The 61,855-nt window shown below is 31.5% G+C and overlaps 4 protein-coding genes across 4 annotated transcripts; 3 read left to right on the forward strand and 1 right to left on the reverse strand.

Moving 5' to 3' along the window:
- Nucleotides 1–7,487: 7,487 nt before the first annotated feature.
- Nucleotides 7,488–15,457, reverse strand: LOC134278060 (multiple epidermal growth factor-like domains protein 10). The gene is made up of 11 exons (XM_062760378.1): nt 15,285–15,457; nt 14,296–14,520; nt 13,710–13,964; nt 13,252–13,380; nt 12,856–12,991; nt 11,898–12,043; nt 9,919–10,050; nt 9,270–9,401; nt 8,186–8,326; nt 7,954–8,062; nt 7,488–7,705 (listed from the first exon to the last, which is right to left on the reverse strand). The coding sequence occupies exons 1-11, from the start codon at nt 15,352–15,354 to the stop codon at nt 7,519–7,521; spliced, it is 1,662 nt and encodes a 553-aa protein (XP_062616362.1). The 5' UTR covers nt 15,355–15,457; the 3' UTR covers nt 7,488–7,518.
- Nucleotides 15,458–21,868: 6,411 nt separating this feature from the next.
- On the forward strand, nt 21,869–27,928 carry LOC134278061 (tolloid-like protein 1). The gene is made up of 8 exons (XM_062760379.1): nt 21,869–21,887; nt 22,561–22,673; nt 22,793–22,864; nt 24,042–24,122; nt 24,766–24,859; nt 25,651–25,783; nt 27,473–27,545; nt 27,869–27,928. The coding sequence occupies exons 1-8, from the start codon at nt 21,869–21,871 to the stop codon at nt 27,926–27,928; spliced, it is 645 nt and encodes a 214-aa protein (XP_062616363.1).
- A 78-nt stretch (nt 27,929–28,006) lies between these two features.
- Nucleotides 28,007–44,317, forward strand: LOC134278053 (fibropellin-1-like). The gene is made up of 25 exons (XM_062760373.1): nt 28,007–28,195; nt 28,787–28,919; nt 29,178–29,303; nt 29,698–29,792; nt 30,237–30,358; nt 31,912–32,054; nt 32,624–32,740; nt 33,059–33,159; nt 33,583–33,727; nt 34,200–34,387; nt 34,660–34,729; nt 35,142–35,267; nt 36,051–36,167; nt 36,821–36,934; nt 37,641–37,754; nt 37,829–37,942; nt 38,080–38,193; nt 38,338–38,451; nt 38,672–38,785; nt 39,950–40,087; nt 40,747–40,832; nt 42,318–42,447; nt 42,664–42,835; nt 43,873–43,876; nt 44,139–44,317. The coding sequence occupies exons 1-25, from the start codon at nt 28,022–28,024 to the stop codon at nt 44,235–44,237; spliced, it is 2,970 nt and encodes a 989-aa protein (XP_062616357.1). The 5' UTR covers nt 28,007–28,021; the 3' UTR covers nt 44,238–44,317.
- A 7,705-nt stretch (nt 44,318–52,022) lies between these two features.
- Nucleotides 52,023–59,134, forward strand: LOC134278062 (IgGFc-binding protein-like). Its single transcript, XM_062760380.1, has 6 exons — nt 52,023–52,233; nt 54,388–54,468; nt 55,261–56,520; nt 56,615–56,694; nt 58,482–58,569; nt 58,889–59,134. The coding sequence occupies exons 1-6, from the start codon at nt 52,023–52,025 to the stop codon at nt 59,107–59,109; spliced, it is 1,941 nt and encodes a 646-aa protein (XP_062616364.1). The 3' UTR covers nt 59,110–59,134.
- The last annotated feature ends 2,721 nt before the right edge of the window (nt 59,135–61,855 follow it).

Raw genomic sequence — 61,855 nt, forward strand, 5'->3', positions numbered from 1 at the left:
ATCTAAAGAATTCCATGGAAGTCCGTGGAATTCCAGGAAAATACAATGAAAGCTGTATTAGTGTAAAATAATTACAAAAAAACTTGATAACTTCACAATTTTTCATACATCAATCTATATTTGCAAAATGAAAAATTCTTTTACAATGTTTTTTGAGACATATATTGCATATACCTCTCAGATGTACAATATAAGCACACTTTTTAAATGTATTCTCACTGAAAGTATTTAACTTCAAAGGTTATTAACAAAAATATCCAAAGAAAAATATGATTACTAGAGGATCGCCATGGGTAAATTATGTTATGATATACATGTACATGATGTAGTAAACTAAAGTCTGCATTTTTTTTAAATTAAGAGGTTCGTTTCATTAAATGACATTGGCCAAGGATTGGAGAGGTCATTAAAACCTCAACAGGGTATACATTTACCATGTTTACAATGAACTGCCAGTGGCTCATGTACATTTACTTTACAAAGTTAGTGACTAGAGTGACAAACACATACTTATTAAATGCAAAAAAATGTACTACTAACACAACTATATTGATACAAAGATCCCATAAAATCAACAGTTGCTATTTTCCCCAAATGTACGCTAAAGATCCCAATTATGGAAGATCCAAAACTTCTGACGTGTTTGCTAGAATCGCCTCCCCACTGAAATATCCCATGAAATTTGCAATAGAGGGTTGACAGATAATTGGTGTCACGAATGGATTCACTTTTAGTACAAAGGCTCAGCAAGTTCGAAGTTGATCATTCCAACAGACACTTCAAACTTTCTATCCTTACACGATTTCTGAAAGAAAAGATAACCATTCAGATGTATCATTATTGATATCCATATAAATATACACGGTAGTATGACAAATTATAAAATAAAGCTCTACAAAACAATTGGTTCCTTCGACCTGGCTGATCAGTTAACTGTAGATTATGAATTCATCATCTTGCAATTTTTTGTTCAAATTAGGAAATTTATAAACAACAAACACCAGTCACTGATAAAAAAAATTCACTTAGGCCTTAAAATAGCTCAGGTGAGCTAAAATAAAAAGGTTAGAACTCAAGCTCAATGCCTGACTAACACTGAAAAGATAATTTCAATTCATGTGATTTTATTGATTAAGAAAATAATTAAGAAATCTTACCTCCTTTTATTTCATACAGCACTTGTTCTTCTTTTGAGCATCCGGATTCCTGTAAAATGCATGTAATTTCATAGAAGATGACAGCTATTTGATCTTAAATAATTATGCATACCTGTGCAGTAAGCATGTTTAGATTACCTGTCAGAATTCATTGTTATAAATTATTAGGATAAGGAAATTAAGCATGGTAAAAATTTACCTTAAATTTTGTTAACTTGGCATAGTTGCAAATTTTTCAAAAAAAAAAAAAAATCATAATAAATCATGCTAAAAGACATGGATTAAATAAAATCAAAGTTAGTTTATTTGTTTTGAATGATAATTTGAGCTGGTTCTCACCATATTCACAAGGAATTATGGTTAGAACGGCACCTAGTGAAAATGGCACGTGGTGAAAACGGCACCTGGAATATGCAAAACGGCACTTGGTTAAAACGGCACTTAGTTAAAACGGCACTTGGTTAAAACGGCACTTAGAGAAAAAAGTATATAATTGTGTTATTATATATATTTCACATAAGTTCTTTTTAAGTCAAAATTTAATTTATTGACTTTAGAATTTTTTGTGGCTTCAATTTTGCTTTATTTTCAATCTATTTTTAAAGGTAGTATTTATAAGTTATAACACAACAATATGTGGGATTAAAAATGATTATATTTGTAGTGTAGTGTTGATGATATGAAAAAAGAAATGGTGTAAATGATTTTTTTAAAAAAAAAAAAATTACAGTAAGAGTCACTTTATCTCACATTTCTATCTAATTCTGTAGAAATTATTTTAACAATATCAACATTGTATATATCTTCATTATAAAAAAAACAAATGTTTTGTTCTTGTATGTACATGTTTATTATATTATTAAATGTTGTATGGCTACTCATATTTTATGTACAGTTGCGAGAGAATTATCTAAGTTTTTCTAACTTGTGTACAATCCATTTGACATTTTGTCGAGAAATACACAATAGTAGCTGTATGATTGCAAATTGACGATCAACAGATTATTGAAGGGGAGGTGTGAAATGGTCTTTTGTTTCCTATTCCTACAAGTGTATTCTTAGTAAACATACTCTAACTGGCTTCTAATTAGTCAACTGTGACTGGCAACCCCCAAAACAGAGTAGTATACATATTTGCAACACTATGATTTTTTTAATTTCAAAGGATCATTATCGGCCGCAGCAGCGGCCGATCTATTTGTGATTGTGTTGGAAAGTACACATGGGAAATGAGACGTTATTTCTCATTAGGTCAGGAAAATATTTCTCAAAAGATAACAAGTAAAAATCATGAGTAAAAAATATTTTTAAAAATTGCTTTAAGCTTAGTTTTAATTGTTGCTACTATGTTTCAATTTCATTATCATCTCTGATTAGATAATTGATAATTTATGGTTATGTAAAAAGAGTTTACAATAGATACTCCCCATCCTGGGAATATTTCTGAAATATTTCTTAAACATTTTTATCAATAATATATACACATTTATTACTATAAATGTAACATAAAGATCCATTTTCCGTATAAACAATATCAAATTCTCAAAATAAAAAAAGTGCCGTTCTGACTTTTCTAAAGGGCCGTTTTGACTACTCTCAAGTGCCGTTTTGCATATTTCCTAAGTGCCGTTTTCACCAGGTGCCGTTTTGACTTGTACCCATTCACAAGCTTAGTAAATGATTGGCTAAGCATCTGTAGACATGTATATCCACTTTTATCAAAATGCCAGCGCTGTGGAAATCATCTAAGGCACTGCAGCAACTATTAAAACAATCAAAATAAGAGCTGGTGATGATCATGAACATGCATTACAAAATATATAGTTAATAACATGTACATCATACTCTGTAAATGTTGTCTTGAACAAAGGAACGTACAGATAAAATTCTTTACATCAGTTCGATTTCAAACGAGGAAATTCGGGTTAAAATTCATGAACTAAATGATATGCTTAGTGTTGTTAAATAATTATGACAAACTTGAAATAGTGCTTGTCCTAACGATTTCACAGTCGGGCATTTTAGTATGGTTCCCAGACTAATGAACAGTAGCAGAAGCATTCTTCATTCAGGGACACATAAAATAGTAAAATACTGTACAATATTGTACATACCGGGTCCTCAGATGTCCTCATCTTCTTCCATCCCGAGCTAATTATTATTCCCCTGTTCATGACAATCTCTTTCCAACTTTCCTTCTGTGCAACATCAACATGGCATTCGATATTTTTGAATTTCAGCGTGTTGTTAAAATTAACTGTTCATCGAGCCCGACTTCGATCCCGATGTTATTGTACTACAAGTCGACTGTTTATTAAAAAAAAAAAAAATCTAAGTAATTTTCCACAGTTTTACAGCGCAGAAAATGGCTAAGTTTCTCATTTCATAATTTTTTCCAAAGAATTCCACTACTTTCCTAGCCAAAAAATGTCTAAGTCCAATTTTTTTTTTTCAAATTCCAAAACATTCCAAAAATTTCCAGACACACTTTTCGAGTTTTGTATGGAAACGAATGGAATTCCATGGAATTCCAAAACTTTTCCAAACCCTTTGGAAAATCTACATTAGGGCGCAGTGAATTAAAGCATTTCATCAAAATGTTTTAAAGCTACGACTATACAAATATTGGTCATTTCATGTATTTTGCGCACGTACGTGCACACATGTCCTTGCATTCGATTATGAAAGAAATCCATTAATTCTCTTTCAGTATTATTATGATATACAGAGCACAGACGAAGATGTTTTGAATCTGACGAGAAATTTGTCACAATTGTTCACTCATTATACTTTTATAAAACAAAAGGAAAACATTAAGTATGTTACTTCTATCTTTACAGATCGATTTATTGCCTTAGCCTCGTCTACAGTGACCTCGGCTACAAAGAACGCTGTTCCGTTCGTTGCATCAAGTCAACATCACATTGAAGAAAATTTGCCACTTCATTGTCGATAAAAAAAATAGTTCCCTTGCTTACACACTTCAAATACTCTAGATTTCTGGAAGTATAGATGGAAATTTAAAAACAAAATAGTGCAAGTTTTCAACTTTTGAACTTGAATAACACTTATTATCTCCATATATTTCATTATCCGTTACGTGTGTCTTTTCCAAACAAGGGGAGGGCGGAAATCATGAAATAAACGCATGGTTAAAAAAGGTAAGACACATTGTGGTATAGGATGTATGTAAGAAAAATATATAAATCATATAAATATTTCCAATTATTCAGTGTTTTAGTTACTCTCAGAATATTTGTTTCTTTACATTCTTTCCATTCTGGTGAACATATCATCCAGGCACATAAAATCTGGGGGTGAATCCAAGATGTAAAGGGGATAAGAAAAGGGATGTTTGGAGCCTTTACCAATCCCCTTACTCTTTAACGTAAGTTTATACTTATAAAGCATGGAATGTTGGTTGAAGGACTGATTCTCTTCAGTCAAAAAACCTAATTCCCCCAACATGCATATATTTCAATTTTGAATACATCTCTTTTTCGGGGGGAGGGGTCTGTTTAATCGTTATTTGTTCATTGTAAAACTTCTTTTTAAAAACTATCCTATTAACGTGCCTGTTATTTACTGGAACATAATATTTTTTTAACCACGTTTGTCTCTTCAGCAAATGTTAAAAGAAAGATGGCATGATTTCCTTGATGAAAACTAATAAATCTTAAAAAATCACATAATGAAATAATTATTACTGGTAATTCAGTATATGCGATGGTTTAGTTACCTTCGAAGAACGATCTCTCTCTCTCTCTCTCTCTCTCTCTCTCTCTCTCTCTCTCTCTCTCTCTCTCTCGTTTTACGTACCTAGTGTTCCCCTAGGTACGTAAAATAAGATAATATTTTGTTTTATTGTGCAAACATTTTCACTACCGCAAAGTTCAAAGTCTAGTTTGCAAAGGTCTTATAGGTAAATAGAATTATTATAGTGTCTTTTTTTAAGAAAAAAAACGAACATTTTTTTTTTCAAATGGAAAACATTTGTTTTTGTTTGCATCTTGATATAAAAGAAGGAATTTATTGTTCTTGCGCAGTGTTTCATTTTATTTCCTAATACATTTTTTTAACATATATATAGTTATTTTTGAGTGGATTGTCATTAGAATCAAAAAGTACTTATGTTACTTATACTTATATTACTTATATTTACATGATTTCCACACGAAGACACATATTTAATCTAAGCATAATTCACTTTAGTGCAATGAAAGCAATGTCTGGTTGAAATGCTGAAATGTTACTAATATTGCACGCCAAACTCAACAATAAGACCACATGAATTACGAATTTTAAATCATATTATCTGTTACTTGTATTTAAATAAGAAATGTATTAAACTGGGGGTTGGGAAGGGGGGGTTAATAACAAAACAGTTTTTAAGCGGTTAGCTTCGCTAACCGCTTTATGGCATGTATCGACACCGGAAACTTCCATAAGGCGCTACCTATCGACAAAGCCTCTACCTATGATTTGTTTCTAACACATATAACATATGCTAATTAAAATCAAGACTATCAAAACAACATAATCTTTCGGTTTTTAATTTTTCTCTGATTTTGTTTGTCAATGAAATAAATTTATAATTGTTGTATTAAAAAAGTTTATGTATAGGAGCATTTGGTGTCGAGATTAATTTTCCGTGACGTCAGCTGATGGCGATCGGGCCCTGTGACGAAATTCGAAGTCAGCATGAAGTTTAGCTGATAACTTTATCAACGCGTTGGATTTAAACTTAAGGAAGAAATATATAGCGAGAAATATCATATTTGAACCCAATGCTACACGAAAACCAGTAGGCGTATCCGATTTATGTGTTAAATTGAGGCCTGAATCGAACAAGGGGTCAAAATGGCGTTGCACGCCTTGTGTATTTATACTTTATATAGAGGGGATAGAATGTTTCGATATTTGGCTAATTTAGAGACTTACTGATAAAAATTCAGGTGCCTGTGATTTATTATAAGGCACCCCTCGTGAACAATAAATATTTGACCGAATTATGCTACTGGCACAAGGAAGGACGGGTTAATTACTGGCTAAAGGGGTTGAAGGTTATTACCGACTGCAAAACATCGGAGAATCTCTCGATTGAGTTTCCTTTTCTTTGCAAGAATATTAAGGCATCCCTTTAATTAACTTGATTAATACTAGTACATGAAGAAAGCCTTAATATAAAAAACTGAATACATCTGTAAGTTGTACAATTATGGATTACTTCCATAATGAAACGTTTGTTTTCTTCTCCTTTTTTTTTTCTCAATTGAAATTATTTAAAAGATGATGAAAGCTTTGTTTCCAGGGATAAATTCTGTACTCAGTCTAATTATTACAAACGATTATAAACGATCACATTTTTATTTAAATATTTGCCGACTCTTTTTTAAATAATTGTCATTTATTACTTATTCGAACATTTAATTGTATGAAAAGTCAATAATGTACATTTCTTAAAACTTTATTATCTTGTTTACTTGTCTTTCTTCCTGTGAGAGAAATAGTTCATAATATTAATAAACAGATGTACTCAGTATCTGTATCAAAATACAGAATAAACAGCGATCGGTCTCAAAAGAAAAACGGATCCTTGAAAGTTCCGGTGCCTAGGAGAAGTAAGCATCCCCAATGACAGGTCACACCTGCTGACCCGCAGTGAGCCTACGAAACTGAAGCTCTCTGAAATTAATTAATTTACAAATTCTCTGCTCGTCCATCCGTTTTTCTCAGACTAGCCAGCTAAAGATCTATGTACAGTACATCAAATAAATTAATCTAAAAAATTTGAATTATCATTTATTTTTCTTTTTGAGTTGTTTGTTATAGTAGCCTTTATAGTTACCTAATCATGCTAATTTCAGAATCAATAGAGCATGAAAGACAATTAAATTTGCAACATCAACATATTTTTTTTTGTTCTGAGCACTTTTGGACGCCACCAATGGAGACAATTAGGAAGAAATTTTTGAAATTGAACTTCCTGTCTTTCAAACTGAAAATCTCAGGTTGATATTTTGAAACATACATTTGTGACATCAATCTGGGATGTTATTGGTTTTACCATTTAGTTAAGTACTACAAAAGTCAGTGTGTCTGCTTCTTCGCTGATGACATTGGACAAAGATATGCATGCTTACTTATATATCATCACTCAATGCATTTTTTGTTATTCTACTCTGTACAGTCATATTCCATGAAAGCATGCTAACCGCTTTTCAGTACTTTCAGTACTTTGATTTTGAAAGTCAGAACCCCTAATGGAAAAGGATCTATGTAAAATAAATCAAATACATAGCAAAAATTAAAAATATTTTCCTTTTTATATAAATAATCAAGACTCAATATTTTTATTTCTTTACAAATTGTAATAGTCACTATTTGTGTTGTTATTTAGAAATTGCAGTTCCGTATAACTCCCTTCGTTGTGTTGTTCCTCGACTTCAAGAGTTATTGGTCCTGTCTGATTTCCCACTGACATGAAATCCTGTCGGGAACTACGAAAATCTGTCTTTTGTTGTTTTCTTACCATAGCAGAGTCGTGCCTTTTAAAGATAATTGAATATTTAGGACAAACGAAATGATGTTCTGCATGTTAACCATTCAGGATTTTCTTTTTAAAATAATATTGTTCCGACCTCTAAAATGCAATTTCCGTGTATACATGTATATCTTTATATATTTTTTTGAATTTTATTTAAGTCAATGTATAATGTGTATAACTTTAAACCGAAGGAAATATATATAACTAAGTATCATTGATGTCAATAATTGATAAGCCTGAGGATTTTACCTGTTTATGCAATAGATCAACATAAGACATATGTTGATGAACAGGCTGACTGACAGTGCCATAACTGTTTCCATTGATCCTAGAAGTTTGCTCTCCTTCGGAAAAATTACTAAATTTTGACATTATACATATATTACATACACCTAAATGCATTTTAGATTAGTTTTTTTTTTATGAAATAGTAATGATAAATTTTAGCAATCAGAAATCGAAAATGGATGTAAAACATTACTCTTTAGACAATCCATTCCTTCCCATCCGTCTTTGCATCCATTAATACATTTGCCACTGGTTGTACTGCAGTTGCGCGATGTTGAGCAAAACATGCTACACTCCTGATGACAATTAACTCCAAAATACCCAAAATCACAAACTGTCATGAAATAAAATAATAACGACTAGACACATTTTAGCATAATCTCCCTCGGGTTTGGTCAAACCAATGTCATTTATTTAGCTCATTGTCACGTAATATGCTTCAACAATCACCTAACTAGAGCACAGCTCCTTTTAATTAAGATTTTTTGGACTGAGAGAATTTTTCATAAAAATAAACTCACGAATTTAATTATAATAAAAAGTCGCCGGAGTGGCGAAATGGTCAGAGCCTGTGCTCTAGAGTCGCAAAGTAAGGAGTTGGTTCTTACGTCGTGGGTTCGAATCCTGCTGTTGGATGCGGAGACCGGTCCTTCGGATGAGACCATATAGTACCGTTTATTAGTAGATGCTGGAACAAAAAAGACCCCTCACTGCTCAATGGCCCTGAATGCCAAGTATAGAATAGAATTTGCAGCTCTTAGCCGGCAAGTGGTGGCGTCTACATATGAGTGAAAAATTGTCGAGAGGGACGTTAAACAACGAACAATCAATTCATTGAAACAAAATATATTTTCCTAAAACCAATATTTTCCATCAAGAAGCAATAACATGTCATAATTCACATCGATTTATTTCTGCATCAGACAAAACCTCCCTAACTCCAAACCTTCCATCAGAGAAGCTCACTTTCAAGAGCGCTCGCTCCGTGTTTGGAAGGTTGTAGATTCGAATCTTGGCGGCCACTGATTTAAGTCGATCAATACATGTTTATGTACCATAAAGGAAAATGTGCAGGTCTTAAAAACTCCATGACACAGTAGACACGATAAAAATCCATCTTTGTTCAATGTCCGAAAGTGCCGAGTAAAGGTTAAAATTTGAAGCCCTTTAATGATATGTGGTTGGGTGTCTTAATTAGTAAAATACTGTATACTCGAATTTTACGTAAAACAACTTACATCCATTCAATGCAACTGCATAATAAGATAAATATTTACCATCATGGCACATTTCTCCTTTGTAACCTGCTTTACACCCCTCAGCACAACTTCCGTCAACATGATTACATCTTCCATTACACTTTCCACAATATCTACTACAGTTTACACCATATTTTCCCAAATCACATTCTAAAAAAAGACATCATAAAGTATGATAAAAGTTATGTCCGGATGCTTATTAATTGAAATTCTTTTTCCGAGAAAAAAAATTATTCTTCTGACTGAACGCAACATATACATGTATGTAATGATTCTCATTAGTGAAGTATAAATCAATCGATATTTATGTTCAATAGATAATCAAATAAATCAGGTATGAATCTTAAGAAAAATTCTACACGGCAGAATGATTTCAATCTATAAATGAAAAAAAAAACACATTCGAATAACCTCTTTCAAAAAATATAATATATTTGAAACAATATGATTTATATTAAAACATACGGAAAAGTTTCCAAATTGTACCCCCCCCCCCCTAAAAAATGTAAAGGTTTGTTACATTCATGAAAATTTGAATTATATTAAAGATCTTAATTAACCAAATTGAGGATAACTTGTGTTTGGTAATACATATGTATACTATGAAAATTGTTGATAAAATATGGACTTCTTTTCGCTAGTTTTCAATTTAATAGATGTTGTGTACCTTTTTGACATGTTAATCCTAAATAACCAGGCTTACATCCGCCTTGGCACGTTCCATGCACATGACTGCATTCTCCTTCGCACTGTCCACAATATTCTGTACAATCAATGCCATATCGACCTTTGGAACATTCTGTTGATTAAAAAAGGACAATAATTAATCAATGTATGATAGTGATCCAGAATTATTTAGAGTTTTACATTGTTTACTACATTGTTTACTAGTATTTTGATTATTGTTGTCCATCTTTCAAACCCTCCTTTTCAGATTTATAAATAGAAATCTTACAGACTGCCACTATGAAAATAGAAACCCATAACTACCCAGTTGAGAGTACCATGAAATATTTGTCAGTGTTTTATGTTAAACATGGAATGATATATTTTTAAGCATTTAAAGTATAATGTATCCCCTTTTGTGATTTTTGAGATATGATATCATTTCTCAATTTTCTTTACTTTTGAAATGCATTTTAAAAGAACGGTGATAAAACTAGGAAGCTTTTGATAATGAAGTATCACATGTAAGAAAAGAGAAGTATAGATTAAGAAAATATCGATCAATCAGATGACCCAACCACAGATTCAATAACAAAGCAAATTTGTAAACTCTTTTGAAAGTCTAGAAATAAAGGATAACGAACAGTATTCAATATCAAAGTCCATAAAACATTACAAATTAGAAGCAGAGCAAACACGGACTTCTAAACATCAGAGATTGGGATCAGGTGTCGTGGAAGAGTGATCATCCCCTGCTGACCGGTCACACCTTCCGTGTGCTCCTTGGCATGATCGGTAAATAACGGAAAAATTCGTCGTCAAATCCAGGGTATAAATAATGGACTAACAATGAGTATGAGAAACGTCAGTCAGCATTTGACTCAATGATAAATTATTTGCTGACAAGGTCATTGTATTGACCAAAGAACGTACGCTTGTTGGTCAATAACTTACCTCGTTTTAGAAATTGTTCATTCGTAGACCATGCTCTTGCCTATCGAATCAATTGGAATATGTAAACGCCGTATAAAGGTGATGAAGGTATATTGCTGCATAAGTAAGGGAAGATGACGATAGAAAAGTTAAGTCATTACGTTTATCATAGAGTTTGGCTGTTAAATTACAATTAACGTCTTTTGCGAATACAAATATCCAAATGTGAAACAGATGTATCAGACTCTGTGGCATCTTTTATCTCAAGCTCACCAGGATATATCGTGTCGACATAGAAATGGAAATGACCATTGTTAATTTACAATGCGTCGTCGATATATCTTATTGTTGAGTTGAAGGACACAGCAAGTTTTTTCTTTATTTTACACATAAAATTTTGCCAAATGCTGCTTCATGTGAATACAAAAATAAGTCCTCTTATAACATCTTTTTTTAGCACAAGAGATTTTACATCTGTATCTCGTATCTCTAACATCTGTATTTTCCCCCAAACGCTGAAGAGGGTTAAGTATTTTTTTCCCTATTTTTTTTAAATAAGATCAGATGAAAAATGTCTAAAAAAGTATTTCCGAAGCACGCACGATCAAAAATTTAAAACAGTGCTCAGCTTCTTGATATTGATTCAGACAAAGTTGACAATTTGTAAGCTTTTCTCTGAACGAAAAGTAATTGTCTTTGAAAAAAAAAATCCAAAAAGTCATGAAGATCCAATTTGAGACATCTTTCGATGCCAGAAATGAAGAAGAGCTGCATACATAGTCAGTCTACCCAGGGTTAAGAGAAATTGATAAGAGAGCGATTATCACAGCTTAAGACACACTTTGATTACAGAAGGCATGAAATGAAATAAATGAAGATTATAAATTGTATTCAAGCGCTAGCTACAGTGCAAAACGTTCGTTAAACAATACAAATAAAAAACAGAGCAAAGAGGGACTTGTAAAATATCAGAGGTGAAATCAGGATCCATCGAGAAATGATCATTTTTGCAGTATTGACTAAAAAACAACATATATCTTCAATTACCCCTATCACACAAAGAACCCTTATATCCGGGTTGACATCCTCCGATACATGTTCCATTTATATGAAAGCACTCCCCCACACACATTCCACAATCTTGAATGCAATTACTTCCAAACTTTCCTGGTTCACAAGCTGAAATATTGAAAACAATTCATTTATCTGTATGAAATTTTCAAGAGAATATGAATTTCATAGCAGTATTTTAAAGAAGTTTCAAGTAAAAGTTTATTATGCGCGAAATAAACTGCTGACGTTTATTATGGGTAAAATTGAAAGAGTGCTCTTAAGGACAGATGATACAAACAATTTTTTTCTTTGATAAAGATTAAATATCATGTCACAAGTTTAGAAAAGTGGATGGTTCTTAGAAATTTTTCTCCGAAGAACTGGAATATGAAAAAGACTTGGAAAATATAAGTAATATTTCAATAAAAAAAATAATGACAAATAACATTCAGTAAAGGTTTACAGGTGAAAATAAATTTAATAATACGATATCTTGGCGCTAAAAGTCTAATATAAACTTACGAAAAATATACCGAGCACAGGTGAATTTTATTAGGAAAAGCTAAATGGAAAAAAAATCAGCCTATGTGACATTGCCAATTTTTTGTCATTTCGATCTTCCTCTTAAAATTCACCTGGCTTGGTATATTTTTCTAAGGTTTATTTTACACTTTTTAGCGCCAGGATAACATATTCTAGAATTTATTTTCACCTGTAAACCTTTACTGATTGTGATTTGTCTATATTCGTTTTTTTATTGAAATATTTCTAATATCTTCAAAATCTATTTCATTTTCCAGTTCTTCGGAGAAAAATTCTAAGAACCATCCACTTTTCTAAACTTGTAACATGATATTTAATCTTTTCCAAAGAAAAAAATTGTTTGTATCATCTGCCCTTAATATACTCATTACATTTTTTTTTTTATAAGAAATAACAAAATAAATGATACTGGCTCTCTTTGCAAATGATTCCTTTAAATCCCGCTTTACATCCCTGAGAACAATTTCCAAATCTATGATCACAGTTTCCTGTACACTCTCCACATATACTGGAACAGTTAATACCAAAAGTTCCCGATTCACAGCCTGAGGGGAGATATATTACAATTAACGAAGTACAATTTGTATATTGATTATGGTTTTTTTTATTTCTGAAAAAAAAATCCAAATAAAAAAAATCTTACAATTTTTTTTTGAAATTTTACAACATTTTTCAGCGAATTTGGTGAATATGTAAAATTAGTTGTTTCATTAAACACACATTACTCCTTTCTCTTTTGAAAGAAAAATAAGGACACATTTTAAGTATTCTTTCCAGATCCACATATCTTATTTGGAAAACTCACTGAAATCACAATTTTCTCCCATGTACCCAACATTACACGATAAACAGGCGCCTGTATCTGCCTTACAAGTCTGACAATTTGCCTGGCAAGGAAGTGAACAGTTTGGTCCATAAAACCCCGAGGCACAACCTGTTAAATACCATTTAGTATGCACAATATAAACATGTATATAAGTATGCTGAAAAAAAGAAGTCAGTGTTTTTATCTCTAAAATCCTTGTATATACCATTTACAATTAGGTTTATATCGGATGGATACTGGAGTTAAATAAAATTAAAAGATAGTATTTTTAGAGTCAATTAACGACCGGCCTAAATGAGGGATCGGTGAATAGATATGCATTATATTCTAGACAGATTGATTTAGTATTTGTAAATACAATCCGCATTCAAAATTAAAAAAAAAAAAAATCAGTGACATTGTATATGATTAAGTAAAGCATGTAAAGTTATTCTTACCATAAACCTCTGCTTCGCAAAGTTCATTGAAAGCATATTTTGAATAACCATCCGGGTAAACTTTGTCGGTTTTCCTTTCATTATAATAAATTACATACTGGCCGAATATTTTGCACGTGATATTTAGGACACTTGGTATTGTTGTCAAGTTGTACTCAGTGTCATGGAAACACAATCTGCCATCATCCTTATTTTCAGTGTCTGATACATAGATAGAAAACCCTAGAAATCTCCCAGCTAAAGCATTATTTTCATCTGAAATACAGTATATCACATATTTATGCTTCTCATTTCTCTATATAGGGCATTATTTGCTAGTTTGCTACATGTAGGGGAAGGGGAACAATGTACTGAGTTCATTTCTAAAAGTCTTTGTTTGTTCTCATAAAAAAATCTTTAAATTCCTTAAAAAATATATATATTTCATGAAATAAGTTTAAAAAATGACTTTTGAACTAATATAGAATTAAAAAGTATTAGATACTATAAATAATTATATGTAGTTAAAAACGAGAAAAAAACGAATTATGAAAAAGAAGATTAAGACTAATTATGCTAATTAAATCTAGCAATATAAATGTATTACCCCAAGCAAAATTGTCTGTTCTATAATATATCACTATATGATGAATAAACTTTCTCTCAAGCAGATTGACTCGCCAAGATGCCACTCTTTGGTTATTGGCAGAAATGCTACACTGATGCCCCTCGGCAGATAAGTCAGATTTCAAGCCGTCCACTGCTTTTTCGGCTCCAAAATTAGACGAATGTGTAGTTTGTTGCCAGGTTGGATGTTTATATGCATCATTAACTAAAAATATATTAATATTACTATTTACTTTGTGTTTACTTCCTGCCTTTTAACTTCGAATTAAAGTTGAGTTGTTCATCCATGGCAAAAGTAGTTCAAAAGTCGAAAGGGCCGATTAATGGTTTCACAGAGACGAAAAATATTATATTTTTTGAAGAACGTGTTTTACTTAGAGAAAAAGCGCTGCAAGTAAATTATATAAATTGGAAGGTCAGTTAATGTTTCATTTAGAAAATATCAAAAAAGGACACACACATGACTTTTAATTGAAAACAGTAAAAGTAAAAACTCAATTTTGTAGTTTTCAATAAAACAGGATACTTTCGTAAATTTCAATTTTTGAAATACCACAATAAAAAAAGATTTAGAATTTAGTGATTTTTGAATATAATGCACAATATTGAGTTACCCTTTACATTTTTTCCGCAAAGGATAAATTTATAGAGACTCCCCCTCTACAATATATTATGAATTTTTAGATAACCATTCTATGAGATAAATCATGGAAGAAGCTTTCATTAATTTTTCAGAAAAAGAAGTAAGCGCAATGTACTTTTGTTAAAAGAAGGATAATTAAGCATTCAATGTATGATTGTTATTCTCTAAGTAATCGAGGTGTACTACTTGTAAAATCCATCAAATTCTTCATCCCTTCATTTCAAATGAAAATATATCAGACTTCTATTTCGACAAATAAACTGAAAAAAAAATTATCGATTTATATAATTATCAAAATTAGAATTATTAAGGAAGATATGCCTTACCATACTCAGATGAAACACACAGAATGAGCAACGAAAAAGGCAGACAGACTTGTTTACACATATGTAACATTCTCCCCGTGGCTTAACGGATTGACAGTCAGAAATCAAAAAGATATATAAAATCATCAAAAATTGTATAAGGATCGATGAATTTCTAAACACTGCATATCGTCATCATTTACATTCAATCGCGGAAAGCTAAAATTTATCTATAATGAAAGTTTCTTGGTAACTAATTGATAATTTCCTGAATTTGACAAAGTAAATGTTTTCCTCTACTCAACTTAAATAATAAAGCAATAAATCCATGCAATATTGACTGGTTCATTCAATGTTATAATATATATACATATACATAATATGTACGTATATTAAGCAAAGGTCAAGAAATAGACAAGAGCTTCTATATATAAAGCCCTCTAGTGCCAGAACAATAAGTGTTTCGTAATATTCCCTATATTTATTCTGATATGAATCAAAAGTTGTCATTGAAATATTTAGAAAATGAACCAATCATATGGCATTCAAATACATATCTTGTAAATATTCTTTTGACACCGATCATTGATATACTATATTTAACCGAGGAGTCAATTTATAACAAGTGCCATACAAGTGCCAAACATTAAGAGTTTGAAGATAATATGTAAGTGTCACACTTCAATATAACGAGTTTAAAGCTTAGATATTATCGTTTCCTAAAAGACTGTTAACAAGCAAAATGTTATTTTTGTAGCATAGTAGATGTCTCTCAATGCGGGCTGTTTTTTTTTTAAGTTTCATTGTGTATATTAAAGATAATGCTTTATTGTAGGATATTCTATTGAACCAGGGGTACAAGGATAAGAGAATTTTATCTAAATCAGGGGACATATAGATATGTTTAACAATGCGTTTAATCCAATTCAATCTTCTCTCATCCCCTTATTCCGGTTTGCATCTATTACCTTCCCCAGTGATTGTTCTGGCGTTTTCGTTGACGAGCACAATAAAAGGCCCCTCGGTTGACAATTAACACAAAATGTTCATTAACCCTGTCTTTAATCATATTTAAAATAATCATAGACATTTTTCGACTTTTAGAAAAAACTACTCTAACTCAGATCATGAAGCATATCTATTATCAAACAAACAAAATTACTGTAGACGTACTTTTATCCGCATGGGATTAGTTTCCGCTATGTACACGAACACAATTTTCCCTCGGAAATTTGTCACTGCATTCTACAGATTCGTTGAGGACATATAATATCAATCCAAGATATTCGCGTAATCTAATACTCGAGGATTGAATAGAAATTTTGTTTCCACAAGATAATGACTCTATGGAATTAAGTACTTTTACAATATAGTCTAATAAACAAGTACATATCTCTCTGCCTCTCTATCACTTCTTCCCTCCCTCCATCCATCCATTCACCTCTTCTTCATTAATCCATTCCTAAATAGATAATGCATATACCGCTAGGACATGTTTTCCCTCCCAAGCCTTCCTTGCATCTTTTGTGCAAACTTTTGCTCCATATTCCAATGTATTCGCCATATATTACGCTCAGTTTACATCAAGTCTTCCATAAGTGCATTCTAAAGGAACAAATAGATTAAGATTTGATTTCTTGAAATAAGATATTATTTTGAGTAGTCAGAATATGTGTTTTTTAGCAAGTCCCAGCATATGTCAATAAAATTTTACAATTTAAAGTTGTGAACAGAAGTTAATTAAAAGGTACAGGTATTGCATGTACATAGCTGTTTGCTATGGTATGATAAAAAACGTATGTAAAATATATGTTAAACGTATTATTGTGCGATAAGTATCTCGTATATAAAAGGTAGGATTGATAGATACCACAAAAAAAATAATTGTAAAAAAAAATATCTATTTTGATTTTTTTTAATAATAAGTAACGGTACGTGTATGTTTCATTAAATTAAAAATGTTACACAAATAATTTGCAAGGAGTGGTTCTGCTTAATTTTTGTTTTATTGTTTCATTACGTTTAGAACATATGATGAGGTGCAGAGGCTAGCAAGAAAAAAATGAAGACCCAGCTTGAAAACGTCAAAAGCCTTTTAACATGTTTTGACGGAACTTAATGGTAACTATTTGGTCAATTTAAAAAAAAACATATTTTGAACATATATTCCGATCTAGATAAGATAGTTATTGAAATCCACCAACTATGACCACAGCGGAAAACGCCATTAGATTTTAAATTCCTCTTTAAAGGAAAATTAATGGAAAAACTCAATAAATATAAGACATAATCAAAGATATGAATGAGACTTCACCTTGACGGTCAGTAAGCACTCTGCCCAGCCTGTTGTTATTAGCCCTTTGTGTGTGTTGATGTACCCTAACTTTAACCTATGTTCATCAAGAATTTCATATATAAAATGGAAAGGGAAAGGTCTGTCGTATTTTAACGGGCAGCTGTAAAAAGATGAAGAAGGGCAGGTTAATAACAACTGTATTGCTAGTATTGCTGGTTTATTTAATATCTGTACAAGGGTTTCCAGGAAAGAAGATACATTCAAAAGGTAACATGTACATGTATATCTGTAAAACAATAGATATGTTTCAATTTAAGGAAATTTATATTTAATTGTTGATTGCGTTTTAAAAAAATGTCGATATCATTTGAAGGCATACATTAGTTACATGTAACTAATGAAGACAAAAGATGGCAAAATATTTTATGTTGTCATAGTCTATATATACTATATTTATTAAGATAAGAATAATTTTTTATTTCATTTATCCAAACAATAAGAAAACAACTTAGTGAATAAGCTTCATATCCATTAAGGTTTTTCTATTTACTATTTTTAAAAACAATTCCTCGGTCAATTTTGGTGCAACTTTATTTCATTTTTTTTTTCTTTTTTTTTTTATTTTCTAGCCACGGATAGTAGCTTTTTAAAAAAAAGTTTTTCATCTTTTTGAACACTAGTACTACTTGGTAAACATCAATGCGCTCAAAATTCACAGTGCAGTAGGTTAAATATGTGGATTTTTTTTCTTTAAACTTTGTAGTCATAATTAACATATGAATTTAAATGATTGTGGACATGTACAAGGAAAGCTTTTTTTTTAATGTTAAACCGAACTTTTGATATCACAATGATTTTTTTTGGAATATGGAAAAAGAATATACGCTGTAAATAAATTTATTTTTTTTCTTACTTGAATGCTCTATAAATTTATAAAGTTGTATTCCTTATACATAACAAGCTCAAATCGGTTTCTTTGTAGTAAAATTAAATATCTATTTCATCTCACGATACACGTTACAGTGATTTAAGAAAGGATATACAACGATCAAAGTGATTAAATGTTTAATAATCTTAAAATTTTCAATTTGCAATTTTATTACTTGACATCTTTACACTTGTAAAGTGTCATATCACTTCTAAGGTATTTTGATACGCTTGACTACTTAATCGGACATTGCTAGATTAAAAAAGTTTCATGGTTGACCGAACAAAGCTTTCGTGATGGGTTTACTACGTGACCTATGTGTACCATTTATTATCCAATACAATCATGAGATTATAAACCCATAGGGCATTACACGATGTAAAGGGATAGATTTTCTCTTTTTTCACAAAATAAAATTAAATCTTTCGTATGAAGAAGTCAAAAATACATTACTTATTCTTTAAAACCTTGACTTCTTGACCTTTGAGAAAGCCAGTGAATCGGTAGAAAGGCTGTTAATTTTTCATGCTATTAGGGATTACAAAATCATAAAGGTGGATTAAGATATCTATAAAGATGTTGATGGTTAAACGATCAAATTTGTATATCTTTTAAAATGTCGATATGTGCAATATCTTACCTGGATTTTTTGAATTGTTTATTGGGATGTATATTGCTATTTTTTAATTTAAAAAAAATAATCTAAAAAGTTTCGTTAAATAATTTACCTTGCAATGATGTAGTTCAGTTTCTGATATAAATTCAGTACTCAATACTGTTGAACAGTGAGAGGTCTTTATATTGCCAATGTCTGTTGTAAACGGAGCCTAGGCCTCCGGTTTTAAAGTCTCACAACCCCTCCCCATAAAAACCCTTTAATTTTACTCAGAGTAATTGTTCCTTGAGGTGATGGCTACTACCTTATTTAACGAGGCTAGGGTGTGGCAGCCATTTTTAAACTATTTCAATCTCCTGTAAAAGGAGAGCTCCATATAAAGATATACAAAAATGATCAAATTTTAAAATGAAGATATATGAATTTTTTCTTTGCCAAATGATAGTTGACTCCTAAAGATACCGTATCTAAAAAAAAATAAGTTAAATCTGGTGGTTAATTTGGGATTAATTTGTTGACCCACCAGCCTTCTTAAGTCTTTAGTTTGACAAGGGGCAGAAAAATGGGAATGAAACTCTAGACCTGTACACGAAAGGAAGAACATTCAAATAGATTATCATGACCATTTTCAATCGGATTTAAAGAGTTCTCTTCAAACAGAGACAAATTACTAATTGTATAATTGTTTCAAAAGGCTTATACATTACCTAGCAATTATGTTAAATGACTTGTCAAAAATAATGGAAATATATCTTTTTGTTTATATTTTTATTATTTTAAAGAAAATAGAGAAAATATTTTTTCTAAACAAATATTTTTTCCTTAAACTTTGGTCAAAGTGTTATTTTGTTTCTTTAAAGACATTCGTATTTATGATTGATTTAGGTTAAATACTTCAGTTAAGAACGCTTAGATAAACAAACACCATTTCAAGTACATAAACAGTCATTTTTCATGTTCATTATTGTGTGAAAAAAACAGCATTTGAAATTTTTTAAAGCTGTTGGCATGGGTGCACATTAAAAATAAGTTACATTAAAACTTTACATGGATGTTTAATTACAGTTCTGTAAAATAGTTGTACCTCGGGCTATTTTCATAAAAAATGGTGGATATATTTGCAAAAAGCATTCAATTAAGTTATTAGCCATAAAAAATTGACGGGTACATGTACCTGTCGTTGACCTGTTTTAATGAAAAACCGGGTGTGTATTCCGATTGTACCATCTATCTACAAAACGATTATGATAAGTGGTTCTAACCCCTTAATGGAATAAAATTTGCTAAATAGGAAAGAGAAATTACACTTTTTTGAAATTTTATAATGTTTGTGAACTTAAAGTAGATGTTAACAGCTTTTGATGTTGCTTCAGCATATATAGTATTTTTACCTTTACAATTTATAAACATAAAAAACTAATTTTTACTAATATATAATATCAATGGACATATGCTATAAATCTAGTTCTGAGACAGTCTTAACATGAATAAAATAGCCATAAATCTTCCACATTTCGTAACGGGAATGAGACCACGATATTTTTTATTAAAGAAAGCACTATAAAATACGTGTGACAAATATTTCTATAAGATTCTTGTATTAAAGCAAAATTTAATGTCCTCTGAATTGTTAAAACAACAGGAGTTTTTTTTAAAATATATCGATTACTAGACATCAGAAATTGATTGATTGATTGATTGTTGTCTTACGACCCATTCAAGAATTGCTCAGTCATGTAGAGACGTCATCATATGATAATTAAGGGCTCTTAATTTGGACCTTTGCTCGTCATTCAGAGCCATTCAGCAGAGGGATATACATGTAGATCGTGACAATGCCTGCCGTGACTTGGGACCTTGATTTTTAAGATATCATCCCAAGTATTTAAAACATTTACGTCAAAGTGTCAAGCGCATGGCGAAGAAACAGTTGCTTTTTATGTAAATAAACTTAAAAAAGAAATAAAAAAATTAGATGGCAACAAGGTCTTAGGTTCAAGCTTTGACTACACAATGAGCTCTCTACCGATCGCGACTGTGCTACAGGGACGGTTTCAAACATTTATAGAACAATCTATCAGTTGATGGTAAAGTTTTTTCTAGGAAAATGAATTCTCATTAGTTGCGAAAACCTTTATTAGACAATTGGGATAAGATGGGCCATCGATCTCTCCAGATCTCTTTTTTTTTCTTCAAATCAACCCCTGTTGGTACCTATTCTTGTCAAAAACAACAAACAGATTTAAACAACCGAACAATCACCCGCACATCCAAAAATCAGTCAGGCAAAACAAAGATATATCGCACGATGTTTATTTGCTTTATCGTCCTCCAGAAAGGGAATACATTCTTTTAAAGAAATGCTTTTTCATTTGTTACTATGGTATTGAACAGAATGGGTTCAGATGAAAACAGTGTATATTTTTTTTCTAAAACCTAACACATGACCTGGTATAACTTTTTCATCGACAGTAAACAGGTCACGGTAGGCTAGTGGTAGAGTGTTGGGAAGCTCGGGTTCGATTCTCGTTTGTGGCCCCGCGTCAGACCTATGACCTAAACATAGGTTGTGACTGTACCTACGCTTAACGCTTTGCATTAGAAGAGAAAGTCACGGGTCTTTCGGATATGACCTTAAAAACATAGGTCCTGTGTCGCGGTAGGTTTTTTTAACACGATAAAGAACCCTGACTGCTTAATGGCCCTAAGTGCCGAGTATAGGTCTTAATTGGGAGCCCTTCACCGGCATACGGTTACCTCTCAATATGGGTGAAAAATTCACAAGTGGGAGGTTAAACAACAAACAATCAATCAATAAATCCTGGACAGTAACTTTTAAGCTACAATTTCCACATGTGTCGAGGTAGTGCACTTTTATAACACTGAATGCCCCCTCCCCTTTCTTTCAAAAAGTTTGTTTTCAGCGTGTATCATGTATGTTGCTATGTCTGCATAGTCCTATATATATGAAAAGAATCTTAGATTCATTATTCTTTTTGTTGTCTTAATAAATATTTTCCATGACTTTCATATTCTTTGTGCTGTTCTGATAAAATTCTGTTGTTGGCAAACAAAAATTAAGTTCACTGTACCATGTATGCAAATAGCAGATAATAGTACACATTCAATGATGATAATTGTTTTTTTTATTCTGGAGACCTTTAAGGGATCCATAATGGTGGTTTTTTTAGAAACAACAGTTACAGATACATTTTTATAACGGATACCTACAAAACTTTACTATTCAGAAAAAAAAATTCTTTTCCTTTTCAATTTCAAATTTGTAAAATCTATGAAAGATTCAGAACAAAATATACAAGGGAGACAAGTTTGATTTGTAGTGTATCTGGATTTGAATTGCTATCTTATTTTTAATTACAATTTATCAGTTATTTAAATTCAATGTTTGCATCACTGACAACATGTACATGTTGAGTTTTTTAAATCCTAATTATAGATGCACGGCTCGAAAATCTCCTAGGAGCACTAGAAAAATATATCAATCAGAGAAATCTGAAGTCACGTGATCATCTACGGTCCAATGAAGTTAATCATGGTTTTTCAAAAAAGGTATGCAGTTCTTACTTATATATAAGAATTGTTTTATGAAAAGTTCATGGTTTTACACAGCTTAAATTTGAACATTACATATAGGTCTTTGATAAATTGATGTTTTTTTATTTGGATAGAGTGAAGTTTGTTCTGATGATGAAGAGGATGCTGAGAGACAGACAGTGCGAATAGATGATAAAGACGGAAAGGTGTAACTAGATACAGACAAAATAACATTATTATACCCCCGCTTGAAAAGTGGGAGGGTATATAGGAATCGGTATTTCCGTCCGTCCGTCCGTCCGTCTGTTACGCTTTGGTGTACACATCTCTTATCCGCAACTCCTCTCATACCACTGAAGAAAATTTAATGAAACTTTCACAGAATCTTCATTACATATTGCCATTGTGCACCTCTTATTTTACTTTTTGATCTAACATATATTTTGGATTTTCCAGAGCAAAACATGGACATGCCATTATATTTTGGGAGGCATGGGGGGGGGGGGGTAGATTATTTAGTGAGCTCATTGCTCACAGTACCTCTAGTTTCGATAATATGCAACATGATTAAAATATAAATTTTTGTTAACAAACGAATAGCTTAAATCGAAAATTATTTTTAAAAAGTAAAAAAGACGAAATGTGTGTGTATGTTTCTTTAACAAAGTTCTTTAATTGGTCTTGGTTCAGATCTCGGGAAATAAAGGTTTACAAAAAAGATCCATGTATATACTGTATTTTTGACACAATAAAGTAATAACAAATGAAAAACATCCAAAAGAAAAGTTCTGGCTATTAATTTTTTCTTTAGAATTTTCTTCAGAATAAGACACATGTCACCCTTAATTGAAAACTTCTCTTTTATTCAATGGCTTACAATGTGTAAGATCAATGTTCGAAAAAACTTACCGTAAATTGTAAGAAGCCAAAGTATTTTTGAACTCAATGGGTCACAATAGCCACGTACGTAAATGCTCCGGTTCTCAATAATCAAGAATGAGTTGTAAACAAAAGCGTCATGTTCCACATTTTATATACATGTACTATAAATAACAAGGTACATGTACGGTAGTACATGTAACCGAATTTTAGCCATTGCTTCATGTAAAATTAAAACACAATTAAAACCGTGGTAAGTTGAGAACTTTTAATGAGAATGGATGAAATTTGCTTAAAATAAATGAGAAATTCTTGCAATTGACTTATTTGGTGACCATTTTGATACTTGTTTGTGTAGCATATCTTATATAGGTTTGACTTAAAAAAAAAACAATGAGAACACGTTTTAATCATGAACTATTCCGATGTTTATACTGACTCCCAAAAGCATGGGCTAAAAAGTCGTCTAAGCTTAACTTACATTCTTTTATGTTTTATTTGCAGCCAACAGATCTATGCATTGATAAACACCAGCAGGATGATGACAATAATGACAGACCACCGCCACAAATTGGGATTAAATCGGTAAGAAAAGCACCTAAAAACATGGATGTTTGACCACTTTTGGGATTTAAACAGTAAGACAAGTTTGCTCTATTTTGGTATTTAAAAGGAAAGGCAAAATACTAGAGAACATACTTAGAAGATCCAAATCCTATTTTGCGATAAAAACGGTGAGGCAAACATTTGAGAGCATTGATTCAATTCCAATCCCAATTTGGGATTTACAAGATGAGGAAAGCTTTCGAATATGTTTATCCACATTTCCACTGTTGTCTTAAGTTTGGGCATTTTGTGCAATGTCTTGACATGATCCTCACCAAGATTTGACGTCATGTAGGGAACATAATTGAAAAATGATAGCATTTTTCAAAGTAAACTCATTTTGTCGTGTTCCTTTCAATGTCCATCAAATTGTGTTAATAAAATTGGACAGTATATGCAATGTTTATGGACATTTGTTGTTATTCAAAATTCATTACATTATATTTTATGTAATCATGAAATGGTATCATATATTATGGGACACCCTGCTTCACTTTTAAAAATATTTTTTTAAAATTCTTTTACAATATATTTTTTACTGTATTACAATGTATATTCCAGTAATAACATTTTTGTGTTGAAGTCTTAGTGAATAAATTTGACTTTTATCAATTTTAAACAGGTGAAAGGAACAAGGAAAAGAAACTTTGGAATCTCCACTTCCAATCTTTGGACTAATGGCATAATTCCGTATGAAATCGACTCGAACTCATTTGGTAATTTTCTTCATTGTGAAAGGTCTGAAATTGAAGGAACCATCATTAAAGTCTAAGAAATCATGAAAAAAGACGAAATTATTTAGAATACATCCGATCATTAACTTTAAACGTGTTTGTTAAATTTAGAGACTTTTTCCCTAAATATTGAGAGTAATGATCAGATAAAACATTACAATTTAGGTGACGTAGTGTTAATCCCTGATTATTCTTTCTTTTTGACTCACTTGATAAAATACAAGAAAATTATTTTAGTAATTAGCTTCTGGTTTCTAGATTATTTTTAAGATGTGCCGTATAAAGTAATAACAAAAAATATATAAAAATGCAAACAATGTACAATAGGATGAAATTCACTACGCCATCCTGTGGAATTCTATGAATCTTGCGAACATGATTGCTATAAAATATATGTAATGTAACATTTTTCCAAGAATTTGAATTGAAATGCTCCAACAACAAAATATTGAGAGAACTATGAATATTTAAAGAGGCACATTAAACTTAATAAAAATCAGTATATAATTTCTTTTCTTTATAACTTGATTAATTAGATAAACATTTTTTTTTAAATCCCCCCCCCAAAAATGTATGACCCATCTTGACTGTTTAGGCTGTTTTTTACCCAAAAAATTATTAAAGCAAGTGGTTTATTTCAGAAAAATGACTACATAATTTTACAGTTGTAACTAACTAGAACATTTTGTTCTCTACGAACAAAAACTATCATGCATTTTTCTTTCATTCTCTTCTTTGCATATTTGCATTAAGTCTTTTTTTTGACTTTGCAGGTTCCAGCTTATCTTTAGCTTCCGATCTTATTCAAAACACTGCAAACAATATTTCCCAAACCACGTGTGTAAAATGGAGGCTCAAAACAGCAGACGATCAGTACTATGTCAAATTTCAGGGAAGTACAGCCGGGTAAGTAGAGGAGAAGGAGAATTTCAGGATATTATTTTTCTTTGTCTTGGGAGAGAGTTAATTTTAAGATTAACTCTTAACGACTTACATAACTTTATTTTCAGGTCGTAGAAATGTGACGTTACCATTTTCCCCGCAAGCACTTTATAGCGCGGTGCAAGTTTCTCTAACGTTTAGCGTAGATACTATTATCACATAATATTTGAATAGGAAAATAACTTTTCTTATTTCATGAGATTTTAACAAGTATAAAATAGATGGTTATTGGAATTAAATTGAAAATTTAATGATTTTTTTTAAAGTGCTTGAACATGTGTGATTGCTTGTTAAGTGCCTTTTTCTATGTGAGAACTGTAATTTTCAAAAAGTAAATAATAGTATTTATTATATAGTCTATTTATTGTCCCTATATAATCTATACAAACGCAAACAGTTCATAACACTACATATTCACCGGATTTTAATTTTCACCGGAAATGCGCGTGCAACGGCATTTTGACGTCACAATCAAAGCATCAAACGACGTTGTAAACAATGGTTGCAACGGCCGCTGGGAGCTACGTATCTGAGCAGGAAAACAATTATTCAAACCTATTTCAAGACTATTTTTTAACATCTGGACGTCTTATATATATAGCGAAACTCGGAAAGGAAAACACGGAGGTTACGAACAGTAATCTGGAGATATTTTTTATTTTCAACAATGGAAGATCGCAAATGAAAATGGTGTCGTCATACAGCCTTCAATGTCTTATCTATTCTAATTCCGACTATATAATAAAAAAATACTGTAATTTTGGTGTTGAATAAAGAAAAATATCCAATGACCTCGGCTTCGCCTGGGTCAATAGAAATATTGGTGAATAACAAACCATATTTATATATAAACATATATATATAGATATATATTTATTTTTTGCAATTGTCAAAGTTCTAGAGAAAGAATTGAATAAAATATTTACTCCTTTTCTGACAAATAATAATTGATAAAAGTGAACAATAATGAACGGATATGAGGGACATTCACTAATTTAATTTTTACAAGTCTTAGAAAAGAGTTAGTTTACGTATAAAATAAACCTTTTATAATTAATTTGAGAACAAACAGAAAAAAAATTATTGAATTGACTTGAGGAAACCTTCAAGAAATACTTTTTTTTTCAAAATTGATGGCAAGTCTTGGAATATAATTAGATAAAGTATTAAATGTATCTTGTGATTTAAAAATCTGTTCTTCAGATTTCAGTTTTATAAAGATCTTCTGATGTGAGAATGTTAATAAATTGTTTCATAATAAACATATATGGAGAAAATTTCAAGATAATATAGGGTTATAAGTCTAATGAAATAATTAGTGCAAGTGTTGGATACCTTTTGTGATTTAGAAACTTTTTATAAATTGAATAATAGTGAACTGATATGGACAAATGCAAAATTTAAGATTCGTAAGCCCTCTGCTCACTAATATAAAATGCTGCTTTAGCTTTTATGATTTTTGAAAAGAAATGTATTATATATATACGTATAATATAAAAATTATATTACAGCTTGCGGGGCAAAATTAAACAAGAAAGGCGTTTCAACTTAACAAAAGCTATAAACGACTTACAGACATTATGTCGTTAGGACTTATCTCTCTTACCAGATAAACCTTAAAATCAAACTAATAACAAACTTTTCTACTGACAGATGTTGGTCCTATGTTGGGAACATCAAACAGACAGGAGGACAACCAGTTAACCTGGGTTCAGGTTGCCTAGATGTGAGTTTTTATCACAATTTTTTGTTCATGTTTTTGACATCTCAAAAAAAAACTGTTTATTTGATTTTATCTTTTGAAAATTCTTAAGATGGAAAGAACCTCTAGTAAGGGAGGAAACTTATAAAGAATGCAATTCCAAGCCTGAATTGTCTTAAAAGTTTAACCATGCGAACCATTATTTAGTCAATTTATTCAAGTTCGATGCATTAAACACGTAATTATTACAACTCGTACTTTCTCTATCAAAAACGTACAACAAAACATGCTAACACATAAACAAAGTGCATGAGACCAAGTTAAATGATATTCTTAAATCCTTTCAGATCACCAATATTTTTTATCCAAATCTACGGGAAATGAAAACTGTAATTGTGAATTTGTGAATTCGTTTAAGTGTGTTTGCTTGTACATGTATAGGCATAAACAGTGTACATGTATCTTACTCTATTTTGCAGGAATATATCGTTCTTCATGAGATGCATCATGCTATGGGGGGTCTTCACGAACAACAGAGAAACAGAAGGAAATACTTCGTCAAGATCAACTGGGAGAACATAGAATCTAACTACAACGACCAGTACGCCCTAAGTCAACACACGGGAAACAGAGAAATCTACGACTATCAATCCATCTTGCAGTACCACTTAACTGTGAGTATATCAAAATGCTAACGTATTTAAAACTCAAGTGTTGTGGAAATCTGAGACATGTTCCTTTTGAAAGTACATTCAGGAAGCAAAAACTAGTTTTTTTTCTGGATTGTGAGAAAAACATTATATATATTCAAAAAAAAGGAAAGATAATAGTAAATGATAAAATTCAGTGGACACATACATTTTTTAGTTCATTTTGTTGAGTACTTGATAAATTTGTTAATCATAATGCAGTGTAAAATGTCCCATCCAGCACATTATTACTGTATTATCATAAATTTTCGTTGGGGTTTAATTTTCGTTGTGTTCGAGGTATAAAGAGACACTGGAATTCATGTCCACCACGTAATGTAAAATGTTACATAAACAACTACGCAACAATTCTTCATCCATGAATTCAAATTCCCACGAACCAAGAGTTTTTCCTTAAACCACGAAAACGTGACCCCACGAAAATATGATTTTATAGTATTCTACGGGTTACGCTATAAAAGAATTTATCTTAGTCAGTGTTCCTTATCTCCATTTTTTCATGATTTTTTTTATTGGTCCTAAATGTACACCTCAATAGTGCTTAATGTATTTCAGGCATTCTCCTCAAATTCAAAAGCAACAATGGTCATTCCTGACCAGGATCTGGAATATCTGATTTCCAACAGTAAATACACGTTCTCTTTTTACGACATAGCAGAGGTCAATCAGGTCTACAGCTGCCCATCAGGTGTGTAAATAAGATTGTTTGATTGTTCATTCTTTCATACCCCATTCAAGTTTAATCTATATATACTTAGTTTGCCTTCTTTATATAAATTTTAAGATCATTGATTTTCATGGGGATAAATTAAAATGACATGATGAAAAAATAAATTTCGAGGAATTGGATTTACTGGTTGAGGGGAAATGAATCGATACATTTCCATTTTAAATTTGTACAGATTTTTGAAGACAATAATAATATTTCTTGACTTTTTCATTTTAGATACTTGCACTCTCTCCTGTCAAAATCAAGGGTTCAGAAAACAGGCGGTAAACCAGGCATCGTGTAGCTGTCACTGTCCAACAGGACTAAAGGGAACAACCTGTGAACAACTAGACACTGACTCAGGTGATAACATCGTAACAATAGGTCTGATAAGCTATACGTGTGCATGAAAGAACATGGGATGCTTACTCCCCCAAGACATCTGATCTTTCTCCTTATATTTCTTGTTAACAGAATTGTACCGATTGTTGTTTTTTTATCTTTGTATTTTTTATCCGTAAATGTAACTGCTGATAACATCGTAACAATTAATTTGATAAGCTATTGGTGTGAAGGAAAGATAAATAAGAATCTTCTTTTTAATTCTGAAGATCTTTTTTTCCCTTTGAATTCAAATGCATTCGAGAATATTTTTCTGATTAAATAAAAGTCACCAAATGCCCTTTGAAGCGCTGCTGAACATGAGGTATATTTTAGAATCGATTTTGTTGATACATGTATATTCTCTTCAATGTAGAATGCGGAAGCATTATTAACCTTTCGAATGGCGGATCTGATGAAATTAAAATGACGTCATACACATCTGGAAAAATATGCACATGGCTTGTGAAGGTATAAATACTTATTATCATCGTAACCAAATAAAAAAAAATTGTCACAATAGTACAATGCATATTTCTTTGGTTATTTTGTTTTGAAGATATTACAAAAATATTCTACTTTACGGTAAGATAATACAAACAAAAAATTGACATCAGGATTGATATACACCTCAGGATTTATTTCTGCAAATGATGCAATAAATATATTTCTAAAATATGAAGAAATCGTAAACCTTCTATGATGTTAAAATTTTTTAATTTCTGAAATCATCCTTGTTTATCTATACAAATATTTTTCACTTCAAATTCCATAAAAAATGGATAGGTCATACGAATACATGTATAAGTGTGAAAATATATGTACTACTTATACTTGAATATCTAACATAATAAACCAACAATTTTAATTTTTGTACCACAATTCTAATATTCATTTGCTTTCCTTTTCTTTTAGGCTGAAGCGAATTCAATCATAAAAGCCACAGTGACGTCGGTTGACCTGCCATTCACCTCACAAAACGAGTGTCAGCATTGGTTGGAGTTTCGTGATTATCTTATCGGAGACCCCGGAAAAGAGTATGGCATTGCCTGTTTATATTCTGTACAAAACTGCTGATCCAAAATCTACGTTTTTGACAAATTAATAATTTCATTATACCCCACGCAACACGTTGCGTGAGGTATTATGTTTTTGACCCGTCCGTCCGTGTGTCAGTCAGTCAGTCCGTCAGTTCTTTTTTTTTTTTTTTTTTTTTTTTTTTTTTATTGGTCAGCACAACTCCTCATAAACCGCTGCACACAATTTCGTCAAACTTTGCAGGTATTTTGGAAACAAAGTGTAGATGTGCATATTTCCAGGAAATTCCGATTCCTTTGTTTTTCCTATGAATTTCCGCACTTTTCAACTAAGATTTTACGCCATATCTTGAATATAGAGATGTACAGTTTGTCAGCACAACTCCTAATAAACTGCACTACACAATTTCGTCAAATTCTGCGGATATTTAGGACACAATATGTTGATGTACATATTACCAGAAAATTCCGATTTCTTTTTTACGGGTTGTCAGCGCAACTCCTCATAAAACTCCGCACACAACTTCGTCAAACTTTGCAGATATTTAGGACATAATGTGTAGATGTGCATATTGCCAGGAAATTCCGATTTTTTTTTATTTTTCCCAGGAATTTCGGCACTTCGAGTTTTAATTAAGGGAGTGTGGGGTATGTGAGCTTGCTCAGTTTTTTATGCGCCCAGATCGAAAGATCCGAGGCGTATATTGTTTTTGTCCTGTCTGTCTGTCTGTCCTTCAGTCTAGCAGTCTGTTTGTCTGTTTATCTGTTTGTCTGTTTATCTGCAAACTTTAACCTTCGCCATAACTTTTGAACCATGAATGACAGAGACTTCGTATTTAAAATGCATACTCCACATATTAAGTTCTTTCAAATGACACCAAGGTCAATGACCTTGTGACTTTGACTGTGACCTATATGATAAAAGTAGTTTTTTTCTGCAAACTTTAACCTTCGCCATAACTTTTGAACCATTAAAAATAGAGACTTCATATTTGGTATGCGTACACCACTGATTAATCTCTTTTAAAGGACATCAAGATCAATGACCTTGTGACCTTGACTGTGACCTATATGCTAAAATTATGGGGGGGGGGTGCATAGTGTTTCACAAACACATCCTGTTTTCATTTGTTAACGTGGTGTATGGGATTGATCACTGTTTGTTCATTCAATTTTAACATTAACGTTTTTATCTCAAACTTTAATGTTTCGGTATATTATATTCATTTGATATATCAGGTTCAAGATAATTAAGTTTAACTTTTCATTTTTTTTAAATATTAATTTCATATGAACTGATTTAGGAAAATATTAGTTTTCATATCAATTTAAAAACAGACAAAACAAGCAAAAAACAAACAAACAAACAAACAAAAAACAAAGAGAAATATGGCTAAACAATTCAAGCTTCAATATTAATTTTTGATAATAAAATAGGATTTACTAATTCTAGAAAATAAACCTAACAGAAGAAATACGAGTATACGAGGATCACTAGACAGTTGGATTGTATGTTGCATTTTTCTGTTTATATGAGTATATCCTATTTTTAGGCTTTGTGGGAAGTCTACCGTGGCAAAAACGTACACTCAAGCAAACATTGGGGAATCCTCTCCTTTCATGATCAGATTCAATAGTAAGAATGGCGTAACATCCGGGACAGGGTTTACAATAAGAGTAGAGGCCATGCAATCAGGTAAACATGAATTTTATCATATTCATTCAGAATTTTATTTTTATGGCATTTCATTGTTGTTGTTATAACTCAAGATAAATCATAAACTATTGTTGTGAGGCTTTTGATGTGTATTTATTTCAAACTTTTCGAGGGAATTTTTTTTTTTTTTTTTTTTTTTTTTGGTGAAATTTATTTTTAACATTGATGAAAAATATGTCAATAATAGTGAAAGCATGTCTCCTTAACCAATACTCACCGTGACCTGTGTACAGGGGATGCTTACTCCGTCTAAGCACTTGATCCCTCTTTTGGAGTTTCCAGGGATCCGTTTTTGCCATATTCATATTGTTTATGGACTTTTGACATCGATACTTGTAAATTATTTCATCTCTTACACTTTAACTGGTAGATGAAATCAATTTAAAGAATTTGTGAAAAAGCGAATCTTGATCGAGGCAAAAATAAACACATATAGACATAAATTGCATGTTTATAAACTTCAGGCCACGTAATTAATGAGTACATGCTTATTTTTAGTCCAGTACTATCTTGACAACAATTACAGTACATACTATTTTTGCCGACAGGTTGTATGAGTGCGCCTTGTAAGACGGGTTCGTTGTGTACTGAAGGAAGCGGGGGCGGATCTTACACATGTACCTGTCAAAATGGAATGTCAGGGACCAATTGTGACGAATTCAGTGGTAAAACGTGCTCAATATTTTTTTTCACCTTTTTTTCTCAAATAAAATATACAGTGTCAAACAAAACAAACAAATATCCTTTAGAAATAATAAACATCATTTAGAGATATCTTGCAAATTAATGCTATCAATGCACCAGATCCAACCTGACTTTTTAAAGTGTTCCTGATTATGCTCTGTGTCAATTTTTATTATGTTCGTAGTTTTTATTCACTTTTTATGATATTTTGCACCGTTACTTGCTTCCATTTCCTTATTAAAGTATATTACAGCACAAATCTACAGATTATCCAAAAAGTATAATTTTCTTTATTTTAGCCCCGGCTTATAATGAATGCAATATGGAGGAGGACTTCGGAACGTGTGTTTTTGACCAGGATAGCTCTGCTTCTTCTGACATCAGGTGGAGCTTTAATACTGTAAGTAATGTAATGGAATTTTTTGTTGGTTGTTGGTACTTGAATGGAGCATGATTATGTTATTTTTTCTGCGATATCTGAATTTTTTTTTACCATAACGAACAAAGAATTTTTTTTTATATTTTTATCTGAGCATATAATCATCTAAAGAGGATTGAGTAGATTAAATATTTATCATTATTTATAATTGGTATGAACCTCATAAATCTATTGATGACCTACTGCTCAAAAATTAGTCTTAGTAGATAATATGATTACTATATAAATATTGCATGTACTTGAGTGTAACATTGAACACCCCACGAAAACCTTTGCCAATCGAGGCGAAGCTGAGAAAAATTTTTAAAAAAAAAATGAATCAAGCAAATTATCAAAGTCCAACTTAATCAGACTCCACTGTATATCTTTGGTATTTTTTTTTAGAAACTGTGTGACTGGCGAGGGTGTGGTAATGGCGTCCTAACACGTGGTACTAATTACCAATATCTTACTCTTACGCCGTACTATGACGGTGTTCAATGGACCTATGGATCAAAGTCCATCATCAAAACAACTGCAAAATTCACAGGTAACGCCATCTTTAAGATTATTTGGTTCTTTTCCCGATCAATGGACTAAAAATGGCACGACTCGATTTTTTTCTTTACGTTTCTGGACAATTTGTTCTTTTTTCTTCTTAATCCGTCAACAAATATGCTAAAATTTTCTCCTTTTTACCACCCTTCTACCGACCCAATAATTTATACTCAGTCGGAAGAGGGACAATCAAATATTATATTTAATATGCCCTTAATAATCCATTCTGCCAAGGGTACAAATTATGATATATATATAGTATTTTTAGTTTCTCTGTCATTTTTGACAAAAATACCTAAAAACCGTGAATAACACTCATTATATCTAGTGTTAATGTGTGATCCTGAATACAGTTAAAATATATAGAGTTTAAATAATTGTATTTAAATACTACAACAACTTTCTTTATTTCGAAGGAATTAAGATTATTAGATTATATAAATATGTTTTTTTTATTTCCATAGCTGTTGACCGATGTCTATCCTTTGAATATGCCATTGGGAATTTTAATGAGGGTAGCTATCTGACTCAGCTGAACGTTTACGTGGAAGGAACAGGAAAGTCAAAAACAAGCGTCAAAAGTATCAAGGAAACAACAAATTACGAGTGGAGAAGTGAAAGTGTGTCCATCGAGGCCGTAGAGAATCTAGTGGTATACATATTCTAAATTTGACATAAATTCTAATGATTAAAAAGTTTGTTTTTATTTCTTTACTTATTGTTCTTTTCGTGATTTTTTTTTCTTTGCTAGATTTTATATAGTTTACTTATTCATTCAATGTAGAAAGCGTTAAAAAAAATCTATAAGTTAATAAATTAATTTTTAAATGAATATCATAATTAATTAAGGTACTAACATTGAAATATAACAATGGAATTTTTTTTCACAGTAATGCAAAACATTCAAATAAATTTATATCACAGATTAGTATAGAAGGAATAATAGGACCACAGTTAATAGGAGTGGACAGTATTACACTTCGTCCGGGTTTGTGTAAGTAAATATTTTTTATCACAACGTTTTGCTCGTATAGTATTGCTAATTTGAGCAACTAGCACAATTAAAGTAAATTTCATCAAAAGTTATCTCTAAAATTTTATATAACAGGAATTAATTTATTTGTCTTGCACAATAAGTTTTCGCTTTTGTTCTACTGCTGAAACTTTGAATTAAAAATTTAGATTAATTGCATGTGTTTATACATACAGATATTATGGTTGTGCGTGATTATAAAAAAAATATTAATATACACATATTAGGCATAAACAAGGTAAATGAGGCTTTGGTTTGACGTTCGAGAAAAGATGTTTTCACTTTACTTACAGTTTCACTTTTCATTGTTCTTTCATTTAATATCGAATATTTCATAAAATCTCATATTTTTTTTATCATTATTTAAATTCAGGTACGAACACTCCTTGCAATCCGAATCCATGTCTTAATAGCGGATCCTGTGATGATTCCAGCCCACCCACGGGAAGAAAGTACACATGTACTTGTACCACAGGTTTCTCCGGGGATAGATGTGAATGTAGGTCTATTGTATAATATTCCAATTATTCATTGTGATACCAGATGAACAAAGTCTGATTACAATTCCAAAATTAAGAGATAAAATACGGTTTTTTTTATTTCTTTTTAATAATTAGAAGCTTTTATGATTTCTTCAAAAGATGATCCAGAATTTATTGATTTTATTTTTTCAAAGTGATTTTCTATATTAAGATATTCTCATATTGTTAATGCTAATTATATGTTACTAATCATTAAATACAATTTAAATGAAGGTGTAATATCCCTGTGATAAAAGATTAAACTTTCCGAGGAAAATATTTCAAGCAAATCAATGAATTGTCTTGCCAAAGATGAATACTTCTAACAGGACCATTTTACAGCGAATTTATTTAATTGAATCTATTTTGAAATGATAGATGTTTATGATTACTATAATCTTCATTTTATATAATAAGGCATATGATTCATTCCTGAAAAAGTAAACAACACTTAATATTTCAAACTTCTGTAAATATGAAACTAATGCTAAAGTATTGATGAAAATCAATGTTTGGAATTAATGAAACTAATGTAATGTGAAGCAGAGGTATTTTTCACTTTAACATGTCAATATAGAATAAAGATTTTGTGTGTGTGTGGGGGGGGGTATGGTGTATGGTGTATTTAATCACATGATAATCCAGTTATATTTATTTTCATATTAATCAAATGCTAATCCAGCTAAAAAAAGTCAATTTTTAAAAGGAAAATTAAAAAAAAAACTGCTTAAAATGTATTTTAAATTAACTAATGATCTCAGTTTCAGCGACAGATTATTGTGCTAACAATCCATGTCAAAATGGTGGAACATGCACTTCCGGCACTACAACACACTCATGTCAATGCCCTACGGGTTTTACGGGAAGCAATTGTGAAAGTAAGTGTTTAGTACCAATTTCCTTTTTAGTACCATAGATATATTTTTATTTAAGGACAAGATAGGGTAACGGCCGAATATCGCCTCTAATTTGATATAAATATCAGTACACTGGTAAAATTGTTATAGTTTGTACCTTGTTTGTTACATTGTAAGATGTAAAAATGATGCTTACTTTAAAAGAAGCACTAATTTAGATTCAAAGCTTACATGGAAGCTACTACAGGGTGCAGAAGTAAGACATTTTCCAGAATATCCTCAATTCTGGTGGAATTTCATTATGTTTGAAATAGTTTCTCTTCGAAAAACATAGAGCACAAGCTTGCCTATCTAAGATTATTACACATCAACTGCATTTGATATTAGTGTATGAAATATATAAATTTGGTAGATAGGGAATCGTGTGCTCTATGTTTTGCGAAACAAAATGTGTTGTAAAAGCTATGAAAATTTGCATAAAAATGGGAAATTTCGAAAATTGACCTCTTTCCTGACCTCACTGTGACCTCATATTCTAAATCTTAGAACCAATACTCATTCTGTAGGAGGGGTGACAACAGGTTTTTATGGATAAACTGTTGGATCATTCTTAAAGACACCCAAAATTGGGGGCCAAATACTTGTATTACCCTAACTTGTCTTTTTGCTTTAAGCATCGACGGATTTTTGTGCCAATAATCCATGTCAAAATGGCGGAACATGTACTTCCGGGGCTACCACACATTCATGCCAATGCCCCACGGGATATACTGGAAGCAATTGTCAAAGTAAGTTTTCTGGTACCAAATTTATATTTATGCGCCGAGATCGATAGATTTTGGCAAACATGTATATTGTTTTTGTCCTGGCTGTCTGTTTGTCTCATTGTCTGTTTATCTGTTTCGCTATTTGTCTGTCTGTTGTCAATTTTAATTTTCACCATAACTTTTGAACCGTGAGAGACAAACTTCATATTTGGTACATGTAAAATACTCTGCTAATTACGTACCTTCAAACAACACCAGAATAAACGACCTTGTGACCTTGAATGTGACCTACATGTATACGCTTAATATACCTTTTTCAAACTTTGTTGTGGCCATGCGCATAGTGTTTCACAAACATATCTTATTTATCATTTACCAAAGATATATTCTTATTTAATTTTAATTTTAAGCTTCGACAGATTTTTGTGCTAACAATCCATGTCTAAATGGTGGAACATGTACTTCTGGCACTACCACACACTCATGTCAGTGCCCTACTGGATATACTGGAAACGAATGTGAAAGTACGTTTTTGTTTCCCATTAAAATGATTCATTTATTGTCCAATCTTATTTTCAGAAATTATTGTAAAACTGCCGAGTAATCTAAGTCACATTTTGTTTTATAAATATTTCAAAATATTTGTGCCTGTACTTGAATTTGAATTCTAAAATCTCTAATTGATGTTTTTACATTTAAAATTTCTAATTAAAATTCTGCGTCCTAGCATCGATAGATTTTTGTGCTAACAATCCATGTCAAAATGGTGGAACATGCACTTCCGGGGCTACAACACACATATGCCAATGTCCTACGGGATTTACTGGAACCAATTGTGAAAGTAAGTATTGGGGTACCAATTTTATTATTTTATTAATTACCATAGATGTCTTCTTATGAAAATTTTGCTTTTAGCATCGACAGATTTTTGTGCCAATAATCAATGTCAAAATGGTGCAACATGTATTTCTGGCACTACTTCGTACACGTGCCAATGTCCTTCGGGTTTTACTGGGACCAAATGCGAAAGTAAGTACTCATTCTTGGTTTTGAATTTTATAGATTGAATTAATAAATAATAACATCATGAATACTCATACTTAAGAAGGCAAACCGAGATGAAAAGGCTACTCAAAACATTGCAACCGATTTTGTATTTTTCATAGTTTCGATAGATTACTGTGATGTTAATCAATGTCAAAATGGCGCAACATGTATTTCCGGAACAACAACATACATTTGCCAATGTCCTGCGGGTTTCACTGGAACAAGATGTGAAAGTAAGTACATATATACCCATTCTTGATTGAAAAATATTGACTTTGAGTAAAGAAATGAATTACATTATGAATATTTAGATTTTTAAAGAAAAATCTCGGGAAAAGGCTACTTAAATTATTTCAATTGAATGTTTCTTTTCTCAGCTTCCATAGATTTCTGCGCCAATAACCCCTGTCAAAATGGTGCAACATGTATTTCCGGCGCTACCACATCAATATGCCAATGCCCTGCGGGTTTTACTGGAACAAGATGTGAAAGTAAGTAACTATTCCTGGTGTAAAATCACTCATATTAAGTTAAGAAATAAATTTGCTATTAATCTTCAAATTTATTTATTTTCCGTTTATTTCCGCCTTTAAAAAAGATTTCCAATCTGTTGTGTATGGACCGTTTTTGCAAGAAGCTTAATTTCTTTTACACAAGAAAATCTAATTAAAATGATACTTTAAAAATTCTTTTTTTAATTTCCGGTATCAGCTTCAACAGATTCCTGTGCACATTCTCCTTGCCTTAATGGTGGAACTTGTTTTCCCGGTTTTACCTCGTTCCAATGCCAATGTCCCATAGGCTACACAGGAACTACCTGTGCAGGTAAGGTCATATATGAATAACTACTCTTCCCGAAAAAAAAATACCAAAATGCCAAAAAATTTGTTCAACCTCCATAAAACAATATATATATTATTTTGTCCCATTAACACCCAGTTTAACAAAATATTCATAAATGTTCTTGAAAAAAAAATCCCTCTTCCTACCTTTGGAGTATTTTTGTCCTTAGTCGGGAGAGGACAAACAACCATATTTTAAAAAGCATGTAAGTTTAGGAATTTCTAAAACCATATTTATTTTTTTTTAATGTTCTACTTCTACCATTGAAAACTAAATAATTATCTGTAAGGGAGAAATATTGCAACTGACAAAATAAATAATGGTATTTTAAAGCTATTTTGTCAAATTCTTTTTTTATAAAATATATCAGTGTAATAGAATTTTACACAATTTTGGGAAACAATTTAATTCATCGAAGATAATATACTCTACGAATACATATTTTAAAGTTTTTTATACTGTCTTTATTTCATATGCATTTTACATCACTAAGTATCATTTTTGTGGGCAAACTTTTTATTTCTTGTTAAAAAAATGAGTGTTACAGGCATTGCTTTTAACTATAAAGAATAGCCTTTTTGCAATTTTAAATGCTGCCTTTTACAACGTTATTATGTGTCATTTTGATACAACATTTGCATCCTTCAAATGCTCAGTACTTTAAAAAATTAAAATAAGTTATGTCAATTATGGAAATAAAAACAAGAACTTTTTTGATTGTTAAAAGAAATGCACAGCAAATCCTTATATGAATGCAGCAAAAACTTTCCAATCCGTCACACTGAGTATTCCGACGTTAAATTTCCTTATCATTATAAGTTTCTCCATTGTTTTTACACTGTGTATTCGTCCTGCCCACTGTGGAATCATAAATGTTCGTGGATTTCATGGGTCATCCTTATCCAGGAATAAACATCCCCACGATCATTTATTTCATAAACGTATTTTTTTTATTTAATCGTCTGTATATTTAATTTATCCACGACATTTCGTCCCCACAAACCAAAAAAAATATGCTTCCCCACGAACATTGACCCCCACAAATCAAAATGATTCCACAGTATTTTGAAACAAAAGTTTAATTTTTTAGGGATATTTCATTCTTTAATATTTATTTATTCTTACTGATAAATTCCTGTATCATAGATATGATTGACGGTGGAAATTCCACTTCCTGTGCTGACAATCCTTGTCAGAACGGCGGGACATGCGTAGAAAACCCGACTGGATATATCCCTTATAGTTGTAGCTGTCCCAGAGGATTTCCTGGCGACAACTGTGAAGGTAGGGCAACTATATTTCAGCTCTTGTATACAGATAAGACATTGGTAGTAATATTCTTTAAGATTTTTAATAGGAAATAAAGACTAAGTCCAAGCAAGTCAGATTTTCTGCTCTGCATGTTGATGTATGTGGGGCAGACTGTATTAGATCTATACATGGAGTTCACGGCGGATGTGACCCGTCAATAGGAAGGGAATGATTACTTCTTCACGGTGCCAGATTCTACTTGTGAAAGTTCGAATTTTCTGTTACAGAATTGAATTGTTCGTCTTTTTTTAATTTAATGAGACACGTGCTGTTCGCTAACTTTTTTCACACAGAAGATTTCCTACTCAAGAGAACAAAGTTTTCCCTCATTCCTACACAAGTAATTGGTGTTCCTGAATAAGTTTGGTGCAATAACTATGCATGCGGTCCAATTAAACATATATTGTATTTTTATTTCTGATTATACTTGCTATTTTCAACCCATTTGGTAATGAATTGAAGTTCAGAACACATTGTGATCTATTTAGTGAAATAAAACGTAATAAAAATGTCAGGGCAATAAAAGTCATTTTTCCTAACTGTTATTGCAAAGGTCTAGTATTGCATCATAACTTCACATATTCCTATCATATGTTATATCCATGCTTTTTGAAATTATTTTACTTTTGCAGGTCGTTCCTGTCGATTTGAACTGGAGAATGACCCTGCATGTTTCCTAGATACAAATGATCCCTCTTCCTACTGGTTTAGAAGACAGGTAATGTGTCACAGCGTGTGTGACCGGTTGAGAGGATATTCTCTATCCTCTATGGCACCGATCCTACCTTTCATGTTTTTAAAAGTATGTGTTTGCTCCTATCCCTCTCTGTGCTGCTTCAATATACTTTTTAGCTTGAGTTATCTTCGTTATAGCATTTCACACAAAAATATATTGAAAAACTTATTTCATCTGAAAGTTAGTAGAACTTAAAATTTTAGACGGGTTAGATTTGCACGTCCTCGCACTTTCACAGATTTTAATTTTATTCCTAATACTAAGGAAAAGTGGCAATCTTGAGAAATAATTCAAATAAATGAAAAAAAATATTAAAACTATAATATAAAAAATTCAGAGTAGAAAACATACACCCAGTATATTGTCAGTCAAAGCAGTTGTGGTGAGAAGACTTTAACAATTGAACACACCCGTGAATTGTAAACATCAACAATTACAGAGCTTATACATGTACCCTGTTTACAAAAACTGTTTACGTTTCCCGGGTATGATCAATTTGCTAAACTCTGTACACTACACTTAGTGCCGAATGACGATACTTTTGAAGGGGTTTTGCTTTCAAACATTTCTAATCTGAATATAATTATTTTTTCTGGATTAAAGTTTTAATATTTGTCATTAATACACAACAGGACGTGTCAATCGAACCAATCCAAAAATTTAAAGTTTCAATAACTTAAAGATGAAATGAAATTGTCAATATATTTTTGCATGAAATGCAAAAAAATAGATAAATCGTGATATTATACAGAAAATATTAACTTCAGATCTGTGTCAATGCACCTTTAATTTACAACTTAAGTAGAGACCTTCTTTTTTGAGAAGTGTTTAGAAAACAACGCTATTGATGGGAAAGGGAGGGCATAATTACGAAACAATGATTTTCTCTTGAAAAGCTTGATTCAGTCACTTTTTATAGTAGATTTATATTAAGGAAAAGTTTTGAATGATATGACAAACCTACCGTTCAAATTAAGAATCGTTTGTTTTGAACTCAATAATATCTGAATAAAGGCGGTAGTTTACACCGGGGGAGAAGTAAATTCTCCTGCATATTTCTTTTATACATGTATTTAAACAGTGCTCTATAATTCAAATTGATTCAAAATATCTATATGAACTGTCTTATAAAGTACTTTTAATCCTTGAAAATCTTTAAAACTCAATGACAGATATAGAGAAATCACCATCTACTAGTGATGGCCTTTAAAATGAAATACATAACCTGCACTAGCCGCGATCAAAACAATTTTTCAAATGAAACATATGGGAATAAGGAACAGTTTTCGAGATCAAAAGTCCAAAAATAATACAGAGTAGGAGGAGAGCAAAAGCGGATATCCAAAACATCAGAGGTAGGAACAAGTACCATGGAGGAGTGGGCATCCCTGCCGATCGGTTACACCTGCTACGTGGTCTTTTAATGATCGAGAATAGCTTGCATAAAAATTTGTTTTCAAATTTTAGGGACCGACACCATCACAAGGAACAGGACCTTCATCCGCACACGGAGGCCAGTTCTATTTTTATTTTGAAGCCACGGGCCGAAGGCGCCGTGGAAATTACTATTTTGTTGACAATGGTGTCGCTTTTGAAGGTACGTATGGGTTAAGTGATACATTAACAGTTTTTAACGTGGATCAACACAATCAATCCATGAAAGTTTCTTCTTGCTTCCGTCCGCCATAGTTACTTCTTGTATGAACAAATTACTCATTCGGTATTTCTCTTTTTATTCTGGAAGAAAAAAACATGTATACAGTTTTCATTTGAAGTAATAAAAATTATATGTTACTTATTCTTATTTTCAAAGATACAACATATTGCTTGAGTCTGTATTACCACATGTATGGAAGAGACATAGGATCGTTTTCCATTTATACGTACAAGTTTTATAATGGATATCAGAAAGTATTTTCGGTTAGAAGATCACAAGGGGACCAGTGGCATAAAGTAGAGCGTAATATTGACCTGGATCCAGATACATACGATAATAAATTGCATATCTTTCGGAAATATATATATATATATATATATATATATATATATATATATATATATATATACAGCATTTTAAAATATATTCAACAAATCCTGTTTAAATAGAGAAATAAAAATTGTTTATACTTGTAAACCGTGGGGATCTCCGTAATGTCGAGTTTGTTAATCAGGACTGGATGAAACATTTACCCCCTACCCCCTTGCTTGTCTACGAATGTTAAATTTTTTTATTTAAATTGTTTTAAATCCGCAGAAACGCACGACGACTTCAAACTTTCATATCAAATAACCGACCGCCTCCAGGCGGCCGGTAATAATTTCTTTGTTATCAAGTTTCCCGAAACGTCTTCGAGATATTTGTTGAAAGCTGTTATTCATATTAAGGTCAGACGAGACGTTCCTCAAAATCTGTTTTGTATATCTTCGTAATGTATGAAAATTATTCAAAATTTTAATAACATTCTGATTTCTAACCCAGTTTCTAAACGTTTTTAAAAAATCCGAACACTTAAACATTTGAAATTGGAAAATTATTTTTTTTTCCCCAAAGGATTATAAGAAAAATTACCGTATCTTGCAGGCCCCGTGTCAATGACACAGCAGGTGTGGCTTAAAAATGATTATAAAAAAAGATCACTTTTCAGAAATCTCATCACAATGTGTTTTGCAGATATAAAAATGCTCAAAGGCCGTAGGTGCCAAAATTGTTTGTAAGTGGAAATGGGCAAAAATTACTTTCCAGAAAAAAACATGGTCTCCATCAGTTTTCATTTGAAATAATAAAAATTTCACCGGCAATGGTGACGTCTCCATATCAGTGAAATGTGCTAGAGAGGGACGTTAAACAGCATACAATCAATCAATCAATCAATCAAATTTTACAAAACCATATGGTACAAAAATTATATTCTGTTTAAAATTATATATAGAAATGTAGCAAAACTTGGTTTATATTTTTGAGAAATATTCTCAACGATTTTTTAATGTCAAGAAAGATATAATTTAAATGAAGTGAGAGGACGAAGGTTTCCAACACTTGTGCTCGATTTCTTTGTTATTATAATTTACGATACAATATTGTCAAACCAAAACAACTGAACTTTTATTAATTTTCGGAAACATGCAATTTTTGATATCCTCGAGAGTAATGCAAAAAAAATAATTTTTACTTATAAAACTGTCAATATTGAATATTGTCGAAGATAAAAATCATACCATTTTTATCAATATTTCAGTTATCTCCATTGAAAAGTGATTGTTTCACCTAATTATTTTTTTTCTGTTTAGATCGTTATTCAAGCTGTCAGGGGACGATCATTCAGGGGTGATATTGCCATCGACGACGTAACTTTAATGCCTAATCCATGTGATGTCGACCAAAAGTGATATTGACTCATGATCCTGTACTTTCTTCACAGAACATAGAGAATTGAATCTGATTTATCAAGTTACATGATCATAATCATACAAGTATATCAAAAGAAGCTACAACATCCATTTTGTTCTTTATGTGTGTATCTCTTTATTGATTGGTTAATGTATTCATCAACTATAATAATCTATGACTTGGTGTTTTTCATGTTATTTGTGTGCTTTCTTCTCTGTTCATTTTCACTACATTTGATATGTATAGTCGGAATAAAAATATCCTTTGCATTCCAATTATCGTGTTTGAGTAATGTCATCCTGCAAACTTGGTTAAAAAATTCAAAATATATGCAAAAACATATTTTGACGTAAAACAGTACATGTATACTGGACAGAAATATTAACTGTTCACCATGACAAACATTACTGCAGTTGATCATCGTAACAACTGAAACGAAATGAAGAAAAAATGAAACTCGTTGCCTCATTAGTTAATGTTACAAATTCAAATGGAAATTTTTAAAAATAGTGTTGTGATAGGATCAATGACAAGGAAGCACAAATCTTATAAATTGCTGTCTATGGTGGATGTTATACCATATTTCTGCCCCCTACTTACAAGATAAATTATGTCCAGGACGAAACAAACAAAATAGATGCCTGTTTATATCATCTGTCCTTAACAAACGAGAAAAAATACGCCAATATACAGGATACTTATTTCTACATGGATAAGAGTTGTGTTGGCATGCATGTTGTCATTCCATTTATAGAATCTATTTTTAATCAAGGGTATGGGAAAAAAAGCATTCAAATCATTTCTCGGGAAATTTAATAAAAATCAAAGATAATTTAAGAGAAAATGGAGTGTGATAATCTATCAAAGTCGTTGATAAAAAGTAAACTTTTAATAACCATTGCATGATTATAGACAAATATTCTCTAAGTCAAGAAGTACACCACCACATCATCACGGGACTGCTATTAATAGCGATATGTTAATAGAAAAACACTACCCAGGGGTTTTATAACTTCTTTATGTGAAAAGTAAAGTTAAAAAAAGTATTTTGCTAAGGAAGTGCTGCCAGAGATTCCCCCTGTTCGAACAATTATAATTCAACACATTCGCAAGAAACATTTTCTGATGTTTTGAATTTTATACATATAAACAGAATTTTTCCATTGAAACCATGCTTACTTAGGGATTCTAATAGCACTTTCAAAGAATTTTAGAAGGCGAGTTTTTTATTTGTATAAATCTCATGTTTTTAAAGTATCCAGTTTACTGGTGTTATGTAAATATAATCTTTCGAAAATAAATGTCATGCTTAAAAAACTATGACAATTGAATATCAAATAATTCACGATATAATTAAATTTTTTACTGTACCTATATACAATTCTCTTTCAAACGTTAATATAAGTTCAGAATAAGAAAGTGAAAAAATAATGTTTATGTTTGAAACATGTTAAAGAAAAACTTCATTACATAAATTAAAATATATCGAATGAAAATTTAACAACAACAATATACTATCTAATGATACATCGATTCATTCCGATTTTTAATGGTCGTATACTAAATAATTTGAGCCTTCCATATTTTATCGATTATAAATTCTAACCTTGTGTTACTTTGTTTAATATTTTGCCAATATAATTTATGCAAAGGATTTTAATCTAATGTAATGGAAAGGGAAATAGAAGCAAAAGGCTTCTCTTTACACAACACTATCACCGAAAACGTTTTCGGTATGTTTAAATGAAAAAAAAAATTGTAAGTGCAAAATTGCTAATTCAAGGTAGAATACCTTACTTTCTTTAAAAAAAAAAAATATATTACTTTATGTGTTCATTGACAAGTTCAGCATAATGAAATAGAAGTATTTAAATCTTTGTTGATAATCAGATGTTCCTATTCAATTTTTTTTTTTAGTTTATTTACATCCCTAAATACCAATATTATGAAGACTTTTGTTCTAATGAAATTGAACATCTCTGACATATCTTATATTTAATATACTGATTAGTCAACTTGGCTGAATATCCCGCCCTGCACGTGATTTTGTTTACTGGGGAAATAAAACACACATTTTGATGTTTGAAAATATAAATATTCATTAATAAATTACTATTATATCAAATTTTAATCTTGTGTTTTCATTTTTGTCAAACGGAGCAAAGCCATATAAGTTATCAAGAAAGACATTTAAAGTCATTTCAATATAAGACATATGTTTGAAAAATTGTCGCTGATGATTACAAAATCTTCATGAAGTCGATTAAAATATAGCGAATTAAGTAAAAATTTGAATCAAAACAACTTATTATGCATTTTACGTACTGGTAGATCGTATTTGCTGAACTGTTCATATCGTTCTTCAAATGTTCATTAACGATTTTAATGTATTTGGTCGGAAATCATACCAAATAATTTCAACTTATCACTTTAATACATGTTATAAGAGAGATTATCAAATATAGAAAAAATGAATTTAATATAACCTATTAATAAAAAAATGAATTAAAAAAGGACAATTCTTAATTTCGAAAGTCAGGAGATTAATGATCTACATATAGCTAAGTATAATGTGGTAAAATTTACAACAGATGTCGAAGCAATGAATTTGAATCATTTGACTTCTAAAATTTGCTGAATTTGCTCATATCATTCTTTAAATGTTCAATAACTTTATTTTAAACTTACGGAAATCATAAAATATGTTAATTTTTTTACATTGAAAACATAAGAGAGATAACTCTTAATGACAGCATTATTCCTTTATAAATTTGTCATTAGTGCTTTTTTTTAAATTTTGCCCCGCAAGCCATGCTATAATTGTTTGTATTTTATTCAGCATATATATTTTTTTCATAAAAAAAAATATTTCATAATGAGCAGAGGGTTTATGACCCTTAATCTTATTTTTCCCATTGTTTTAAATAATCGAGATTGTACGAAAACAAAACCTTTACTTCCTTATATGAAAAATATACAATCGTACAAGTCGTTCTGTGAAGTGCGTTTTTATTTTAATCAAAACATTGTGTGAATAAAAAATATGTTTAATTTTTATCATTATTGGTGATGTCTTCAAACATATCAAAGTAATTGAATATCGTTGTACTTCCCGATACTTCTGTGTTTTGGTAATATTATTAGAATTGTTACATCCGGAGTCACGACAATTCCAGGAAATGTTTTTATATATTTCTTTTAACACAGGATGCTAAAAAAAAACCAAAAAAACAATGTACACTAGAAATTGAATTTGAATGTTTATGGATGAAAAGGACATATGATAAAAAAAATGGTTACCTTGATTTGTACATTTTAAAATGTGCTACAGTGAGCATGCTCAATATTTGGCTGGATTTCTTTGAACAGTTTAGCATATGTTTGATTAAGCACGATTCTTTGAAATAATAGGGGGGAAAATAAAAGATTGTATGTGTGAGTTAGAAATTACGCATTTGTGTTTAATTAAACATACAAATATGATTCCCCTCGATTAACTACATGAACTTTTTTAAAGAAAAATATTCGATAAATACCGCATTTAATGTTTTCATTTTTTTCTAACCTAGCTAGTATTCGTTTTCCTGTTCGAACTGCATTGTACATTTTAAATCGTGTTATCATTATATCTAAAGATACGTGTGTTTATGAAGTATTTTACTTCCATTCGCGATACTTTCGCCATCTCAGTATCTAAATATACCCTGGTATATCCCTTTGCACCTTTTTTTCTAGATAAAAGCATAGTCATTATATCCGGAATAATAAATATCTCTGAGATATATTTCATGGTTTTTACTGTAACACGGCCAAACAAGAATACTAGCAATACGGCCGTTCCAAATTATTTCCCTATGTTTCACCTCTATGTGGTAGCGTTGATATTTGGTATCCCTTATGAGAAAAAAAAACAATAAATCTACAATTTATAAATAAATCGTTTTCCTTTTAAACCTTGTTAATTTTGTTAAACTCTTTTTCATTTGAATTTATCGTTAAGAGTGAAACGTTGCATATTTTGTTTTTTTAACAATGGGGCCTTACAGTGTATTGGATGAATTAACAATAAATGCTTTGAAAAATGTTAAACTGTGCGTAATTAAGAGGTTTGTTTGTGGCGCTAGAGAATTAGACTATGAAGGGTCCTTGATAAGGAAAAATGAAAAGCGTGATTATTGTGTAAGATTGCCCCTTCTATAATTTGCTTCACTTATATTTCTAAAACAACTCAATTGATCACATTCTCAAGAGAAAGGTAAATAATACGATACCAACTTCTAGCTTTGATATCAATATGAAACTTTATTTCAAGGTCTTTTAAAATTCAAAAACCTTTGCATTAAATTTGAGAATATTTAGGTCCTTTAAGTAACTTTATTTGAGCTTTAATAGAAATAATACAGTTATAAAATGATTAACATAAAATAAAACAATCTGAAATTCTTAGTAAAACTAATCTGATTAACAAGCGAATTACTTAAGTGAAAATCTTTTATACTGCTGTTAACTATAGTTGTGTTGTTGTTGTCTACTGTACATTTATAATCACTCCACCTTTTGACAAAAATACCACTGCCATTGGTATGATTGACACAAGAGCAATTCTTTTTTTTATATTTATAGCAGACACCCTCACATATTATCAAACGTGCATGGAAATTGTATGTTTCCATCGTGAGTCCAATGATTGGCTGAGATACAGAAGGAAGTCACGTGATCGAAGTTTTTGGTATTTATGCTTAGCAGCTTTGTCTTTTCTTCTAAAAGTTAAGGCTCTTGTAAGGTGTTTCAGCTATATATGATTTTTTAAATTAATTTTCGTGTCAAAAGGTAAGCGAGAAAGAGAATATTATTTTATATTCAAAATGTTTGAAATGCAATTTATTACATAACCGAGTATATTTATATTTTAGATAAATTGCAGTGCAACAGTTTACGACAAAAGATATCTCAAAAGAAATAGAAAAGTCCAAAAGCAATAATAGGAAAATAAAAGAACAAATAGATACATTACCTTATTTTGGAATCGTTTCAAAAAAATTATGAATAAATATATGTCATAAATGACATTTTGTAAATGTTGATTGTTGAACTTTGACAGGCTTTTGAATTCATTATCGGCGACTCAATGGTAAGTACTTGTAAATAATAATGATGATAAGAGAGAGAGAGAGAGAGAAAGAGAGAGATAATTCAATTTTTGGGTTTTGTTTTTAATATTCAGTGGCGTAGCCAGGCTACTTTTGATGTGGACGCAAGAGTATGTAGGGGGTTTGTGGGCCTAATGTTCCCAATGGGTCCGTGGTTAAGCTCTGGTGAGGATCCAGAGGGCGATGCCCCCGACAGCTATTTCGATGAGCATATTCGACCCCCTGATCGTATTTTTCTTACACTTTTAAGTTTGTTTTGTTTTTTGAACAAAATATGGACAAACACTCTAAAATGAGAAAGGATATGCCCAATTCATTGTGTCGTTCATGTAATATGAAGAGCCCACTTAAAACAATTTTAGACTTTTGAAGAGACAAAATACTTATGATAAATTAATCGGTTGGAGTGGTTTATGTATATCTTAGAAAAAAATCAGCAATACGTAAACCAGATTCAAGGAAAATCTTATGATTTCAGAAATAGAGATGTCTACTATCATAAAATGATTTAAGAGCATAAAAATTTCGCCTGCCTCTCCCTCTCTGCTTCGCTCCATGAAATGATGTGGACGTTTTTGCGTACAAACGTAAGCCTGGCTATGCACCTGAAAAAAAGTAATAGTTCTATAAGAATTTAAATTTCACCAAGAAAAGCACATTTGTGTGTATCTGAAATTCCTTCTGACTTCACTTAACTTTAAAATAGAATATATCTAAATAGAATAACAATAATACATGTAGATACACTGTAACTTCCAACCAACTTATAAGAGAAAAAAAATCTATTAACGAGTCTCTAGGGAAAATGTGATATTCCTTTTTGGTTCGCAATGGTTGTCATGTTTTTTTATACAGCAAAGAGATTTGAAATTTTTCCTATGATTGATTCGATTTTATTCCTTTTTTCAAAAGTTAACTCAAATTGTAATCAATTGTATCATTTTTTAAATATATATCTTTTTTTAAAAATCAATCTCAGAGTATTTGATCGGCAATACTACCTTTCCTTCTAGCTAATGTAATCTGAATCCAAAACTAAATTTGAATCTGAACCTTATCTCTCTAACCATTAGCTCTAATCTGCAGCGTTGGGGGGGGGGGTGTAAATGATACAAACTGACAAAAAAAAAAAAAACACAGAAAAAAAACCTAAACTCTACTATGGTTTCAAAGGAAGTAGACTACCAAATCTAGACATTATAAATCAATTAAAATTAAATGTAATTCAAGTATGCTTTACTTGGTAGAATTGCTCTATTTCTTAAAAATATAGACATTTTTACAATAAGTTGATTTATCTTTTTATCGAGCAGGCAGACTGTGACGATTACCTTGTGTCTGATTCAATTCATCTGACAAGATCTGTAGAAAACATATATGTAGATGCGGTAAATATAATTATAAATGGGTTTTTTTTCTATTCCTTTTTATTTAAGTGTAACCTTACACTCTGAGGCAATTTAGCGAAAGTCCTCTTCAACAGGAAACAGATCGCAATGTACATGTAATATATGGAGATAACAAACAGTTTTCAAGCTTGAAGGTCAATTAAAAATATACAGATCAGGAGCAGAGCCAATATGGACCTCTAAAACATTAAAGAGGGGATCAGGTGCCAAGCAAGCTTCCTCGGCATAACTACTTGAGATAATATATCTATGGAATTACTAAGAATTCGAGCGTGCCTAAGTTCAGTTTTTTTCTTATGTAAAGCCCTGAGTTGTTTTTAATAACCAGGAATGGCGTATTTTTTCGAACCCAGGTCAGGACGTGAAAATCTTTTCATATGTTGTTTTAACGGAGATACGGAGGGGTTTGTTCTATTCAAGAATATCAGCAGTCTCGTTTAAAGTCATCATTTCGTAAGTTCTACGGTCGATACAATGACCTTGTCAGCAAATACAGTTTATCATTGAGTTAAATGCTGACTGACATTTTTCATACCAATTGTTTATCCATTATTTATACACTGAATTGACGACGGATTTTTTTCCGTTATTTTCTGATCATGACAAGGAGCACACGGCGGGTGTGGCCAGTCGGCAGGGGATGCTCACTCCTCCATGGCACCTGATCCCACCTCTGATGTTTCGGGAGTCCGTGTTTGCTTTGCTCCTATTTTGTATTGTTTTATGGACTTTGAGATTGAATACTGTTCGTTATCTCCATATCCTTCCAACCACAATCACGTTTGTTTTCTTTTTCAGAGTGCATGACTGTCGTGCCATATTTTTGTAAATAATCGTCCCTGTGTAATAACTTTTCATTTATAAATATAGTTTACTTCTAAATCTTAATTTTTAATGATTTTTTGCATTAAAATATTTACCAAATTTAACTTTGAACAATTCATTACCCTTGGTTCATGAAAATTATTTCTTTTCAGGACCAGGTTGAAAGGCAAGGAGAGACGCATGTATATACTAAAGTAATGTTTGTTCTATTATTTACCGCGTTTTTTTTACTTTGAACAATCCATTACCCTTGGTTCATGAAAATAATTTCTTTTCAGAACCAGGTTGAAAGGCAACGAGAGACGCATGTATATACTAAAGTAATGTTTGTTCTATTATTAACCACTTTTTTTTACTTTGAACAATTTAAACCTTCGTTTGTTGTGCTAATCATATAACTATGTACCATTTTTTCAAGTGCATTGCGGAGGAAGAAGATACCCAAGAAGAAACAAAAATAAAACAATTTGCCAGAGAGGAGAGATTTAAAAAGCAAGCTAGTTCGCCATACATACACATGATAAAGATATACATTCCTTTTAGTATTGTTATTATTTCGGGATTAATCGTTGTGACCGTGTTGCTCTACCGTGATATGAACCAAGGAAAAGGTAAACAATTCCATTCATTTATCATGTTATTCTCTTAACAATTGTTAATGATGTAAATTGATTAATCCACAACTCTGTATTGACGTGTTTAAAAGCAGAAAAATTATACAATTTTGTGACGTCGACGATTTATAATACTTTTTTAATTACCAAAAACTAGATGGAGATGAATGTGGTTATAGTTCTTAATGAATGGATTACAAAAAACTATGCAGAATTTTTCCAATTGAAATGCTAGTATAACTGCAATAATCCACCTACTTCCATTAATTTTTTAGTCTACTTTTACCACTTCGAGAGTGTTGCAAAATTGAATTCTTGAAATTTCACCATTTAGTTAACCAAACAGCGACTTATAGATTACTTAAAAGTGACTAAATAAAGTAACTTCGGCCTTTCTAAAATTCTCAGCGCCGAAGCAGTAGTCTGGATGGCCAAAATTTTTCCTGTGTTAGAACCATAAAATTAGCAAAAATAAAGTAACTTCGGCCTTTCTAAAATTCTCAGCGCCGAAGCAATAGTCTGGATGGCTAAGATTTTTCCTGTGTTAGAACCATAAAATTAGCACAATTTTAGACAGGTAAAATTGATGAAGCCATCAATTGTCGATAGAAAAAAATGAAGTAAACCATGGAAATTATCATCAACCCTTTCGATTTGTTGATAACGACATCAGTCTGAATGACTGAAACTATAGTGAAGATTTACGGAAACTTCTAGTCGGATCAAAATCGAACAGAAATTGTACACTTGTTAACTTTATCAATTCCTTACCTAACTGTTGGCTGCATAAATAATAAATTAAAATTAATTCAGACACATGGATTACCTATCAGCAAAAATATATTTGACTTAATGAAATTAAACACAAACTGTGTAACGTATGTTTTTATGCGAAAAGTAAAGTTTAATGTTCTAAAAATGGACCTGTCGTTTTTCGATACTAATTGATAAACAACTTTATACATGTATATCAAATTTAAAAAAAATATATTTATATTTAAAGATGTACTTCATGGAAGTGAGTATATTTTGTATATCGTAATTCATAACAGGAACGAACATTCTGATGCGCAATCTTTTTAATGTATACATGTAGTTAACCTTCAATTCTGAATAACTTCTCACACCTCAATCCCCATACTTCAAACCTTAAACTTAAACGTAAGTTTAGAGCAGCCCAGTCCCCCGGGCTGCAATATATTTTTAAATTTTAAATAAAGTTGTAAAGTTTAAATTTGATAATTTTTTAAAGAATTCTGGATGTTTATATAATTCTATTTTGAGATTTCCAAATTTAGTTATCTTACAACACCTGAAGAAAATCTGCTAAAAGCACTGTTTGCTAAATTTCTCTAATTTTCATGAAAGCAAGTACTGTGTGAGGTTATGCATGGGTTTTTGTTATCTTTTTGTGCTACTTTATATCGCATGATATGTAAATTCATATCATTTTCTGAAACCTGTGTCAATTCTCTCTCTCTCTCTCTCTCTCTCTCTCTCTCTCTCTCTGAAAGGGTATGAGGGTATGTGTTTATGTGTAAAGTTTTCTTTTTTTAACTTATCAAATCTTCAATTTGCTTATCTTGGCTCCACACACCCTAACATTAAGAGAATTTCGAAATGAAATTTAAAAATCTCCCAAAGAACCAATAAACCATTGAAAAAATTAAGCATTTGAAATTTTTAATTCTAAGCTGTCCACGCCGTTGAAGGCATTAATGAGAAATTGAAGTTGAAATCTAATATTAAAAAAAAATAAACGAGAGCTGCACCTTGGGAATTTACTTGCGATACACATGTAACTTTCTTTAGTTGGAAAATAACATGTTATGTGGAGCAATCTTTCTAATTATAGGAAAACATTACCTGATTTTGATTGTGCTGTTATGATGCAATTCATTTAAATACGAGTATGTAGGAATGATAAAAGGTTTCCTTGTCTTAAATTATTTTAAAAAGAACTGTTTTACAACAATACCATTATTTAAAATTAGCTAGCAACGAAGGCCTTCATTCTTGATGTAATTATAATTCAATTTTATTCGATATTTCATATATTGGTTTTGCACATTAGATAAACACTATGTAGCTGCATATATTGCACTTTTTTCTTTCTAATTCATCGATTGCAATTTGTATCTTCAAATTTAGATCAGCAGCATACCTTACATGTACAGCAAAAGACGAAATGTCAGCTGGGAAGTTCGCAGGAAATACTTAGAGCATGGACAGGTAAGTTTTGTAAAAATAAAGAAATCCAAAGGAAATGCCTGAATATTTCAAGGATAGGCACGAAATTAATTAAAAGAATTTGAAATGCGAAACAGTTAACAATAAAAGTATATCTTCAAACTTTTATCATAAATCTGGTCTTTAGGACGTTAAAGTGTCAAATTAACACTGGAACTTACAGTAACTGTAAAGTAAATTTCAAGGATACATTTAATAAAGACATTAGGTGTCCTTAATACTAACTCCAAATTTAACTTTATTTTTTTCAATTGTCATCATCCCTTACTTAGGCAGAAATATACTTTAATCACCTGAATATAAGGTTTTCATCTCTCAGTTGATTCGATACGCAAAACCATTTTCAAAATGAGATTAATTACTGGCAACCAAGTTGCTGAAACAAGAATATCAGGGACGTTTGAATTATTTTGTTTGTACCATGTTCAATACAGCGGTCTTGTCAGCAAATACAACTTATCATTAATTTATGTGTTGATTGACGTATTTCATACTAATTATTTTGTCCATTATTTACAAACTGAATTATCGACGGATTTTTATGGCCATTCCATGATCATGACAAGGAGCTCATGTCAAATATTAACCGATCGACATGGGACGTTAACTCCTCCATGTCACCTTATTCCACCTCCGATAGTATTCTAGAGGTCTGGAATTGCTCTGCTCAAATTTTGTATTCTTTTAAAATTATTCTAGCTTGAATACTTAAATAGACCCTCTTTTGCAATGTTTTTTTTAAATATTCATACCTAATATTGATTGTCTTTGCAGGTAGCAGAGGGCGCTCTTTCCTGGTTAGCTTTATTCAAAGTAGTAATCACGCAAAGAAAAGTAACAGAACAATACTTGTCTTAGCAGAGAATGATTTCAATATTACCGCTACAGTCTCAGAAAATCAGAATTCCAATTTGATAACTGTATCTAGCGAAAGATCTGGAAATACCACAATAAAAAAGATTGAAGTTCATAATTCGTTGGTTCCCTCCTATTTGGCCATTGAAAGTAAGGCAATTGCAATCACAGTCTCATCCATGGCGTCGGTCTTGTCCATGAACGATATCGATTTTAACTCCGATAGTACGACAGTTTTTCCCGTTGACAAACTTTCAACACACTACGTCGTATCAACCGCTTCACCGAAAATGAAATATCGTAGTTTTGGGAGTCATTTTACAGTTGCGGCAAACACAGATAATACAAAAGTCAGTATCCGATTAGTTATCGATACAGATGCCAATATTACATTTGAGGGTAAGATGTATGGTAATGATGACGAAATAAGAATTGTATTGAATATGTATCAGACATTTCAAGTGGGACTTGATGCAGATTTGTCGGGGACAACTATCATTGCATCTCATCCTGTTGCAATCTTCGCAGGAAACGCATGCAATAGAATGGGAGAGTATGGATCATGTAGCATGCTCATGGAAATGGTTCCACCAACTGAAAAATTGGATAAGATATTTATCGTTCCACCGCTAGTACATAGATACAAATCCCAACTGCGCATAGTTTCACCCTTTGAAACAGAAATTCAATATTCTATTGACGGAAACAAGACATCAGCAATTCTTTCAAGAAATAAGAAATTTGATTTTTTTATCCGAGAAAATGAAATAGCTACTATAGAGGGGCTTGGGCCTTTGCTAGTTAATAGTTTTGCCCATGCGTCGGTCGAGCATGATGTATACGGTGATCCGTTTATGATAACAATTCCCGGAATAAATCAATATCTCAATGAGTACAACCTCATTGTACCAGGAAATTTCAATTTTAGTTTTGCCACTTTTATCTTAAAAAACAGTTTTCCGGAGTACCTCGAAATAAATGAAACGAACCCATACGAGAGCCAAACCTGTAATTTTTCCACGATTTCAGTGGGTGAATTTTTCTACAGCGTATGGACGTTAAGTGTTCCAAGTGGTGTGATGAAAGTTAGAACAACATATGGGTCACCCTTTGGAGTAATAATTTACGGGCTACGTGACAACGATGGACATGGATACGCGGGAAATGCCATTCTTGCAAGTAATAAAATTGTTTTAATTCAATATTTTCATAATTTATTCTTTATGTTGATACTAATTTTTCGCCACACTAAAAATTTTACTCTTTTGAATAGCTTGTAAAAAGGGATGGATTCGCATAGAAAATTCTTGCAACTTTATTTCTCCCAAAAGAGTTACATTTGAAGATGCTTTGGTAAGCATTGTTTTATGTAGAGCAATACAAATTAATATTTTATCCAGTATAAAAATGTTGGGCTTTAAAAAAAACAAGAGGCCCAAGGGCCTTGAATCGCTCTTCTGATAAATTATACAATCTATCCTAAGATTTTCAAAGTGGGTCACACTGACCTACTTATTGGTCAACATTCTCCAAAAACCCAAGGTGCATCAACTGACAAAGTCTGACAATTCTAAGCCAATAAGTACCCTAGAATACTTAAATATAGCCATAAATGTCACAAGTAGGTCACTGTAACCTATTTTTCAATGATCCTTCTCCAAGAACCCAAGATGCTCAAATAACAAAGTTTGATGATTCTGAACCAATAAGTACCCGATATACTTAAATATATCCATAAAATGTGAAAAGTAGGTCACAGTGACCTACTTTTTGGTCGACATTCTCCGAAAACCCAAGATGCATCTACTGACAAAGTTTGATGATTTTAAGCCAATCAGTATCTTAGATATTCAAAAGTAGGTCACCGTGACCTTTTTTTGGGTGGAAATGCTCCGAAAACTTAAGATGCATCTACTGACAAAGTTTGATGATTCTAAGCCAATCAGTACCTGAGATACATAAATCTAGCCATAAAATGTAAAAAAAGGTCACCATGACCTATATTTTGGTCGTCGATCTCCAAAAACCCAAGATGCATCAACTGACAAAGTTTGATGATTCTAAGCCAATAAGTACCCGAGATAATTAAATCTAGCCATAAAATGTCAAAAGGAGGTCACAGTGACCTATTTTTTGGTCGATATTTTCTGAAGACCAAAGAGGCATCAACTGACAAAATTTGATGATCATAGATCTTGTAGCATTCAAAATATGCCTTTTATACAATTTGAAAACAAATGCCTGCAAAGTTGAAAAAGTAGGTCACAGTGACCTACTTTTTAATAGATATGTCTTAAGGCCCTAAAATGCATCAGCTAACAAGATTTGGTGATTCTAAACCTCTTGGTGTCTGAAAAAATGGGATTAAATGTTTTAGAAAAGATTAGCCATAAAATTCAAAAAAGTAGGTCACGATGACCTACTTTTAAGTTGATGTTGTTTGTGGACCCAAGATGCACCAACTGACAAAGTTTTATGATCATAGGCGTTAAAGTGTCCAAAATATGCCTCCAAATCAATTTGAAAACAAAAGCCCTTAAAATCTAAAAAGTAGGTCACCATGACCTACTTTTGTATTAACATGATGTGAAGTCCTGAGATGCATCAACTTATAAGATTTGATGATCCTATTCTTTATAGTAAGCAAAATATCAACGTTTTTATTAAGTGTAAATTTTGGTCAATTTTGAAATGACCTTGAGACCACGCCCTTTGCCCCAGGGTCATGCCTTGAACAATTTTTAATCTTCAACATATGCCGACCCTTGTATGTAAGTTTGGTGAAAATCTGCCTGGTGGTTCTGGAGAAGAGGATTTTTTAGCAACCAGTACTTTTGGTTTCATTTTCCTGATTATCTCCCCTTGTTTTAGGGTCCTACCCCTAGTTTTAGTGTAAATGGTAGCCCTTGGGCCAAGGATACCCTGTGACAAATTTGACAATGATTGGCCAAGGGGTTCTTGAGTTATGGCCCATATTCTAAAAAGTTAACGCACACCGCACGATGCACACCGCACACCGCACAAATGGCCATAGCATTAGCTCTTTGAGCCTTTGGCTCAGAAGAGCTAATTAAAAGTTTGAATGAAAGTTTAAATCGCCTTATCTAATGACTGGCGTTTTTCCATCAATGATTAAACAGAAAGCATGCAAAGATGAGACCGCAAGTCTAACTGAACACCAAAACACAAAAATAGAGAAAGTGGTTGGTTTACAGTTAAGAGAAGAAGGTAAGTTTCGGAAAAAAATATATAATTAACAAAACCATCTAAAATCATTTCAATGTTTTCATTTTCTTCCCACTTGCTTTCATAAACATTGTTAAGAGATTCTGGTGTTCGTTATTATCGGCATGTGTTTGCTAGGTTAATTTTTAAAAATAATTATAACTAGCCACGTTTTTAAACATAGCTAGACATTTATTATTTTTTTTAAAGGATCTCATTTCTCCTTGTGTATCACAAACTTTTCAAAATAATTGAGCATCAAAATAGGAAATATATGTTGTTGTTTCTGAATGAAAGTTTATTTGTGTTATTGATCATTTAGAAGATGTTGGTGTCTGGATTGCCGTAAAACATATCGAGCTGGAAGATGTATACGTCTATGTTAGCAATGGATCCAGAGTTACTAACGAGAACTGGGCAAAGGGACAGCCACTTGGAGGAAAACATTACAACTGTGCAGCAGCGAAGAAAGACGAGAATTGGAAGTGGGTTGCTTATCCTTGTAGACATACCTTTTATTATGTCTGCAAGAAACACATTTAAGCCAGACATAAAGCTGATACCACTAACGTTTTGTAATATATATGTAAATATGTAGAATTCAATATATATCTGCAAATAACTTCCCTTCTATAACATTACAAGAACTACGTATTTTTATGCATTTGCTGTTTGTTATATTTGACCAATTTTAGGTCACCAAAAGTCCCATGTAATTTCAAAGTCATGTCATGTATGGTAAATGTATTCAAAATTCAAAAAAGGGGGAAATCATTTCACGGCTTAACTAATATGTATGCGAAAATATTTTATATAGGTAATGCACAATTAAGTTAATTTTTAAATATGACTAATAAGATTTCAATCTAAATCTTCTATTTAAACATTAATGTCTACATAAACGTGATCAGACCAACAATTGGCTCTTTCGGCTTTTTGAGATTTGATTACTTACCGTTACCCATATTAATCCATGTCTAAGATGATTTCTTAAATAGCTATTTATATATAAATATCGAAACCTTACACTGCTTAACTCAATTCAGAATCTAAGTAGGATTCCTTGTTATTTTGTTTGATTTTGCACATATGTTGAATAAATGTTTAATTGTCGTAGAAATTTTATAAGAAGTTTTCATGTAAATCGTCTAAAGGAACGTTGCTAAACAGACTGTATGTGTAGTAAAAAAACTCAAACAACTAATAAAATACAAGTACATATAAGATAAATTGTACCTACAAAAATCTCTACTTAAAGTTAATCACCATATTTGATAAGTTGATCAAACATATAATTATATTAGAATTTTGCTATTTTTTTTTACTTTTTGCAGCACTTTCTATTGACTTCATAACAAACTGGGGTCGTCCGGTTTGCGTAGTTGAAAAGTGTTTGCTCTAGCATCGCGAAGTAGGGATTAAATCCTAACGTCATGGGTTCGAATTTAACTGCAGATGAGACCGCATAATCCGAGGCACATGTACAGTGTCACAGGTATTTTCATAAAAAAGATCCCTTATGATTCTCAAAGGTCGTACATGTAGTTGCCGAGATTAAAGGATTAATTCTGCAGAAGTCAGTCGGATAGCAGAATGACCTCAATAAGAGGAAAAGCGGTAAAAACAAACAAAAACAGATCATACAAGGATTGCTTTTCATTAAAATATTAGGTTCATTTGTAAAATTACAATATGATTATAATTGACAGTGATAAGCTTGTGTGTAGGTAGTCTAATATCAGACCGTTCTGATCAGCTATTACTTACATTCTTTCGAGCCGTTTTGGATCGAAGTCGATTTAAAATACTGAAGTAAACTCAAAGTATAATCAACGTCTAGGTATAGAAAAAAGAAATCCATTTTAAATCGCCGTTTAACACAAATAATTAATTTTTCAAGGTAACCCTTATAACATGCTTTCGTACTAATTGCTTAAGTAGTAATGATTTCTTTTTCCTTTTAATCGAAATGTGTTGACCTTTACTTTCATATCTTTTTACAACTATATCAATGGGACTTTTGTTTGATTAAACGTCGCTTTAGAATTTTTTATTCATATTTAGACGCCATTACTTTCTTTAAAAGTAGGTTTTGTCCCCTTGGCAGTTTGGGTCAATGAGAAGACAGGGATCTGTTTCTTGTCAACAACTACTGCTACAGGGATCTTGCTTTCAATGAAAATTGGTACAACAAAGCTCAAACTTTATTATGAGATTTATTAAATTAAAAAATAATTTTAATTAAGGTTATCCGATCCTCAGGTTCTGAAAATCAGGCATTGAGTATTTGAAAATGCTCACAAAGATGTCTCTAAATTCTCAAATTTAAATGTATTTACCCACTGTGTTTCTTTAAACTTCATCTTTAAATTTAATCATATTATATAGAGAAAATTAGTAAATCTCAAATAATAATCAGGAAATGCGATTTGAACTACCTACTGCGTATTTCTAAATTGATAATTGATCAAGAAATACATTTTAGGAATAAAAATCATAGGTATCCAGGCTTTTAAAGAAAATTGCATGAATTTTACACTTATTTGGTCTTTACTTTCTCCTAATTACTTCCATTGTTTCATAATGCATAGTGTATGAAGTGTTTCCTTTCAAAGAAAACACCGTAAATCACTTCTAATTTCAAATCATGCTTATAAACATTGGTAACTAAGGCTAAATTAAAAGAAATTTGATTTTTTTTAAATATGCAGGTTTTACTTCATTTAATGAGGTACAAATGTCAACTTTTTGAAAAACGTTTGTTAAAACTTTAAATAACATTGAATCACACGTAGAGACATAAAATGAAAATTGTTGGATGAAAAATTTCAATTTCAAGCTTTATTTTAAGACTTTTTGAATTAAATTTATAAATCAAAGAGTTATCCTCCCTGGCTGAGGATCGTATATCCTTAACTGTTCCTGGAACAACAGGTGATTTCCATGGACGTTTGATGAAGAAAAATATGACTCATAAGAGTTATCTGTTGCGTGCATAATTTTTACTGTTATCTTCCTGTCATATGACTGACGTTTTCGTTCGAAAAAAAAAACTGCATAGATTTTCAAACATTTTCCGTATTTCATTTTTTTTTCTTTCATAAACTACTGAATGTCGGAGTACTCTCCACCTGAAAAAAATGAAAATAATCATTTAATGGTTGGTAAAAAAAAATCAATTCCGTTTTAAAATTCGTTTGTTTGATTTTGATAATAATTATCCCTTGGTTCTTGAAGTTAAATAAAACATTAGGCATCAGCATTATTTGTTTTCGTTTAAAATATCTTC

The sequence above is a fragment of the Saccostrea cucullata genome, unplaced genomic scaffold (genome assembly GCF_032062105.1).
Source record: "Saccostrea cucullata isolate Sc308-1 unplaced genomic scaffold, CSIRO_AGI_Scuc_v1 ctg1194, whole genome shotgun sequence".
Lineage (NCBI taxonomy): Eukaryota > Metazoa > Mollusca > Bivalvia > Ostreida > Ostreidae > Saccostrea > Saccostrea cuccullata.

What these genes read in the sequence shown, in the direction of transcription:
- LOC134278060 (XM_062760378.1), bottom strand. Translation starts at nt 15,354, where the DNA reads ATGTTACATATGTGTAAACAAGTCTGTCTGCCTTTTTCGTTGCTCATT. An exon ending in GTGTGTTTCATCTGAGTATG is followed by an intron (nt 14,521 to 15,284) that starts GTAAGGCATATC and finishes ATATATTTTTAG; the next exon opens with TTAATGATGCATATAAACAT. An exon ending in TTGCGAAGCAGAGGTTTATG is followed by an intron (nt 13,381 to 13,709) that starts GTAAGAATAACT and finishes GGTATTTAACAG; the next exon opens with GTTGTGCCTCGGGGTTTTAT.
- LOC134278053 (XM_062760373.1), top strand. Translation starts at nt 28,022, where the DNA reads ATGCATCATGCTATGGGGGGTCTTCACGAACAACAGAGAAACAGAAGG. An exon ending in CAATTGTGACGAATTCAGTG is followed by an intron (nt 32,741 to 33,058) that starts GTAAAACGTGCT and finishes TCTTTATTTTAG; the next exon opens with CCCCGGCTTATAATGAATGC. An exon ending in AACAACTGCAAAATTCACAG is followed by an intron (nt 33,728 to 34,199) that starts GTAACGCCATCT and finishes TTATTTCCATAG; the next exon opens with CTGTTGACCGATGTCTATCC.
- LOC134278061 (XM_062760379.1), top strand. An exon ending in TAGATGATAAAGACGGAAAG is followed by an intron (nt 22,865 to 24,041) that starts GTGTAACTAGAT and finishes TTTTATTTGCAG; the next exon opens with CCAACAGATCTATGCATTGA. An exon ending in TTTCAGGGAAGTACAGCCGG is followed by an intron (nt 25,784 to 27,472) that starts GTAAGTAGAGGA and finishes TTCTACTGACAG; the next exon opens with ATGTTGGTCCTATGTTGGGA.
- LOC134278062 (XM_062760380.1), top strand. Translation starts at nt 52,023, where the DNA reads ATGTACCATTTTTTCAAGTGCATTGCGGAGGAAGAAGATACCCAAGAA. An exon ending in TGATATGAACCAAGGAAAAG is followed by an intron (nt 52,234 to 54,387) that starts GTAAACAATTCC and finishes CTTCAAATTTAG; the next exon opens with ATCAGCAGCATACCTTACAT. An exon ending in GGGAAATGCCATTCTTGCAA is followed by an intron (nt 56,521 to 56,614) that starts GTAATAAAATTG and finishes TCTTTTGAATAG; the next exon opens with CTTGTAAAAAGGGATGGATT.